Source organism: Eriocheir sinensis, chromosome 10, assembly GCF_024679095.1.
Source record: "Eriocheir sinensis breed Jianghai 21 chromosome 10, ASM2467909v1, whole genome shotgun sequence".
NCBI classification, from domain to species: domain Eukaryota; kingdom Metazoa; phylum Arthropoda; class Malacostraca; order Decapoda; family Varunidae; genus Eriocheir; species Eriocheir sinensis.
In genome coordinates this window covers 5,186,035-5,258,123 of record NC_066518.1, presented here as the reverse complement: position 1 = coordinate 5,258,123, position 72,089 = coordinate 5,186,035, and the positions used below count along the sequence as shown (strand labels likewise).

Below are 72,089 nucleotides of genomic sequence, written 5' to 3'. Positions count from 1 at the left end.
CTTACCCGCTCAGACCAGGTTAGTTTGTTTCTTGATGCCACCACCTCGTCACAGAGAGCCTTCATCTTTCCACGAAATTCATTAACCTCAGGATTTTTCAAGGCATCAAACTTTTGGAGATCTGCAGAAATATTAAAGCACATGAAATATAAGACTAATATAACACTAAGATGCAAAGCAAACTGATGTATAGATTCAAATAAAAGTATAAAAAAGTAGCCTTTGTGCATCAGATATGTAATCCTTAAGAAAAAGGTCAGTGATACATCGGTTCATTATTTTTCACGTTTAAAGATATAAAGAACTGTCAAACTTATTTTCATACACTTTCACAGATTTTATTAAGCAATGCTAATATAAGCTATCCAAGTCTGTGAATATATATGGTAAGTTACAGGTAAATTACAGTCTACCCTTTTGAAATATAAAGGAAGCAGTTCAAAGGCACTAAAGAGAGCCAATGAGCATGCAAGACCATCCCTTAAGTAATGATGCCAACTCAGCAAGTCCCTCACAAAATGATTTTCTACACCAGGTTACGTGACACAGACTACAAGTATGAAAGCATGGAGGGAGAAGTAAGGGGCAGACAGTGAAGGGAAAGCAGCCTATTGGATTAATCAAAATATCATGTGAGAGAATAGTGGAAGCATGGAGGCAATGTAGGGATTAAGGAATAGTATAATCCTGCCAACCATGACCTGTGCCCCTGAAACACAGAAAAGACTATGAGAAGTAGATTGAGTTACTTGAAAGAAGTGGTTTATCAAGATGGGATGGCATGAAGTGTACAAGTGATATGAGTGTGAGAGCAAATGGCATAGAATAGGGAGTGGTGGAATAGATCACATGAAATTCACAGAAAGAAGATTTTGTAATGAGGGTGAATGAAAGTCATGTAGGAAGGCACAGAAACCACCACTAAAGTAAACTGATAGGGTTGAGGAATACATGATTGAGAGAGCTGGGGAGGGGGGGTGAATGTTGCAAAGAGAGTATGAACAGGGTGAACTGGAGAATTTTCTGCTATGGTCACCCCCTCAAGAATTCCCCAAGGAAACAGGGCATCAGAGCTATAGATAGAAACATTGATAACATTTGAGGTTCAGGGAGGCAGGAAATGAGTCAGAATGTTTACAGACTTGGAAACAGATCCTTCTCTTGATTGAAGTTTTGGGTAATACCACATTATGATAAGAGAGATTAGGCTGAAGCAAATAAACCTTCTACAAAAGACAATCTAAACTAATCTACCCTAAAATCCAATACTAACATTACACCCTTAACCCGAGAACGTCGGCAGACCCTTTTCAGGGCTTTCACGAGTCGTGGCTGTGGTACGGTGGACCCTAAAAAGGGCTCGCCATAAAACCCATAATTCGAGCTAATTGTAGGCTGTGGTGGCATAGCGCAACCCACCATGAATGCCCGAGGTCATTGTGGTGAGTGAGTGATGTTGAGGTGGGCTGTTTTGTCATAAGTGGTGCTGTAAGGTCATGGCATACTGAATTAGCCTTCCATACAGTAATCACTTGTCAAATTCTCTATAGCAGACAACAAGCGACTCTCGGCATGATGCCAAGCGTCACGAGACTATTTATTTTGTAACAAACACCACCCAAAAAGAATGGAGTTTGAGTAAAAGCAAATATTTTTAACAGCTTTATGGTTATGAGAGGAGTACTCTGATGTACGTTCCATGCTCTTTTCTTAGTCTCAAAATGCAGTGTAATTTTGTCGTTTCTCGGCCACTTCTCGTCTTTCCCATAGCCGAAGCCCACGGGTTAAGAATGATCATTCAAGCTCCAAGATCTTTAGATGTGAACCTATTCTACACACTGGTAAACTGGCTGCAAATTCTTGAGCTAAAAAAATTTATGAACAAGCAAAGACAGTCAAGACAGCTTGAAATATTCCCTGAATCAAAACATATTTTGCACCAATCTTACCTTTTCCAATTAACTGACCAATTTGTAGATTGAGCCGTTTTTCTGATTCATTGCCTTTCCTTTCCACCACCTTGAGTATCCACATGAATGGGGTGATATCCTGCAAGCATTTGGTCTCGTCCATCAACTCGAGGGTCTCTGATTGGTGGCTGATGCATGCAAAGTGATAGGAGGAGGGGTCGTGCAAAGTCCCAAATAAGGGAAAATCCCTGGCTCGTTCCCATAGTTCCTGGAAAGGAATATGCACAATAGTAGAAAATAAAATGGGTCTAACAACAAACACTGATGGCCCAGTCCCACAGCCCCTGCAAAAGCTTATATTGACACAGCAATCTGGTTGCAGATCCTTCAATTTTCTTCTCTCATCTTTCTTTACGAGCTTCCTCCTGTAAAATGACCATACCAGAACTGCATGTTCAAGCCTGGATTGTATCATAGACCATTAATTCCCTTAACATTTTCTATAAATGTAATTAAAAGCTACTCATGTTTGGGAGTAACCTGAATATCACTCTTGTAATTGTGTTTACATGTCTAGAGAGAGAGAGAGAGAGAGAGAGAGAGAGAGAGAGAGAGAGAGAGAGAGAGAGAGAGAGAGAGAGAGAGAGAGAGAGTGAGAGAGAGAGAGAGAGAGAGAGAGCGAGAGAGAGCGAGAGAGAGAGAGAGAGAGAGAGAGAGAGAGAGAGAGAGAGAGAGAGAGAGAGAGAGAGAGAGAGAGAGAGAGAGAGAGAGAGAGAGAGAGAGAGAGAGAGAGAGAGAGAGAGAGAGAGAGAGAGAGAGAGAGAGAGAGAGAGAGAGAGAGAGAGAGAGAGAGAGAGAGAGAGAGAGAGAGAGAGAGAGAGAGAGAGAGAGAGAGAGAGAGAGAGAGAGAGAGAGAGAGAGAGAGAGAGAGAGAGAGAGAGAGAGAGAGAGAGAGAGAGAGAGAGAGAGAGAGAGAGAGAGAGAGAGAGAGAGAGAGAGAGAGAGAGAGAGAGAGAGAGAGAGAGAGAGAGAGAGAGAGAGAGAGAGAGAGAGAGAGAGAGAGAGAGAGAGAGAGAGAGAGAGAGAGAGAGAGAGAGAGAGAGAGAGAGAGAGAGAGAGAGAGAGAGAGAGAGAGAGAGAGAGAGAGAGAGAGAGAGAGAGAGAGAGAGAGAGAGAGAGAGAGAGAGAGAGAGAGAGAGAGAGAGAGAGAGAGAGAGAGAGAGAGAGAGAGAGACAGAGAGAGAGAGAGAGAGAGAGAGAGAGAGAGAGAGAGAGAGAGAGAGAGAGAGAGAGAGAGAGAGAGAGAGAGAGAGAGAGAGAGAGAGAGAGAGAGAGAGAGAGAGAGAGAGAGAGAGAGAGAGAGAGAGACAGAGAGAGAGAGAGAGAGAGACAGAGAGAGAGAGAGACAGAGAGAGAGAGAGAGAGAGAGAGAGAGAGAGAGAGAGAGAGAGAGAGAGAGAGAGAGAGAGAAGAAAATTTGTGCTGTATTATGATGCTCAGGGAGAGTCCATCAGAACGGACTTGCAAGCTGTGATGAGCTCTGAGGCCCCAGTTATCCATCATCCCCATCCCTGGGACATTACACCCAACGGCTGGGAGTGGCCTTGGTCTTCCTATGACCGGAACAGTTCGATACTCGCCACCACCACCTGCTTTTAGACATGAAGGAAGTTAATTCTACTCTTTGTGGGTTACTTTCTCAGTGGTTAAGTGCAATAAAAAATATTCAGAAACTGCCTGGGGGGATGATTAGGGTAAAATTGCACATGAAACATGAAGTTAATGGACAAACAATAGTGAAAGGACACAGATTTATATGTTCAAGTATTAGAGCATTCAATATAAACAAACATGAGATGGGTCCAAATGGAAGCCATTTAGCTAAAATAAAAGTGGAGGCACAGCACATGGAGTTGTGAGGACTGGAGCAAGCAGAACATGTTAATGCAATAGAAATGAGACCAAACCTGACTCAGTTAGTACATGTTAACTTAGCTGAGCTTTCATAAAACTCCAAAGTTGTTTTAATCTGCAGGCAGTGTGACTATGCTTCAATGGTATTCACTCTACACCAATTTTGTCTACCTCCTTTCTCTTTGAAATTTTAATATTCCACACATGGAAAAGCACTTCCTCATTGGATGTTGCATACATAAATTATTTCCATAATTCTTTTCAGGAAATTACACAGGCTGTGAATACCAATAAATTTGTCACACACAATCACATATTATATTAGCTCAAGCATATATACATTGCATGTGCGCAGATAAGTGGACCTGCACATGCATGCCCCCACACACACAAACATACACATGCATGCCCACACACATACACACATGCATACACACACACACACACACACACACACACACACAGATTAGATAGGGTAGATTGCATGTACTTTGACCTGAAGAAGGCTTTTGACAAAGTTCCACATACAAGACAGGAGGTTTGAAAGGGAAAATGAAGAACCTGGATAGAAAGTTACTTAAGGGGAAGAGAGATGCAAACAGTGGTAAAGGACATGAAATCGGAATGGAGAATTGTAGATAGTGGAGTGCCTCAAGGATCGGTATTGGCACCAATACTTTTCCTAGTGTACATAAATGATATGCCAGAGAAAGTAAGCAGTTATATGAGCCTGTTTGCAGACAATGCAAAACTGCTGAGAAACAGTAAAGACTGAAATTCTGTAAGAGGACCTGAATAAGATTTGGGACTGGAGTATGAAATGGGAGATGGAGTTCAATGTGAAGAAATGTCATGTAATGGAAATGGGAAAGAGTGAAGGGAGACCAAAATGGACATATAGAATGGGAGATGGAGAAATATTAAAAAAAGTTCAAGAAGAGAGAGGTCTGGGAGTGACAATACAGGAGCCTGAGAGTCATGTTGATAGGATATTCGGTGAAACGTATAGAATGGTAAGAAACATAGGATTGGCATTCCAGTACATGGATAAGGATATGATGAAAAAGATAATAACCACTATGATTAGACCAAAACTGGAATATGCAGAAACGGTGTGGTCTCTCCTTAAGAAGTAACACATAAAAAAACTAGAAAGAATACAAAGGATGACAATGAAAATGGTTCCAGAACTGGAGGGATTGTCATATGAAGAAAGGTTAAAGGAAATGGACCTACCAACACTGGAAGAAAGAAGAGAAAGGGGAGACCTAATACAAATTTATAAACTATTAATTAAAATGGAGGAAGTAGACAATGAGGAGTTACTGCTAAGAGATGGAAGAAACGTCAGCAACACACCGAAATTGACCTCTCTTTTGGCCGCTCATAACTTTTGTCTGTGTAGGAACAGCGATTTTTTTTTTTTTTTTTACACCTTTTTTGTTGCCCTTGAGCTGTTTCTTTAGCTGTAAAAAAAACACGAGGGCACAGTAAAGAGTTGAGGAGAGGAAGATACTTGAGAGACATAAAGAAATATAGCTTCCCGGAAAGAAACAGAGGTGTGGAGCAGACTAAGTGAGGATGTAGTATCGGCGAAGAGTGTGCAAACCTTTAAGGAAAAGTTGGACAAAAACAGATACGGAACCACACGAGCGTAGGCCCAGGCCCTGTAATACTACAACTGGGTAAATACAACAAGGCAAATACACACACACACGCAACTGCATACCCAGACACACACACACACACACACACGCACACACACACCTGCATACCCAGACACACACACACACACACACCTGCATACCCAGACACACACACACACACACACCGGAGCGGAGCGGAGCAGGAAGGATGTGTGCCGTGTCGTCTGCTTGCCAGTTGTTGTTTATAGGGTCAGGGGTGCCCTCAGGCCCGTCTCCTGTCCATGCAAGAATTCTTAAAAGCTGGTGTAGAATGAGTGATGAAGGGAGGCAGACACGGAATAGAAGAGGAAGAGGAAATGGAACAAGGCAGAAAATGCGGAAAGAAGCTATGGGAGGCCTAGAGAGTGACAAGTGTTCTGGAACCAGTGAGCCAAGTTTCGCAGGATTTGGGGGTACAGAATCATCTGCTGTGTACAGAAGAGTGTTGTTAGTGGAGAAAAAAATAAACACGTCGATCGTAAGAGTGAAGTCCATGGAAAAGGAGGATGAACAAGGTAAGAAATCGCATAGTGAATTACAGTCAAGAGTGAGAAGTTTGGAAGACAGGGAAAAAAAAACTGGTTCAGGAAAATGAGAAGTTGAATGAGCAGCTGGCAAAATATGAAAAAATGGTAAAGGAAGGACTAGGAGTCATAAGAAAGGAAAATCAAGACCTGATAGAGATAATGGGCAAGGAAGAAAGAGTAAGGTTGGTGAAATAAAAACATGGAAAATAGAACAAGAAAAAGCCAACATAGACTTACAGGAAATAATTGAAAAGCAACTAAAAGAAGAAAAGTTCCAGAACTGGAGGGATTGTCATATGAAGAAAAGTTAAAAGAAATGGACCTACTAACACTGGAATAAAGAAGAGAAAGGGGAAGCCTAATACAAATTTATAAACTACTGATTAAAATGGAGGAGGTAGACATTGAGGAGTTACTGCAAAGATAGGGAAGAAACATCAGCAACACATGAGGGCACAATAAAAAGTTGAGGAAAGGAAGATGCCTGAGAGACATAAAGAAATATAGCTTCCCACAAAGAAACATAGAGGTTTGGAACAGACTAAGTGAGGATGTATATCAGCAAAGAGTGTGTACAACTTTAAGGAAAAGCTAGACAAATACAGATATGGAGACGGGACCACACGAGCGTAAGCCCAGGCCCTGTAAAACTACAACTAGGTAAATACACATGGAGTTGGATGAAGGAGTCAGTCATGAGTGCCCCTTAGGAAAAAGCGACCATGAACTATTGGAGATGAAAGCTATGGAAGGATGTGAATATCGAGAAGAGGCTTATAAGAAAAAAAGGAAAAACTACGCTAAAGCAGATTACGTTGGACTCAAGACTTTCTTCGGTGGAGTAGACTGGACTGATATGAAGAGGAGTACTAATATTCAAGAGAAATTTGACACTTTTATGAATATTTACAACAGAGGAATAGATATATGTCCCATTCTAAACAATAAAAACTAAAGGAGAGAAAACATGGTGTGGATGGAGGTGTGAGACAGCAAGAAGAGATAGAAATAAGGCATGGAGGAATTTAAAGAAAAGACCAAATTAGAACAATAGGGACATATATAAAAAGGCAAGTAATGATTATGTGAAAATAAGGAGAGAGGAGGAAGCTAAATTTGAAAGAAGAATAGTTTTAAAATGTAAAGAAGAACCAAAAATGTTTAAAAATTCATAAACAGGAAGTTAAAAAGAAATGAAGGAGTGGAAAGGCTAAAGGAAAAAAACGTAATCTACATAAAGGACAAAGAAATTGCAGAAATATTAAATAATTTTTTTTATAAAGTGTTTACGGAAGAAACTGACTTTGACTGGGGGCTCGAAAATTGCAATGAGGGGAAACTGAATCATATAAAGGTTGATAAAGGGGAACTGATACAGCTGATGAAAACCTTAGATGGAAGGAAAGCTATGGGACCAGATGGAATCTCGTGACAAGTGCTAAAAGAGTGTAGAAATTAATTATTGGAGCCACTTTATAACATAATAACATGCTCTATAAATACAGGAAAAATGCCCTTAGAATGGAAGAGAGCGAACAATGGTCCAATTCATAAGAGTGGAGATAAAACTGAACCACTAAATTATAGATCAGTTTCTTTGGCAAGTGTAATGTTCAAGATTTGTGAAAGTATAATAAAAAAAAACAATGGGTCGAGCATTTAGAAAAGGAAAACGATAAATGAAGGAGTTTGGATTTAGAAAAGGGAAAGCTATGTCATTAACTTAAAATGTTTCTACTCAAGAGCAATAGACGTGGTGCAAGAGAGAGAAGGGTGGGCTGACAGTGTTTATCTTTATTTGAAAAAAGGCTTTTGACAAGGTTCCGCACAAAAAGTTAATCTGGAAACTACAGCAGTGGGGAGGAGTGGGCGGAAAGATTATTGAGTGGATGAAGGATTCCTTACTGGGAAAAGAAATGAGGACAGTGATTAGAGAGGAGAAATCAAATTGGAGGAGAATAGAGAGTGGAGTTCCCCAAGCCTCAGTTCTGGCACCAATAATGTTCATAGTATATATAAATGATATGCCAAAGGGTATAAAAGTTATAAGAGCCTTTCTGCAGATGATGCAAAGTTAATAAGAAAAGTGAGGACAGAGGAAGATTGTGAGGAGCTGCAGAATGACCTAGACAGAGTGGATAGATGGAGCCAGTTATGTGAGATGGAATTTAATGCAAACATGTGCCATATTATGGAAATTGGAAAAGTAAAAACAGACCAAGGAAAACATACAGGATGAGAGAAGAAAACTTAAAGGTGGTACATGAAGAAAAAGATTTGGAAGTAACGATGCAAGACACACTATCCCCAGAAGAGCACATAAACAAGCTGTTTGGAGAAACCTACAGGATGATGCAAAATATAAGGGTATCATTCCATTTCATGGACAAAGAAATGATGAAGAAAATAATAACAAAAATTATAAGACCAAAGCTTGAATATGCTGCAATTGTGTGGTCACCTCACAAGAAGAAGGATATCAGAGAGCTGGAAAGGATACAGAGAATTGCAACTAAAATGGTCCCAGAACTTTCAAATACGATGTATGAAGACAGATTGAAGGAGATGGAATTGCCGACACTGGAACAAAGAAGAGAGAGAGGAGATCTGACCATGTTGTATAAGTTGGTAAATAAGTTTGTTGAGGTGGATAGGAATGATCTCTTCTAAACTGTGAGACCGCAGGGGCTGCGAGGACATAGGAAGAAACTTAATAAAGGAGCCTGTTTGAGTGACTTAAAAAAGCATAGTTTTCCACATAGAAGTGTGAACACATTGAACAGCTTGCAGGAAGAGGTGGTGGAGGCAAACAGTGTCCAACAAATGAAGGAAAGGCTGGATAAAGGTAGATATGGAGACGGAACTATTAGAGCTTAGCTCGGGCCCGGTAGACTACAAATAGGTAAACACACACACACACACACACACACACAATCAAGTGTAGTAATGCTGAATATGAAGCAATGTCAGTTATTATACGCAATACCTTTATTTTTATTTATTTTTTTATTGGGTTTTCTGCATGCTGCTCAGAGGAAGGTATGCACATATAGTTTTGGAGCAGCAAGGAATCAAAATGGTGAGTTCCAACAACACCCCAAGGCAGTTTAGGTTGTGAACTTGAGCTTACCCAGCTCATCACATCCTCATGCACTTGCTTCATCTCTTATTCTATTCCCACTTCCCTTTTCCAGTAGTGAGGTCACAACTCTTTGACTTACATCTGTACCTATTTTTTCACAGTTGAGTAGGGCAGCTTCTGCACAAAAGGAGACCAGCCCAAATTGTCTCCAAATGATCCTTGTTACATAAATGACTTAGTACAAAAATATGAGCAACCTACATAGCCTAAACACTTACTTCATAATAGACCAATGGGCAAATATTTTCTCTTGGCATTTGCCAATTGGGCACCATGCAAACTTTCATATTACCTTAGTATCTCTGAGTAGGCAACTCTAACTGCATGATTCCAGGGAATAAGGATTTTACACTTTGAATGACTTTCCCTTAGGAAAACCTTCACCAACATGAACCTCATTCACCTCATATGTGGAGAAGAGGTAAAGAAAAGCCTTCAGAAAAAAGAACACCTTTCAAGGACCAAACTGCACACTCACACACCAAGAAATTTTCCTCCACACCTTGACTGACAACAGTACTAGTTAATACATTCAGCTGATGGAAGGAAATTCTTTCCACTACTAGAAGCAAGTCATACTTTATTTTGAACACTATAGTTGAAACATTCCAAAGAATAATGGTGATTATGGAAATAAATATGTATTATTCCCCTTTAGACAAGCATGAAAATAGGGTGTCTTAACCACCAATAAGTATGGAGAATATGGAGCATATGTTCCACCATCACCATGAGCAACAACAACATTAATAAGTCAGAGCAAATCATCTGAACTATATCTAATTGTTGTCAATCAATTAGTCAATTAATTATTCACTCAATCAGCCAGGCCAGAATCGGAGAAAGTGAGGCTGAATATTTTGAGGCCAAATCCCAGGTAAAAATCACCTTGTGACATCAGAAGCACCCACCCAGCGCACAATACCAAAGAGACCACTGGGAGAGGGTGCGGAAATTGAGGAGAGGAAAGGGTCACATCAGCCAAGAAGAAAAGTTAGTATCAAAAGTCCCAGAGCATAACTTGCGTATTTCCATAAAATGTGAAGCAGGCAGAGCAAGAAAGTAACTGTCTTGACATGTATATGGAAACCATAACAATTATTTTTCAAAGGAATCTATGATCTTTATATATAAACAAAACAGAGGTCAAGATTAACTGAACTCACAGGCTAAAATAAATAATATCTATTCACATTTTAAGATATTAGCTTTTGCAAGTTCCACTAATCTACTCAAAGCAGGGTATAATTAGACTTGTTTCACCATACAACTTACCCTCGAGAGAGTTAGGCACACTCACTGTGTGTCTCCGTACAGACCTTTCCCCAGCCAAGTAATCTTGACTTAAGAAAGCCTCGTGTAAACTTGTCTTCCTCATCTTTGTGTAGAACAAAACAATGATTATCAAGTGCTATGAGCCCTCTTCTTACATGTCCCAGTGATAAAAGTACATAGTTTTGTACAGAGATAGAGATTAGCAACAAATTAGATTATTCCAGCATAAAGGTAAGCCTCCATTTGCTGTTTCCTTTTTAGGAAGCAAATATTATTGTTAGCTTATTAAGTTCTCCATTTTGGGGGTATACCTATGAACTCTATATAGAGTAATTACACTTTAAATGAAATTAGAAAATCATAATATATATATATATATATATATATATATATATAGATATATATATATATATATATATATATATATATATATATATATATATATATATATATATATCCACAAAAAGAACTTTATTGGTGATCTTGCTGTCTAAACTGTGTGTTGGCCATTTGATAATCTGTTCTGCCTCTGACTTTAAACATTCAAGATGCCAGAATAAGTTCCTAGCTATCAACAAAATGAGCACATTCTGGTCACTGATACATCACTCTCAGCCCAGAGAACTGAGCCCTATGTGTCAAAGCAGAGTCAAACTCTGATATAACACTTCCTGTCAGCTTCAGAGGTGCACAGGATACAGTATAGTGCTGCTTCAGTTATCAGTTGCTACCTATTCAAACTGGCTCATTTTCTAGAAAACATCTGAATCATATGAGTCAATTATCACTTTAGTTAATACTTAAATGAGAAGACAGCATAATACTGCAGAAATACAACATACCTTAGTGCTAATAAGCATAACATGGCATATTTCTAGAAAACATCTTGCACAAACTTTGTAAACACTACACATTTTGAATTAGTGTTATGTTACTTAATTGGCGGAGCAATGCTAAACAAGAACCTGGAGTGTATACACTCATAAACAGTGGCATATGGCACATGGCACTCTAGCAACGCTGAATAAGTACCAGAGTGACATATACTATACTAAAAGAAAGAATGACAAATGCCACAGTAGTTTCTAACCTTACAGTTTGTAACAACCTGGAGAACAAATATGGTCAAAGACTTCAAATTTAATTATTGGAATGTACAAAGGAGAATAGTGATTGTGAAGATATATGCACCTGGCCATGATATGTTTTATATCTATAAATATATATATATATATATATATATATATATATATATATATATATATATATATATATATATATATTTATATATACTGCACTGTCCGGCTTTGTGGCGTGGCAGGCAGAGGTTCGAGCCCCACTCAGGGTTTTTTTTTTTTTTTCCATTGACTAGGAGTAGTTACTGTCCCCCTTGAGCAAGGGGGATGGGGTGTGTGGTGTGTGAGGTCCTGGCAGCACCCAGAGCTTGACTAATGAGCCTTGCTCTAATTGGGAGAGTACTTGCTGCCAACTGCGAGTCCAACTTGTGATCAGGCCGTGGTGAAACTTATGCAAAAAATGGTGATAATGATGAAGTTAATGCTGGAAAATGTGATGATGGTGAAAATGGATAATGATGATGATGATGATCATGAGTATGATCATGACAGGACTGACAAGAACATGGCATGCTATCATGAAAATGGCAGAATAAAAGTGCCATTGAGATTAAATTTGTAAAGTGATTCTAAGACTAGAGGCAGACCCCCAACAATTCCAATCACCTAAACACAACAAAGTGACCAAACACACAGGTATGCACAATTTTTTTCTATTCACTACACAGCAATGAAGGCTTACCCTCTGGTATTAGGGCATTCAGAACATCTCACCTACATATATATACTTCTCAACAAGTAAGAGCCATATACATATTCGATTCTAACTACATTTACAAAATTTAACAGAAAATGAAATAAGTGCCTATCCCACGAAATCAATTAAATTGCATGTACGACCAACTTGTAACCTAGACAATGCTAGATTTTGTCTCAGGTGATGCCAGCTGCTGGAGATGCTAAATCTGTCTTCACTTACTTCTTATTTTGAACTCAATATGTATAAAGACCATCAGTAAATTAATAGACTATTACTGGTCGCTTATTTACCAAGCAGATGCATATTGTGAAAGCATCAGACAAACATGAACTTAAGATTAAGCCTCACCTGATTGCTGAACTGTGCTTACAAAATATATAGTCCCAATTCAAGCTCAGAACATCAAACCGTATCTCAGCCAAATGAAGTACAGTATATGGTAATTCAGACGGTGATGCTAACAAACAAAGTAAAGCCTCATGCACTGACAAAACACAGTACAATTAACTCTGTTCACGAGTCTTTGGCTCCACACCTGTAAGGGGTGTTAGGCTTTGCTGCACTCACTGTGACATAAGACTAGTTTATAGTGGCTGGTAAGTGAAAAGCAGATCACACATTATAGGCTTCATAAACAAGATCACAAAGATAAAACTACATGACAGCTCCTAGTTGAAAGCTTTTTAGGGATTGAACTAATGAAATGAATAATCTTCTAAGTTGAAATCTTGGTATGTGTCAGTAGACTGGTATGTATGTGCACACAAAACCCTTCATTCTCTGAGAGCAGGGTCACCCAATCTCCTTCTGTGGGATTTACACTTTCCATGGTTACCTCATAGCAGTCTACCATCTTCACACAGTTTGCAATGGAAACATTGCAAACATGCATATCAGCACCATCAGGAAAGACTATTTACACTACTGATGGAAGCAGCTTTGTTGGGGGTATTAATAATAAAGGTATTGAAGGTTACTGTCTACCACATACCAGTGCCTATTTCACACAGACAATGGTTATCCTTGCCAATCAACAATCATCCTAAGTCTTCTTGTGTAAATCAAGGCCACAGACCTCCAAAGCAGCATTTTATTTTTATCCTTTTCTTTTCAAATTACTATGCTATTAGATCCTAAAAAGCTTTCAACACGAACTATTACTTTAGATTAGAATTCTGTTAATTCAGAGGGAATATTTTTAAGTCTACAGAATAGCATATTGCAAAGCATTATTTTCTGCATTCGAATAATATCTCATTCATCTGAAAAGATCTGGTGATGAAACATATAACTATGAACAAATAACATCTGGTGAATATAAAACACTTTGAAACTTCAGTGAATAATGAGTCATGTATCTACCAAACCTTAGTATCATGGCAAACTGTAGCTTAGTTTAGCACATAATATCCTGCATTACTTGCACATCAATGCTATATGTTTATCAATAACATAACTACGCAGTACTCACATACTACAAAACTGAGTGCCTATAACATTTTTTGGCTTTATGACCATAAGTGCTTGAGCAAACTATGGAGTGCATTCAAAGCATAATTTCAAAGTGCTGCATTATTTAATCAAATGTTCACAGCATACAGAGATGTATTATCCAATGCAAAATAGTAAAATGCAGATTCCCATTATATAAATCTTGTGCACCACCATGCTGTAGAAAATGCATTGACTGTTGAATCTGATGGGCAAAGGGCCACAAATCTGATCATCCTCCTAACATTACCCCATCCTGTCATGAAAGGCCAAGGTGTCTTAGTAATCTTGTTTAGGTAGCAGAATATGTCTTTTTTTTTCTATCATGAGACTGATAATTTCTGAAGCCCATCTCTTACAAACCTGAGTCATGACAGGTTAGCTTTTTGTTTTCCCTCTTTTGGTTTGTATTGATTCACTTGATATAAAATTTAGTAATATGTATTGTGAGGCATTTAAGTAATTTTGTTCAACCTCAGGCATCATGTGTGCCTGAACACAAGAATGGCATAAAATTTGAGTGTAATGTTCAACATTACCAAAGTACTTTCTGATCATTTTCTTTAATAGTGCTCTGTTTATCTAATATTCAAATCAGCATGTCATATACTTCTACATGTAATAGTAGACATGATGACAGCAACAGGGTCAGCAGGCTGTATTGCATGACCAACATGATGTTACCTTTCTGAGGTGTAACTGGAAACATACAGTACTGATAATAGATATAGTGAATACTGGATTAGGTAAAAATATAGAAGATAAATATACTAACTCTTCATCCCCATTATATTTATTTCATTACAACTTAAAGTGTTCCAAATATTGTATGAATTTGCTGCATTGGACAGAACCTGCCTGTATACTGAAGTACAAAGCGCAGCCGTAAAAAAATATCTACGGTAATGCTTCTAATTCATGCACATGACATTCTTTTATTTTGTGTGGACTAAATTATTTATTGCATGGAACCTTAAAATACTGATATTATCACTATACTTGCCATCCTTTAAGAACTTTAAGACTAATTAGAAGGACAGCATCTGGCTCACCAGAAAAATGAATAAATAAATAAATAAATAAAAATGTAGGCTGCCTACCTTGGTCCTTGAAGGAGATGGTGGAGGCAGGATGTGTGTGACACTCAATGGTGAAGATGTTGCCCAAGCAGGAACAGCAGACAAACTCCTACCAGTGGCTCCACTTCAACAGATGCCTCTTGCAGCAACTATATTGTGCACATGGTAGGAGGAGGCTTCCTGCCTCTCAACACAACTTCATTCTTCATATCAAGTATTCACTTTTTGTCTTTTACACAGCAGCATGACTGAGACAGTTCATCTCTTTAACAGGAAACACTATGCCTCTGACCTTCATGGCACTACCCCATTTGAATATCATGGTATTTTCAGGTATATACTTCTGAGGTAGTTCTTTATTTTACAGATTCCTTTTTCATTTAGGCACATAAGCTCTGCTACTGAAAACAAAAGACTACTGTTAAGTGAATTAATTATGCTTCTAATCTCATGACTCTACAGGTTTTGTTAGGAATTAACAGATGATTAGGAGAACTGAGCAGTCTATTTCACAGACACTGCCCATTTATTTCTGGGTAAAATACGATGCATTTTCATGTGGATAGTTTAATTCCTCAGAAAACAGCTATAAAAGCATTTGAGAATACCAATCACTTAATCACAACACAGCCATTTAACCCCTTCACTCCGGTGGCGCTGACGCCGGTGTCCGACAGTGTCACAGTATGGAAAGGGTTAGTCCTCTTCTAAACCTCTTCCATTTCCTCTTGACCCTTTCCATACTGTGACGCCGATGTCTGCGTCATGGATGGAAAGGGTTAAAGGTAAAATCAAAATATATCCACAGCAAACAATCATATTTTACATATTTTACATGCCATACTTCATTCAAACTTTTTTTTTTATAGGGTTTACAATGGTAGTATTGCCATTTTGATACATCAATTTAACCCTTAGAGTACGGGTGGCGGTATATTTCTCTGAATGCTGTGCACGGGCAAAATTTAGACATTTGAAAAGAGGTGGAAATGGTGTCTTCCTTCTTTGCAATAATTGTATATATATTCATCTAGTATATATGGTGGTGTAATAAAACCTCTCTCCTAATAATAATAAAAAAAGTTATGACAGCCGAAAATATTGCACATTTTCTTGTGGCTGTGACGTGTCGCATGGAAGCACCCCACTCGCTCTCACTCTCTCTCTACCTACTTGCCCCTCCCTCCTCTGTCAATGTCATTACCATAGCAGTCATCAGAGTCACTGTCACTTTGATTCGCCCGCGCTCTACTTCCGCCCGGAGCAGAGGAACTGCTTGACGCGTCACGAGACATGCCAGATGTATTCGAAACAAAAGTGGAAAATGATCTGTGGCCTTCGGCAGGCCGCGTACTGGAGACGAATGAGTGTGTACGGATGCCAGATACCTCCACCATTCTTCTGAGTCAAGAACTGGCAGTATATTTGAAATGTAGGGAGCGTAGAGTGTGATGATTAAATATATGATCCCCGTACGGTTGGGCCGTGTGGTAGCGCACTTATATATACGATCACCGTAATCTAAGGGTTAATCTCGGGAAAATATTTGAGACTAAAATCATCATGTTATCACCATTGATTAATTTGGGTCACCAAGCAGCAAGTCTCCCGATTGGATTTCACATAAAGCATATTATGACCTCACGTGTAATTTGTTTTTCACCAGATATAAGTGGACACATCTCTATAACTGAGCCAATAATTATAAGAAAACAAGTAATAACGGTCCCTTTATAACTGTGTGGGGAGATGCTTAGTTCTCATAAATACTATTCAAATTGATAGATTGATAAAATTAATAGCCATAATTCCAAAACAAGGATCTTAGGACTACTAGATCAACAGAGGAATTCATACATCCAAAGTAATAACCTCCATGCACAAGCCTTGGAGCAATCACCACACCAAACTCCCCCTTTTATAGTGAAGGGGGGTTGGGAGGAGCAAAACCCCCCATGGGAAAGAACATTCTCCCTAAGGTTACATATATTCCAAGGATGTGAAGAAGGGAGAAGCCACGGTTGAGTTCTGTTAGTTGAAGAGACCATGGCAAGGCATTCATTCTTGCCATCATTAATCATTTCCGAATATCAAGTGAGGTTAAACTGGATCTGGATCTGGATAAACTGCTTACAATCATGAGATCTAGAGGTTGATAAGAGTAACGAAATCCTTATACTATACTGCTCCTAATCTTTGGCATTTATAAAACAGTTATCAGAGTTACGATTACCACATTATAGTTTAAAAAGAATTAAGGAATGTCACCCACCGTTTAGCTGGGTGTACTTCTGGAGAAATACTCTATCATGACCACGAATTAAAGAAGAGAGAAGGACACAACAAAACCAATAATGCTGCGTCAGTGTTTGTCTAAAGAGGACCACATCACTCACAGACGGCACATCAGGGGCAGAGGGAAGTTACTCCATATCCACGCAGCGTAAAAACAAGCTCCTGGGGGGGTGATATACCTTCTTTAACTCCACTAAGCGCTGGGGAGCGTTTCTTAACTACACCGAGGGACTTTTTTTCTTATTTGGGTGTCCTAGGAGGCGGCGAGAGGCCCACAGACACACGGGGCTGCCTTTCTGGTGTTAATGATAAGACTGTAAACAATATAAGCCATGGAGGTAGAATTGGTGGAGTGGACACGGCCCGTTAATCCCATTCATTGAGGTGAAGCCGATGAACTGTCAAATTTACGGCCAAAAGAGGAAGCCTGACCTGAGAGCACCTCACGCCTGGCCGTAAAAATGACAGCTCGGGTGTATTCACTTAATTGGGCTAATGTTGACTCCATCAATTCTACCTCCATGATATAAGCAACGTTGCCAGGTTGTCGTACTGAGCCTCTTATATTTACAATCTTCCGACCCCAAAAACTGTCTCCTGGGCCCCAATAACTAAATTCATTTATATTTATCGTTAAGATAGTTAATTCCTGATGTTTCTTGGCAATAGTTAGGCGTCAAAAACCGGTAAGTATAATGCTCTGAGTACGATAATCTGGCAACGATGAGGCTGAGGGAGGGCCAGTGGTGCCAAGGCTCGTCATGGCAATTCCTCTTCTTCTTCTTCTTTTGACCTGTAACGAATTAATTGTATCGCTTCTTAAGTCCTCCTTCTCAACACTTAATTCTATATACCTCACAGCATGCACTTATAGTTACTTCACAGTGCACACTTATATACACTTCACCCTGAACTGAGGTATTTTTTCTGTTCTTTTCTTCTCCTGAATTTGCTTTCCTATAAGTGATTCAAGCAACAAACTGAAAAGTAAAGTGAGATAATGTATTGCAGTGAGGAAAGTTAATTTATATACGTACATTGCCATTGAGAAGCAAAGTGAACAGGCTGAGGGAGGGCCAGTGGTGCCAATCAAGGGTCAAATCATGGCAATAAGGGATTCAAACAACAAACTCAAAAGTATAGTGAGATAATGTATTGCAGTGAGGAAAGTTAATTTATATACGTACATTATCACTGAAAAGCAAAGTGTGTGAATAAACGGAAGAGAGGAGAAGCGATACAAATTAAGCGGTAAAGAAGGTTCGGTACGTCTGACAGATCGATGCTTTTGCGACTTACATAAATTATTTTCAAAGGTCGGAGGAGGGATCAGTCGGGTTCTAATGAGTGTTCTTCTAAGTTTATGGTACAGAAGAATTGTCAGACCACCACCAGGGTCATAAAAATACTACTAGAAATGCCCAGAACTCCTATGTAAGCCTTGACAAATATGAACGTGTGGTATCAGAACGATATGCTTTTGCGACTTACATAAATTATTTTCAAAGGTCGGAGGAGGGATCAGTCGGGTTCTAATGAGTGTTCTTTTAGGTTTATGGTACAGAAGAATTGTCAGACCACCACCAGGGTCATAAAAATACTACTAGAAATGCCCAGAACTCCTATGCAAGCCTTGACTAATGTGTGGGTGTGTGTATCGCTTAATTCTAAGGTCATTTACACTTTGAACTTCTTTCCTTTGTGTGTTCTTAAATCATTTACACTCCTTGGAGAGAATTTCATATACTCGATTACCAAGAAATACGCCTAATATGTATACAATAAGTAATTCCACACTCAGCTATATATAGTTAGACTGCACACAAACAATCGCCATGAAATCTGATACAGATATTAAATAAAATACAAAATCTGTTGCATTAAGTCCACGATATATTATAACGGAATCAGCTAAATGCAATAATAATTAAGCAATATTCTCAATAGGCCAACAACAGTGCATATGGAATCCTCAATTAAAAAAGCCGCTTAATACAATATCTACAATCTGCGCTAGATTGGTCCACTAAAACCCATAAGCAATTACGGCAACCTGCTACACTGGCCCTAGGGATCATTGAGGATTTCGCTACATAGGTTACAATACCACTTTAGACTATATTTGCCATCAACTGTGGCCTATACACGGTTCCGCTATATCATTAGTGAATCTGCTATTACAGTAAGCATAGTCCACTATATAAGCCACACTGGCCAACGAAATCATAAATGAACTCGCTGAGATTTCATACAATAAGCCATATTTGGAATATAGTACATGCACTGGGCCACGAGTTATTCAAGAAATCGCGAAATAAAATAAGTAGGCTACTACAGATATCTAGAAAATGTTGGCCCACGACATATCATAAAGAATTCCATTTAACATAATTAATAGTGTCTATAGAATGTTACATTGTCCCAGGACTTAATGAATCAATAATTAAGGGCATAAGCATAGGCGTTACCTCGGCCATCCCACGACTCCAAACCGGGAGTTCTTCCGGATAGGTCTCCATGCACGGCAGAATCTATCGACTTGCTCAATCCACGAACTCTGTGGACGTCCCCTTAGCAGTGTTGAGTTCTGGGTAGGGTGCTACATGCCCGTAAAGCCGGAGCTGACGTTCACGGAATATGCAGGTAATAAGCTTCGAATCAGTTTCACGGAGTTATCACCGCTTCGACACATTGTCAATCAAGCGATATCCCATGCTTCTGAATAGGCACTTGTTATCAGAAGCATATCAGTCCGCCTCTTCAAGTCACTATTCAATGCCCATGTCTCACAGCCATACAGTAAGACATGGATGGACACATGTAACTAAGAGATTTGAATATTTGTCCTTATGCACAGTTAATTATCGATAACGCCATACACCCGTGCTGAGCGAGGCAATGCGTGGCAATGAATCCGTCTAAGATTTGACGAGACCTGCCGTAGTTCTGCACTGTTCTACCAAGGTATGTGAACCTTTCCAAGACCACAATGTCCTCACCATAAGAATGAACAGACTTTAGTTTCATCTAGTAAGCCTCCTCGCCTGTATCTTGATCTTGGCCCAGGAGCCCCGTCTCAAGAGTTTCGCCTCCTCGTGCAGTGCCTTGAGAGCCATCACGTACCTAGACCTCCAGTGACTCCACAGAAGTGTGATACTGCAAACAGATGCTCCACAATTAGGCCTACTGATCCACAACTCTGCCTAATAAGCAATTCATAAAAGTGTTGAAAAGTAATGGGGCAAGGACTGCGTTCACGAGAAAGTAGCTGGACACGCCCCCCCCCCCCCTACACACACACACACACACACACTCGCAGGAATCCTGTGGAGTCGATAGAGATCCCACAGTGCCTCGTAATGCATTGCATCAAACGCCTTCTTGAGACGGCAGCAAGTATAATATCTCCTGCCGAAACTCGCGGCGGCGCTCCACCACCAATTAAGAGATTCGCTGAATTTAATAAGTAATTATCCACTTATCAGGAAATACAAATATATTAAGCAGGCGTATATGTAGTGTTGAGTAATGGCTATGCTGTCATGAAACCCATTTATTTCATCATTTCTAGCTGCAGCTCATAAGATCGAACGTCTGCGTCAACTCTTCTGAACAGTACTGTTAAAGCAATAATCGCACTGAGGGAATATGAATTCAGTCCTTTTCTGAACTTTCATTGGAGTCAATTTAGAAGACAGTTCAAAGAAAAGTTCAACGTCCTCTCCCCATAAGAAACAACAACAAAAAAAAAAGTGATTTGCTATAAGTAATAAGGATCACTCACATCGCTAACCTCCCATGGATCCTCTCGCACAGCCTGGCAGGTTACAGCTTATCTTTAGCCATTTGCCCACTGCTGAAAAACGGTCTTTCCTAACGTCTTCCACCTCTCGGTTTGATGCTAGTTTACACCGCTTTAATCGCTTCTTGTCTCCCATTGTTATACCTAGCATATTTTATTTCATTATTTGTGTTCACTTCTTAGCGTTCTCTCAAAATATTTCATAAGACGCCAAGGCTCCGAAAGGTATGAATTGCAGGATATAAGTAGGACACATTCATTTTATGGCACGATCCCGTTCGAACACTTTCATTCTAACTCATCCTACCAGCATAAAAAGCCCCTTTCTCCTATTCTTGGCAGAAATAATAAGAATTATAATTGAATCGTACGTTAGAAGTGATATAAAACTGTCCTCAAATTAAGGAGTTCGGTGTCGAGAGTGATATTGTTGCCGGATCCTCACTCACGTACGCCTCTTTTACTACCATCGACAACTTCCGTTAACTTATCACCAAACTCGTCAAAGCCAGCTCTTACAGCTACTAGTCATAGAAGTGAAATTATCACACAGCGGCTTGCTCGCTACTGTAAGCAACAGGATATGAGACGCAGGATTTCGAGGCAGCGTCACGTGACCCCGGTCCCACACATGATGGAAGGGTACCAAAACGTTTGGTAGTGCACGAAGACCAAATTACAAGTTATGTTATGCAAATTAGTGACTTGAACTAGCAGGATACCACTCAACGCTTACATTTCGGCCATGCATGAGTCACAGACGACAAGCATTGCACTAGCTGTAGGTAAAATAATTATTAATGCTCGGTGAACAATCCTTATTTTTTTGTCCTGATAATTGTCGTGTCCCAGGTCGATGTCCGGGAAGCGTGCCACGTGCCCATATGGCGTGCAAGGACTAAAAAAATAAATGGTAACTCGATCTTGATTAATTTCCGTCAACTATAAGAGGTCGCAGGTTTGACAAGGTTCGACACCCCGGACGTCAATCCTGCTCATAGGGTTGTTTCTGTGCGAGACAACCCTGTGAGGAGGAGACCATCAAGCTAGGGGACGCCCACCTAACTCGTGAATGGGGCAAATTGCATGGTCGATCCTGCCGAGAGGAGCATAGAACGACAATTATTAAGGATAATATAACTGCGTGGAGCCTTTACTTAATTGCTATAGGGGGGGGACCATCGATCGGGAGTAAAGACGGCGGGTGAGTGAACATAAGAAGAACATAAGAACATAGGGAGACTGCAAGAGGCCTATATAATGGCCTACACAATTAAGGCAGCTCCAGATTCCCCCCCCCACTACCACCTGTCATCCTCGTCCATGTAGCAATCCAGTCTACTCTTAATTAAAACAAGCTATCGTCCCAGCGACTCACTATGTGATTGCTGAGTTTATTCTATTCCCCCACCACCCTGTTACTAAAACAATGCTTGCCTATTTCCCTCCTAAATCTATACTTTTATAATTTAAATCCATTACTGCGTGTTCTATATTCCTGTTGGCTAGTTTTCAGCACTTTACTTATATCGCCTTTGTTGTAACCCTTGACCCATTTGAATACATCTATCAGATCTCCCCGCACTCTTCGTCTTCCTAGTGAGTGTATAAGTTGAGATGTTTCAGCCTATCAGGATATGGGAGGTTCCTCAGCCCCTGAACCATCTTTGCCATCCTCCTCTGAACTGATTCTAGCAAGTTGATGTCCATTCTGTAGTGTGGGCACCAAAACTGGACAGCATAATCTAAGTGTGGCCTAACTAACGCTAGTCTGAGGATGACCTCTGCACTGTTGTTGGTTACCGTCCTGTTAATAAATAAATACCCTGTTAGCCGTATTCCTCGCACTAATACATTCCCAGCCAGCAAAAAATATGGGCCCCATATGGGTTTGTGAGTGGGTGGAGTTAGACCCATGTGGCCCATGTGGGCCCTTCATGGGTTATATGTGGGCAAATGTTTATGAGCATGGGTCTGATGTGGGACCCATATGGGCAATGTGGGCCACTATGGATCAGCTGTCAGGAATGTTCTAAAACGTATTTTGTGAATTTTCTCTTCCCCAGCCCCTGCGCCTGTAGCTGAATGGTTTCTGTGACCAAGATCAATAGAATATAACAGGTCTTCTCTACCTCGTACCAGATTTCTCCTCTTCTGCGCATTGACGTCACCAGCAGCCCCTCAGACTGCTTCGACTAAAACCTACCCACCACCAGGCTTCACCTGACCACAGGTGTAGATGCATCTTGTGTGCTCCATTTTCTTTATTTCGATGGGTGACTTAAGTATTTAAGATAAATTTCAGTACGTATAGCCCTTCCTGCAAGCATGGGGTGTATAAAAGAATGCAATACAGACATGCATCGCAGAGAACCAGCCCTTTCGACCTTATATACTAACCTTACTCATTTTCGTGTAATATATATTAGTTTGTGTATAGAAATCATCACGTATAACCCTTCCTGCAGACATACAATCATATGTCATCAAGAATCATCCCTAAGGAAACAGAAGGCATTTTAATCAACCATTTTTCGTTACGTATATTTACTTGCGTTTAGAAATCATCACGTATAACCCTTACTGCAGACATTCAACCATACATCATCGAGGATCAGCCCTCTCAACCGTATATGTGTGTCTTCGTATGGCGGAGACACTGTATAACGGGGTGTATGGTACTGTGTGTGTGTTCGTGTGTTGACTTTATTTCCACACCACCTTGATTTGAGGTAAAAGTCTTGGCGCGTTTTTTTTTTCAAGAGGTATCCCCCGTAGGCCTAATCCTCTTTTTGGTCAGGAAATTAATGGTTACGAAAGAGTGCACGTTGTTATAAAAGCACATGGGGTTGTAACAAAAGGGTACAGAATTGTTTTGAAAGCATACGTGGTTGTAACGAAAGAGTGCGATGTTGTAACAAAAGCTTACGGGGTTGTTTCGATCAACAGTGCATGGGTTTGTTGCAATACCCAAAATCCGTAGAAATTGTAAATAGCCGTAGCAGCAAATATTGTCATGCAGAAACCATATATAGTTGTTAATAGCAGCAGCAGCAGCAGCAAAAAGGTTAATGTGAATAGTCGAAGAGGAAGTTAGGTTTGGCATTCAAAAGCCATAGATGTTGTTAATAGCCAATCGCAGCAGCACCAAAGCTGTTACGATACTACCATTATGCCAGATTAATGCGCTCCCCATATGTATTTTCCCATAGCACGTACTTAAAATATATCCCACTCCCACTGGTAGACATGTAAATATATAGTTTAGTACACACACTTAAGAAACATAAAACCCTGTACCTTTTGCTTAAACTATACCACCTAAACATACGTAAATATATCGCTTCATACATATACTTACAAATATAACCCAGTAACGTACGCTTAAAATGTCGCATCGCACATATACTTACAAATATAAGTATAATTGCTCGTGTATAAATTTCAGTGCGTATAGCCCTTCCTACAAGCAAGAAGCGTATAAAAGAAAGCAATACAGACATACATCGTCGAGAATCAGCCCTTTTGACCCAATACAAACTTCTTGATGAATATTCATCATTATCCTTTTATGTATAATTGATTTTATAAATTTCAGTACGTATAGCCCTTCATGTAAGCTTGGAGTGTATATATGGGAGAATGCAACACAGACACACATCATCGAGAATCAGCCCTTTTGACCTTAAACAAACATCTCATTCTTCATTTCCTGTTTTGTATATTAGTTAAAGTATAGAAATCATCACGTATAACCCTTCCTGCAGACCTACAATCATATGTCATCAAGAATCATCCCTAAGGAAACAGAAAGCATTTTAATCAACCTTTTTTCGTTACGTATATTTACTTGCGTATAGAAATCATCACGTATAACCCTTACTGCAGACACTGTGTAACGGGGTGTTTGGTACCGTGCGTCATTGCCACAGTGCGAGGAGCAACAACACAAAGCAGATTTTATCTATAGCGTGCGCCAGTTCCTACGCCTTTTGCTTGGCCCATGCTGCCCCCCAGTGCTTCTCTTAAATGGAGATGCTGAAGTTGGGGTATATTAAAGGTCTGGGCAGTACATGGGTAGCAGAAGTAAGGGTTGCGATAGCCGGAGCAGCAGTGCACACTTACAAATATATAACCCGAGACTTCATAGATGCGTAAACATACCGCGTAGTACGTACATGCATGAAAACATAACCTGGTACTTTAAGTTTTAAAAATATTCCTTACAACACACTTAGATATATACGTCAGAACCTTTCCACTTCATTCTTCTTATGTATAGTTTAGTCGATACTCTTATATATTCCCATGTACCTTAATATTCCTTGGTAATTTGCCGTAAGACGCATAACCCAGAGGCCAGGGAATTGGTACCAGGGAGACTGGGGGAATAAGCTGCTGTTCAAGGCAAGGACTGGAACAACAAGTAAAGGAGAGAAGCAGAGATGAGCAGGACCAAAACTGCAGCGTTTGTATAGGGGAAAAAGAAACAAAAGAGCACCTGATAGTGGCCTGTGACAGGTATGAAGAGGAGAGGCAAAGGCTATTAGCATCTGTGGTGGAGATCATTGGGGAAGAGGAGTGGCATAGCAGAGTGGAGGAGGAAGACGGAGGAATAAGTACCGTGTTAGGAAGCAGTGAAATTAATGCCTCACACAAAAATTTTCTTGGCATGTTGCTGCAAAAAAAGATCTGAGCATGTAGTGAAAGTTGAGTGAAAAATGTAATAATGGAAAATAGCAAAAGCGCATAGTCAGGCAAATCAGGGAAAGAAATGGACAGAAAACCTAAGTTCAGGATGAAGTGCTCAGTATTACAAGTGAATAAAGGGCAAGGCAAGGCAAGGCAAGGGCAGTGCAGGGCAAGGCAAGGCAAGGCAAGGGCAGGGCAAGGGAAGGGCAGGGCAAGGGAAGGACAAGGCAAGGGAGACCAACGCACAGGGCTATATATGGCCAGCCAAGAAGACGAGACGCACAGGGCTGGCCAGCCAAGAAGGCAAGGTCCGGGAACGCACAAGGCCAGCCAGCCAAGAAGGCGAGACGCACAGGGCTGGCAGCCAAGGCAGGACAAGGCAAGGGAAGGGCAGGGCAAGGGAAGGGCTGGGCAATGGCCAGCCAAGAAGGCAAGGTCAGGGAACGCACAAGGCCAGCCAGCCAAGAAGGCGAGACGCACAGGGCTGGCAGCCAAGGCAGGACAGGGGAAGGGAAGGGCAAGGCAAAGGAAGGGCTGGGCAAGGCAAGGCAAGGCAATTAAGTCAAGGAAAGGGCAAATCAAGGCAAGGGCAAGGCAAGGCTTAAGCATTCATCGTGAACTTAGGTTTTTTGTCCTTTTCTTTCCCTGATTTGCCTGCCTATGCGCTTTTGCTATTTTCCACTATTACACTTTTCACTCAACTTTCACTACATATTCAGATCTTTTTTCCCCAGCAACATGCCAAGAAAATTTTTGAGTGCAAGGGAAAGGCAAGGGAAAGGCAAGGCAAGGCAAGGGAAAGGCAAGGCAAGGCAAGGGCACCACCACCACTATCACGTACCACCACCACCACCACTATCACGTACCACCACCACCACAACCACTATCACGTACCACCACCACCACTATCACGTACCACCACCACCACTATCACGTACCACCACCACCACCACCACAACCACTATCACGTACCACCACCACCACCACCACTATCACGTACCACCACCACCACCACCACAACCACTATCACGTACCACCACCACCATCACCACTATCACGTACCACCACTATCACGTACCACCACCACCACCACCACTATCACGTACCACCACCACCACCACTATCACGTACCACCACCACCACCACCACCACCATCACGTACCACCACCACCACCACTATCACGTACCACCACCACTATCACGTACCACCACCACCATCACCACTATCACGTACCACCACCACCACCACCACCACCACTATCACGTACCACCACCACCACTATCACGTACCACCACCACCACCATCACCACTATCACGTACCACCACCATAAGTCATCGGCGCATGGCCTAAGACCACCCACATGTCCTAAAAACCACCTATTAACCCAGACTCCAGATTCTCTCTATATAAGGATAAAAAAATGAGCTGCGTGGAGGTAGAATGTGCCACTAAGATGGCGTCATTATAAACATTAACCACACCAGGCCCCGCCAAAAAAATAAAAACAAGTCCCACAAAAAAACCCCACCAGGTCCTACAAAAAACACACCAGGACCCACCAAAAAAACCCACCAAGCCCCACCAAAAAAACACCAGGCCCCACCAAAAAAAACACCAGGCCCCACCAAAAAAACACCAGGCCCCACCAAAAAAAACACCAGGCCCCACCAAAAAAAACACCAGGCCCCACCAAAAAAAACACCAGGCCCCACCAAAAAAAACACCAGGCCCCACCACAAAAACACCAGCCCCCACCAAAAAAAACACCAGGCTCCACCACAAAAACACCAGGCCCCACCAAAAAAAAAACACGGCCCCACAAAAAAACACCAGGCCCCACAAAAAAACACCAGGTCCCACCAAAAAAAAACACCAGGCCCCACCAAAAAAACACCAGGCCCCACAAAAAACACCAGGCCCCACCACAAAAACACCAGGCCCCACCACAAAAACACCAGGCCCCACCAAAAAAAAACCAGGCCCCACCAAAAAAACACCACGCCCCACCCAAAAAAAACCACGCCCCACAAAAACACCAGGCCCCACCAAAAAATACACCAGGCCCCACCAAAAAATACACCAGGCCCCACCAAAAAAACACCATGCCCCACCAAAAAAACACACCAGGACCCACCAAAAAAACACCACGCCCCACCAAAAAAACACCAGGCCCCACCAAAAAAACACCAGGCCCCACCAAAAAAACACTAGGTCCCACCAAAAAATACACCAGGCCCCACAAAAAAACACCAGGCCCCACAAAAAAACACCAGGCCCAACCACAAAAACACCAGGCCCCACAAAAAAACACAAGGCCCCACAAAAAAACACCAGGCCCAACCACAAAAACACCAGGCCCCACAAAAATAACACACAAGGCCCCACAAAAAAAAAACTAGGTCCCACCAAAAAATACACCAGGCCCCACAAAAAAACACCAGGCCCCACAAAAAAACACAAGGCCCCACAAAAAAAACACTAGGTCCCACACAAAAAAACACCAGGTCCCACCAGAAAAACCCACCAGGGCTCACCAAAAAAAAAAAAAAAACACCAGGGCCCACCAAAAAAACCACCATGCCCCACCAAAAAAACCCCACCAGGGCCCACCATATCCACACCCACACAGTACAGATGGGCCACTATCACCCACACCCTCACAGTATAGATGGGCCCATAACACACCCACCAACACAGTAATATATGGGCCTCTAACACCCACACAGTAATAGACGGGGCACTAACACACCCACCCACACAGCAATTTCTACCCAGACACACGGAAGGAAAGAGGTTGGAGATAGTGTCAAGAGAAAAGACAGAGAGCGAAAGCTTAAAGCTCTGAATCAGCTACCTAACGTCACCTTCTGAGGGAAATAAACCGAGACGTGCTAAGCGAATCCGAAACGAGCCATCCAGAGGGAACGAAACACATGAGCGGGAGCGAACCACCAAACATACACAAACTACTTCCTCCCTTCTCCTTTGTTGTTTACTTGCAACAATAAACTATCAATCAATCAATCAATTATTCACCACACAACCATAACAAACAAATATCACTAACCTCCCCCCCCCGTGAAACTACTAAAAACTGAGAATGGATACAAAACGATAATAAAAAAAGGGATAAATCAAAGGAAAATGAAGGAATTGAACTCTTAAAATGTATACAAACAAGCTGTACTGCCTGGGGGTTGGGATGGCATGCTCCTCCCTTCTCCTTTGTTGTTTACTTGCAACAATATACTATCAATGAATCAATCAAGCTGACTACCCACATGCTGTCCTAAAGACCACCTGAACTCCAGATTCTCTAAATGAGGATAAAAAAATGAGGTGCGGGGAGGTACAATGTGCCGACTAAGAAACATAAGAACGAATTAAAAGTAACCAATCACAATCAGGAATGTTGGGGCAAGAAAGGTAAACCACAAAGGATCACTGGCAGGACACGACACATCACAAATAAGGTTACAATGTATCAACTATTGCCGGGGATGCCATTACAGTGTTATCTCTCCCATCTCATAGGTGTTTCGGTTCATGCCGGACTGGAGTGGGTGGGAGTGGAGAGCCGGTATGATTCAGACACTTTTTAGAAAAATATTTTTAGAAAAAGAAGTTTAAATAGTAGTGTAATTTTGTTGATCTCAAAATGTTCCTCCATCCTTTGGCTCTTTCGGCTGCTAATATGACACTCGTAGCTATTTCCAGTTTTCAGATGTAGGTGGTGAAAGACAAGTTTCTAAATCGTCCGAACCATCCCCACCCGTGGTGATGGTTCGGCCAGGGAGGTGGGATGGTACGGACACTCATAATACTCGCCATAATATTAATATAACTTAAGTTTGATTGGCTAATAAACAAGATTATATCTTCAACAAAACATTTAAATAAGGACAAAGTATCCTCTCAATATTTAAAGGGGTAAAAAAATAAAAGGAGAACTATAAGAAATATCTCAAAACTTTTGGTATTATGGCTTCCTTCTCTTCTCACAAGCATAATATCTGAATATGAATCAACCAAATTAAAAATGTGTGGTCACACTCCTTTTCAAGCACGAGAGCCTCGGTGGTGATCGTGTTATACGACAACACCTTCGCCGGGCATCGCTGCGTCACCGAAATAATTTACATCTCGCTAATTGGCACGTTTTTGAAGCGAAAGCTTACGATACACCCTGAGAATATTACATACGAGATGCAAAAAAACATAAATTAGGACTTGCATCGAAAATAATAGCTCTGAGGGCGTGGTTATCCCTTTGTGGGCCAAGGCAACAAAGTTTTGCACGTTTGTAGTGACACGACTAGCCTGATGGGCGAGCCTCCCATAACCCACTGAGCCAGTGGGGTACCTCTTTGGCCGACTGGTAAAGGAGTGGCTCTCCCGTTACGCTGGTCGAGGGTTCGATCCCCGGCGCCGGCAAACCTTTCCTTGTCTGGATTAATTTCTCGTGTGTTTCGTTACACGCAGTGGCCGTGTGTGAGTGTTGTAAAGAGGAAAATTCTGGCATTTCACATTCACACTAAATCTCGCGGCACTCGGTCCCACATACTTACCATAAGTGCGATGGCCGGACCATCCCACTGTCCGAATCATACCGGCTCTCCCCTACCTGGTGATGGGTGGGCCTGGGGCGGCATGGTGGTGCGGGGAGTGGGGCGTCTCCCTCCTGCAGTGGCACCAAAAAACCTTCGCCTTCTTCTTCGATAAGGTAGGCTGCGGAGACCACGATGACCACTATGAGACATGAACGGCAGGCACTGCAGGCTGTACTCATATACTGTTGATGATCTTATGCTTCCCCATCCTCCTTTATTTTTTTTTTTTTTGGGGGGGGGGGGGATTGTAGGGTTAAATGTATAAAGACGCTAATATAAAGTAATGAACATTAGGTAATAGTCATGTTGCAGTAATAGCAGCAGCAGAAGCAGCAGCAGCAGCAGTAGTAGTAGTAGTAGTAGTAGTAGTAGTAGTAGTAACGACGTGGTAGAGGTAGAAATCTTAAATTCATTAACTAATCCATCATTTCTTGTAATATTTATTCTTAATTGCTTTGCATATTTCAAGCTAAGTGGTTAGTAAGTTGGTCATTCAGTCAGTTAATTTGTTGTTTGTTAGTTAGCTTATTCAGTATTAATCACTCTGCTGTATTTTCTCTATTCATCAACTATAATCTTTCTACCTCTCTCCTACACCCCGCCAACAGTGGAAGAAGTGGGCGAGTTTCTGGGTGAGGGCGCCGCGGTGGAGCTGGACGGGTGGAGGCACAGCACTCACCGGCGGGCCTGACGCTCACCGCCTCCTTCAGTGCCGGTAGGATACGTGAGCTGCACGCCGACGCCATCCTCGCCCTGGTAGGTGGGTAGGAGGGGGGATGGGGGAGAGGGAAGTCTGAATGGAAGATGGTGAGAGACAGGAAGGATGGGCTGCACTGAGGCTGCCTTGGGTAGAGGGAGGGAAATGGATTGGAGGAAGGATGTTTGGACTGATTTCTGTGCTCCAAATTTTGTCTGTTGGTTCATGTATCCATTAAAACTGGGTCCATTGAATCGAGGGTCGAGTGTATATAATGACTACTGGTAATCCAAATTGCAATAATCAGAGTATTTCTTCATGAGGACATTATTTGAAGTTGTTTCAGTTTTGCAGTATGGGCTGTTTTATATAGCACTTGCACACCCACCTACCCCTGTTATGTTTTTGTATTAACCAAATTTGAGTGGCATGACCCTGAGACATCTGGGCTTTCATGCTCTTAGGAGAAGCAATTTATGTATCTGCACAGAAGTAATAGACAGGTACAAATCATATTCTGCTGTTATTCATGTGTTGATTTTATTGCACTGAGTGTTTTCATTTATTATTTTGCAACAAACCCATGTTCAGAATTAGTTGGTTGTCTGGCTATTCATGGCCTATGAAACCAGTGCATTGTTTCCAGAAGGATGAAAAATAATTTGTTTTTGTAGTTTTCAAAAAGCAATAAACCAGGAATTAGTTTTAAGTACGTGTTCATATTTTTTGCCTCGGGTTGTTGTTGGTGATTCCTAGGCTGCCTGGCCGAACAGCCCAGAGCCCCTGAGAAAGATCATTGCCAAGACCGGGCTTTCTTACTGTGCTCTCATGGAGTGAATTTTGTGTTGTTGGCACATCTGCCTGATAAATTTGCCTCGGGTTGATTAGCATGGATACTGTACTTAAGCCAACAGGGTGAAAAGATGATAGTTCCTGCTGCCCATAGATCCATTGTTGGAGCTCAAATGACATCCCTGTGTATGCATCAGTTTATTGCCTTTTGTTGAAAGTAATTTCTTGGTTTCAACAAAAGGCAATAAACTGATGTACATAGGGATGTCATTTGAGCTCCAACAAGGGATCTGTGGGCAGCAAGAACTATCATCCTGTGCATCTATAGGAATGTTGCCCATGCATGCCCATATGGTTACCACAAGGGGCCCACTCTGCCCACTTGGGACCCACACAAATACCCTGGTGCATCCCCCATGTGAGGTCCGTGTGGGCAAACGTGGGGCCCATATTTGCCTATCCGGGGCCCACTAAGATTGCTCAATTGGGGACCCATATTATTGCCCTCATTTTCCCATATGTTGCCCACCTGGGGCCCACATTTTTTGCTGGCTGGGTTGCTTCCTTAGTTTTAGGTCAGAGTGCACTAACACTTCTAAACCCCTTTATTTCATACTCTGCTCTACCTATCGCTGTGGAGTCTAAACTATACCCGTGTAATGGGTTGCGTGTTCCTACACTTAGTACGCTACACTTGGTGATGTTAAAACTCATCTACCATTTCGCTGACCAAGCTGACAGTTTGTTGAGACCTCCTGCAGTGCTCTAGCATCCTCCCATAGAGACCTCCTTTTTTGGTGTCATCTGCAAATTTACCTATGTCACTTATGTCACCGCCTCGCGTATGCTCCTCGTTATCTACATTAGTTCCCATATATCACCTATAGGTCAGTTCTCACACTCAGTGGTTCAAAATGGTGTGTGTGCCGTTAATTTAATTGTGTGATAGTTGTTAGATTGGAGTTTGACGGGTTTTATGTGTTGACGGAAGCGGGTTGGAGATGGAAGTGGGTGAGCCTGGCACGGGAAGTCTTGCATGGCCTTTTGAAGGTCAAAGCTAGGGTCTCCAGGCATAGCGAGCGGCGGTTTGGGGGATTTTATGCTACATGTAGTATTTTTGCTGTTGGGTTGGTACCACTGAGTCTGTGATCAGCAGAAACAGAACCAGGATCGCAAAATGACGATGTTTTCCTCCTAAAGAGTTTCGAAGATGATGTAAAAGGTATTCACGATTGTTTATGGGAGTCTCCCTCCCAGACTCACTCGATAATCTTTAACGGGCGACGATGAGAAGCAATATTGTATATAAACGAGACGTCCTCTACAACGGCTTGCATACTAAAATACATGAATCTTTAATTAGGCAGTTTCGTTTTCCTTGGAGCTGGTAGACCGTAGAGTCATGCAAAGCCTAAATAAATAATGTGGAACAAGACCACTCTCCATAATAACTGTCGTGTTCCTACTACTACACCTGAGTTTGTGACCAAAGGTGCACACGTACCACCGTCATGACAGCCATACGTCCCAAGAGATAAGGGACGTACGTACTACAGTTACTGTAGACACTTTTACCAAAAGCAAAGCAAATTAGTTTAGTACAGTTATTTTTTATATGTATAGGTGTATCACGTACAAATTATAACTATATAGGCAGAGTACAATTGTTTTCACATGTACTGACCATATATATATATATATATATATATATATATATATATATATATATATATATATATATATATATATATATATATATATATATATATATATATATATATATATATATATATATATATATATATATATATATATATATATATATATATATATATATATATATATATATATATATATATATATATATATATATATATATATATATATATATATATATATATAAAAACTGATGTGGTAGCCTACATCACAGAATAGGAAACAATGAAATTATTCTATGTATACAGCTTCCTATGTAGGCTATAGACAACTTTTGACATTGTATAAGGATTAAATGACTTGAAATATGTTACGTTTGGTTGGTGCAGCCAATTAAGGAAACTGTGTATAGGCCATAATTTCCTTGCTGCAAGCTTGGTGGGAACAATAATTAAGATAACAAACAAAAGCAAATAAATGAAACTATCAATCTATTTCTTGGTTTACAGCAGCCGCGGACCAATCAATGGTTGAATCAGCCCGGTGTTGTGGGAATTAATTCGCAGCCGCAAAATAGTTAGCAGAGAGGTTCAGCATATTTTTTTTCTATATTTCACTCCCCGCTATCGTTTATTTGTCCTGTTTCGGCTCCAACACATGGCACACACATCAGAGAAACACTTTTAATCAAGAGATGGATTTATTACAAAAGAATAGGGCAGATTATAGAAAGAATAATTACCTCACGTTGGTGTTAACCATCACGTACGAAGAAAAGGACAAGACAGAACAAAACCAGGCAAATTTAATAGATTTTCCTGCTGTGTACATCAGTCCAACAGACCTAATTTAACAAGCAAGAACCGGGTGAACTTTAATATCTGCCCTATTCGTTTGTTATAAAGCCTTTTCTTGATCAAAAGGGTTTCTCTGATGTTTGTGCCGTACAATGGAGCCGAAGCTGAAGTGAACGACAGCGGCGAGTGAAATATATATAAAAAAAGAAGCAAGTTGGACCACTCTCTGCGAGCTATTTTGCGGGGAGCTGATTCCTTCACCAGTGCAGGCAGTGTAGCGGCCAGCCCAGCACAGCACCTTAGCAGCGATGGCTACCCTCCGCGCAGCGAGTAACGGTGCCTGCCGCCTGGCCCACACCCTCCGTGCCGGCTGTCTCACTCAACAGGCGGGGCTTGTCACTTCCTCCGCCATGGTGAGTGCGGGCCGAGCGGGACTAGTGATCAGGAACAGACTGACACCTTTGCTACAGAGCGGCGGGTGAGCGGGGCCAGCTGGGCCGGCTCCTGCCTCTCAGCTGGCTTGGCGGCCCAGCCCATCATGGAGGCACCTGCTGGGGCCTCAGGGGAACAAGTTATTATATTACTTAAGGAGGCACAGTCTTAAGGTGCGTCAGAGATTTGAACAACCTATTGAAAACACTTTTTTTTTCAAGATAAATAAAAAAAATATTTGTGGAGCTCAGTGATTGACAGTGGTTGACTGAATGATCTTTTAAAATTAATACCACATCTGAATTGGATGATGTATACGTGGAGCTGCAAGGAGAAATGAAAATAAATGATCACCCATGACATGTGATAGGTTACCATTTCATTACTATTTTAGTGGCAACAGATTTCTATCCTTAGTGGCAATAGCTTAAAATTTTAGTGGCGATAGATTACTCTCCGTTAAATTTAGATGGGACTTTGTTATTTTAAGAAAACTTGAAGTGGAAGAAGTGAAAATTTGAAAAAAAGATTTGTCAGACTAAATTCATGCATTGGCTCTACATATGTGTGCAATCATGCTGTTCAGCTATGAAGATCTTAAAATCCAATTATAGGTCATGTTCAGCTGACCTTTATTTGACCTTAATGGCTGCAAGAGAATATGTATGCCTCACCTACAACTCTATTTATGTGTTTCTCTGGTGACAAATTATCCAGTACAGTTGCTCCCCGGTCCTTTTCCATTGATGTTTTCTTAATGCTTTTATTTCCCAATGTAAAATTACCTAAAATGTGTGTGTGTGTCAGCATAAAAAAGAGTGGGATCTTCCACTATAGTAGCATTAGTATATGTGGCCTGAAACCTACAAGAAGATGGAAAGCACAGCATTCAGTGAGATTATGAGGCAAATTATATCCAACATCAATAAGAGGAGGAGGCTCAGATGAGAACCACACCTGTACATAATTATAAACTGATTCACAGACCCCTTAAGTTTTGATGGCTAGGTTTCAGATGCTATATTAACCTGTTGCATGAAATGATATTTCTACCAGTTTCTGACTGCAAAATGTACATGGTGTTATGTATCAGATAAAGAGCTTACTAAAGAGAAAATGCATGACATAGTCAACGTGTACTCTCAAGTAACACAGTACGGTACTATAATTGACGTCAGAATCAGGTTGTGCTTTCAGGCTGTGACTTGTAGAATATCATCCCACTGATGGAGAGCGAGGAATGGGAGGGATCCAAAGCTTTTAACAGGCTTTCAATGGGGTTCAAAATTTTGTGAAGGTTAAGTACTACTACAGTAGATGCTAACATTCATCACTGATCTCTTGATGATGTATATGATTTCCTTTCCTTTCACCAGAAAACCAAAATAGGGAAAGTGAAGTTCAACAAGGTAAGAGGCTCTGTCAGTCTGTAAAAGTGCAAGTGTTTCGATGTCTCCCCTCACAGTTGTAATGTTTTAATTTTGTTCTTAGGGAGTAGCTTTCAATTTCTTGTCCTGAAGTGTTTTAGTGCATGTTACAATAGTTTAGTGGCTACAATATATGTTTTGATTGTGTGCATGGTCTTCCAACCACATAGTTAGATATTTTTTACCAATTTATCAGTTTCGTATTTGCATTCAGTATGGCAAAAGATGCAGAAAATTTAGTTTCATATCCTTACACGCACACACATATATATGCACTGCATGAGCTCACACGCACATGCGTGCACTGCACGTACTCTCACACACACACACACACTGACAGGACCCCACAAGTGTAGCTCACACACACACACACACACACATTGATGGGACCTCACAAGTGTAACTCACACACACACACACACACACATTGATGGGACCTTACAAGTGTAGCTCACACACACACACACATTGATGAGACCTCACAAGTGTAACTCACACACACACACACACACATTGACAGGACCCCACAAGTGTAGCTCTCACACACACACACACACACACACACACATTGATGGGACCTCACAAGTGTAGCTCACACACACGCATTGATGGGACCTCACAAGTGTAGCTCACACACACACACACACACACACACACACACACACACACATTGATGGGACCTCACAAGTGTAGCTCACACACACACACACACACACACACACTGAAGGAAAAGCTGGACAAATAAAGATTGGGAGACAGGAGTGACTGAGCTTGAACTCAGGCCCTATATACTACAAATAGGTAAACACACACACACACACACACACACACACACACACACACACACACACACACACACACACTCACTCACTCACTGACAGGACCCCACAAGTAGTGTAGCTTCCTTACTGTGTATCACAATTAGGTAAACGCACACACACGGGCAAGCAGGCAGTGTCCATATAATGAAACAAAAGTTGGACAAATATAGATTGGGAGACAGGACTTTTAGGTAAACACACACACACACACACACTGGAAGCAGGAAGTTGGAGTTAGTTACATACTGACTGTGGTTTTATATCACTAAATGCTGCCTCATAATCTGTTGTTAGTACTAGAGATGTAGTAAAATGTTGCATGGTAGTTATGCACATACATAGTGGTCTGCTGTGTAGTCAGTTAATAGGCTGCAACATTTATTGTGCACACTCTCAAACACCTCTCCCCACCCCCACCCCCATGCTACAAAAACATAAAACTGTGACATCCACTTCAGCGTAAGAGTTCTTAATAAGTACTGATGCTTTCAACTTTATTCAGTAGGAGTCAGACTGATGATGTAAAGTCTTTGTGAATAATGGATTCCTTATTGGTGATTAAAACATGAAAAAAATATTGTAGCAGAGAAATCTTAACTTGTTTATCAGCCAGGGAAGCAAAAATAGCATTAAAGTGTTGTAGTACTACGTATGATAAACCAATGTTCATACAATGAGACATTCATAGTGGTTCATACAATGAGACATTCATAGTGGAGGCTGTTTGTCAATGTGATTATCTACCAACTGTGCCTTTTAGGTATAGAAATGTTTTATGATATTACTACCACTAGTACTTTCACTACTACTGCATTACTACTACTACTTCCACTTCTACTACTACTACTTCTGCCTCTACTACTACCATCCTACTTCCACCTCTACTACTATTACTGTTGATAACTAATAGTTTTTATGATTATTTAGTATTTTTAGAGCATTATGAGGAGCCACATTATTAGTTATTCTGTATCCTGTTTGACAGAGCATGAGACATGGATTTTGTATTTTCACTTTGAAAGTACATTATTCTTCTACCATTACTACTTTAATCATGGTCCTTTTTACTGGTCATTCATCCAGGCTAGCAAGGAAGGTGTTCGCAAGGAGCAAGATACCTTTGGTGAGCTGGATGTGCCAAACAGCAAGTATTATGGTGCCCAGACTGTCCGCTCTGTGATGAACTTCCCCATTGGAGGAGAGAATGAACGCATGCCGGTAAGATTCATCTCCCTTGTTTCTGCATTAGCATAATTATGGTGATACAGTAACAATTTACCACCTTCCATGGTTCCAAAGTCTTGCTGGATTAACCATTTTGCCAGATCATTCGAGTTCATTAATATTCATTAACAGCCGATGCAATAATTATACGCCATCAGTTTCTGTAAAGTTCAACTCATCTTTAATTTGCTTTTCACCACAAAAAAGGTAGCATATATTAAGACAGCAGTAGTGAAATTTGTTCTTATATTGTAGGTGAGGGCAGCTTCATATATGTTGGACTCACTAGGTGTTATGCCTCTTTGGATAGTACAATACTACTGTTGTCTGGGCTTTGGCCATCTACTCACTTTGCAAAAAGCAGCAACTATCCCATCAAAATAAAATAATTGAAAATACCAAACTCCACATACTGAAAAACTGAAAACCTGAAGAGTCTGCTTCAAGTCCATTCCCTGTATAATAAAACCTGTGATATCAGAAAGATCTTGGATCATTTCCACCTTGACATTTGAATAACAAAAACTTGATTGTTTAAGGCAGACCTGAGTATAATCCATGTTGCATTGCCCAAAGTTTATCCAATGATAAGTGTTCCCGTGCCTCATGGTGATCATCTGGGTGGTGGCTTAGCAGCTTTTCTATGATCCTTTCTGAGTATTGGGAAAAATGTCAGATAGCATCAGAGTTATTATACATCACTTAAAATCTACATAAGAGATTTAGACCAAGTCGCTGTCTAGCAGAGGTCTTGCCTGACTACAGAATAGAACAGATACTTATAACTCAGAGAACTTAATTTCAGGGTAGCTCTTATTTCATGTGAATATGGAGGTATTTAAGAATATGAATCTGCAGATACAGAAACCCATTGTATTTAGGAAACATTAGCCAATGGAGAAGGAAAATACTGCACTTCCCATTTATTTGAGCTTGTAGATGGAAAGTGCTGTGTAGGAACATCAGCTAAGGCAATCCTAAAAAAAACTATAAATTGTGCTGGGTCTCCCCACAGATGCCTGTGATAAAGGCCTTTGGAGTGCTGAAGAAGGCGGCGGCGGAGGTGAATAAGGAGTATGGCCTTGATGCCAAGATATCTGATGCCATTTCCAAGGCAGCAGATGAGGTGATCAGCGGACAACTGTACGATGACCACTTCCCACTTGTCATCTGGCAGACGGTAGGCATTATGTACTCACTTTACTCTTAAAGATGTATGCATATTTTACTGTATCTCTACTTTTTTTTCCAAAGCCAATGTACATGAAAACCAACATTTACTAAACTTTTCTTTTACCCATCAGAAATGCAATCAAACCTGAACAACAATGAAGAAAGTTGTATGTCTGTTATGATCTGTCTTTGTCTATGTATTGTTCCAAAAGCCAAACTTACTGAACTTTTCTTTTACCAAAAGGGCTCAGGAACGCAATCAAACATGAACACCAATGAAGTGATAGCCAACCGGGCCATAGAGATGCTGGGAGGACAGCTGGGTTCAAAGACACCTGTCCATCCCAACGACCATGTCAACAAAAGCCAGGTGACTAAAAAAGGGTTCTTCAAAGTATGCTTACAAATGGGTTGGGAGGGAGGACAATGCTAAAAATGAAACAGAGTCAAAGTTAATGTTTGAAGAATACTGGACTACAAATTCCAGTATTATAGTGCTTACTTGCAGCACCCAAAAACTGATATGATCTTCATTAGCACAAAAAGTCATTTACAAAAATGTATGTGTTTTCTTTGCTCATGATGATCATTCTAGGTATAGGAAATGGGTTACTTGATGAACAAGATTTTTGCTTTTACTTTGAAGAAAAAGAACTGTAACCCAGAATTTATTATATTCCTCAATAACAACTTTCAGAGCTCCAATGACACCTACCCCACAGCCATGCACATTGCCACTGCTGTTGAAATCCACAACACACTTTTGCCTGGTTTGCAAGCTCTGCACAAAGCATTGGATGAGAAAGCCAAAGAGTTTGCCAACATAGTAAAAATAGGCCGAACCCACACACAGGTGAGGAAAACTATTTTTTGTATGGGTAGCCTGATTCAAATCATGGTGTCAGCCTATATTATCATTTATATTGCTTTAGTTTCTAATTAAACTTTTGTTGTGATTTTTTTTTTAAATTTACCTCATAGTATTTTCTATGGTGAACTCATTTATTCCATACGAAGCGAGTCATAATTTTATTTAAAATTCTAATTTGTTGAATGTTAAATCAGGGGTCTACTGGATGATTTTTTTCATGCACCTTCTAAGCCTTATTGAGGGAGTTTGGTAGTTCAGAATGTGTAGGGAAATGAAGAATGTGGATTAATATTGGAGATGATTAGTGGTCAAATGTAAGGAGCACTTCCCACTTGTCATCTGGCAGATGGTATGCATCTCACTACTCTTAAAGTTTATGTATATATAATTGTCAATCTGACTGCTTATTTTAAGCATTTCTTTTATTTAGAGGGTTCAGGAATCATAAGTGATTAAAGAATAAAATTATTATTATAGTTAATATATATATTTCATCATGTTGGTTTCTGTATTCAACAGGATGCCACTCCACTCACACTGGGCCAAGAGTTTGGAGGCTATGCTCAGCAGATTGAGTTTGGGATTGAAAGAGTAAAGGCGTGTCTTCCTCGTGTGTATATGCTGGCTGCTGGTGGCACAGCTGTAGGCACCGGCCTCAACACCAGGATTGGCTTTGCTGAAAAAGTGGCTGCTAAGGTATGTTAACTGTAGAACATATAAAATTGTTACTTTATTATGTTTATTAGGCTCATATGCTGAGATATGAAGGTGTGGATTTTGGTAATTGAAATAATTCCTTTTCTTTTAAAGTTATTTTATATCTGTTCAGGTGTCAGAACTGACTGGACTGCCATTTGTTACTGCACCCAATAAATTTGAAGCATTAGCAGCCCATGATGCCATGGTTGAGGTATCTGGTGCCCTGAATGTCCTTGCTTGCTCCATCATGAAGATTGCTAATGACATCAGGTTTCTGGCCTCGGGGCCCCGCTGTGGCCTTGGGGAACTCTCCCTGCCAGAGAATGAACCTGGTTCCTCTATCATGCCAGGCAAGAAGACACTTGTACTAGATTACTTAGTTCCTATGATATTCATTGCATATTAGTAATCATTTCATGTGTTCAAAGAAAGTTTTTCACTTCACTGGCAGCTTGCAAGCTTGCTCTCTAAAGGGATCTGCATCATAAGATTCTTTTAAGACCAGGTGAATTAAAGAAACTATCTAGTTAAACATGAAATAAGCAGAATCGAAAGTGAAGGAACCTTCTTGTTCTTTGTAGGCAAGGTGAATCCTACACAGTGCGAAGCTATCACCATGGTGGCAGCACAAGTGATGGGAAATCATGTAGCTGTCACAGTGGGTGGCTCCAATGGGCACTTTGAACTGAATGTCTTCAAACCTATGATGGTGGCCAATGTGCTAAGGTGGGTTGTGATGCAATGTTTGAGTTTCTTATAAACTATTTTGCATTGACTTAATTGTAAATAAGAGTTTTGACTCCTACAGAATGACTGGAGGTTATGAATCTTTGAATCTGTCACAAACCCATGTCTATTGATGCTCATGCACAATAGTTTATATTCCATCAACAGTTATTTGCTACTTAATCTTTTTTTTTTTTTTTTTTTTTTTTTTTTATTTTCATTCAGAAGACAGTTTTGCCTTTTTCTTTAGCTTACAGCTGGAGGCATAAATGAGGAATTAATGAATTAATATGATGTGAGAGGTGTGTAGTTTATTAATTGAATCTTAGAAATACCAAAGTTCCTCATTGGTTGTAGAGACCCATATTGCCAGGAATACTACACAAGGTTCTTGTGGTCTGCCATTGTTAAAGATGGAGTTTGTGCGAAGTACTTTCTTTCAATTTCAGATCCATTCGGCTGTTGGGAGACAGTTGCCATGCATTTGTGAACAACTGTGTTGTGGGCATAGAAGCCAACAAAGAACGAATTGACAAACTCCTCCATGAAAGCTTGATGCTTGTCACAGCTCTCAATCCACACATTGGCTATGATAAGGTAAAGAGCATTGGCCCAACAAATTACTCTACTCACTTTTTCAAAGTATATGCCTGACATATATAATCTAGCTGGCATGGAAATAACAATTACATCCTATTGAATTAAGGAGAAAAGAACTGGTTAGTGATTTGTAGTCTAGATTTGTCTCCTTTCCAAAACCATTTCCTGACCCATTAATTCTTACAGTTGCCATCGATCACCCAGGAAGCTGTTCACTAGTCTTAAGAGGCATACCTATTCAATATATGCATAACATTTCCTACATACCTCTATATTACCCTGCTCATATGCCTCTTCTAAATCCACAAATGTTTGAACATCTGTATTTTTTTCCAACTCTCTTATTCAATAAGTTGACCATATAAATCAACTTCTACTCCCTATGATACACATGTTCTGTACTTTGATCCTTCCATACACTTTTTTCTTAATTTAAATAAAATTATGAAAATACTTTCACCCGTCACATCAAGCTCAGAGGTAGAGGATCAAGTAAAGTAAAATAAATTGAAACAAAATAATTGATATTAATCAGCACTTAAATGTTGTACCATAATGCAACAAACCTTTTTAAATATCAAATTCAAAGGTAATCTTAGGTAAAATAAAATGATCTTGTTCCCATGTATCTTTACCACTTATGCTTCTCCGTAGGCTGCTAAGATAGCCAAGACAGCTCACAAGGAGGGCTCTACTCTGAAGGCTACAGCTCTTAAGCTTGGCTACTTAACAGAGGAAGAGTTTGATAAGTGGGTGCGGCCTGAGGACATGTTGGGGCCCAAGTAAATACCACATTGCCAACCCCTCACTGCTTACATCATGATCAAAGGTAAGGAATGCATTACAAGGGTATTACCAACATTATCAGCCAGTACTAGTCTATTGCAAGACAAAGGCCTTTCCTACAGGGGAACTTTACAAACTCCGTTTGAGTGGGGGTTCTTTCTGGTCTGTCGGCGTGAAGTAGACGGAAATGCTATACCTCTGATTATTATTATTATTATTATTATTATTATGATAAACTACAAAAGTCTCCCTTCAGGGTGCAAATACAACACATTGAACCACACAAAATACCAGAAGGTACTGGAGAAAAGCAAAGGCAACGACTAGTTAACAAACTGGCCAGTCAAAGCCAAAAGGAGGAAAAATAAAATAATTGTTTCAAAAAGACATTCACACGAGAATTAAATGTAGAAATGTCTGCAGAAAGGACAGTCTCATTGGGTAACTGATTCCATGAACTCGTCAACGACGGAAGAAAACATCGTGAGAATTGTCGTACAAAAATTTATAGGATCAAAAGCAAGATTGTTTTGACTAAGAGCAAACCTTGTGACCCGGGCAGGAGTAAAAGGATCAGGCAAAGCATTGTGTAAGGAATGCCAATCATTCTTAAAAAAATTTAAATAAAATGCTAAGGGCACCAACTTGATGCCGATGATCAAGATCAAGTGCCGGGAGAAATAAATTCAATTTAATTGATAGCTGTCAAGTAACTTTAAATGGCAATTGGCAGCAGACATCCAAACAGGAGTGCAATACTCAAAGTGGGGCAAAATGAATGCATAAAAAGATTTGATTACAGTTGAGTCTCAAGCAAATATTTTGAAGCACTTATGAAGTAAGCCTGCCTTCTGTGCAATAGTGGAAGACATGGAACGGATGTGCTTCTCAAATGTCAGTTTAGAATCTAGTGACTCCCAACAAACAAATACTAGAAACATTCTTAATCTGTTCACCAAAAATATGCAAACAACGATGAGGTGGATTCAAGATACAGGATCTGATGGTAATGGAATACGTTTTATTAGCATTAAGCTTCATGCCCCAAGTTCACCAAGCGGTGATCATTGCCAGGTCCCTATTCAGAGATGCAGCAACTTCACCTCTGTTGCTAGGAGTGAACAGTTTGTGCTTATAAGGCAAAGCCCCACCCACAAAGACAGGACGCAATCACATAGACATATAACGGACTATTTATAAGTGTTTCAAGTAAATTTTGATTAACATTTCCATTTGGGCTTTTCAGATCCATTTAATCATTGGTCTTAACTTGAAAATGTGTTCAGTACTTTCTACCTGTTTCTACAAATCCAACAAGTATTTCTTTCTCATTTCCTGCAACTATTCCTAGATGATCAATTTGTTTCACCGCCACTGACGATCATTATGATATAACCTCGTGTCTTCACTGATACTATCATGTTCTATTGAGGTCCTTGAGCAATGTTAAATAGATAATAGCATACTTACCTGCCAATAGTTGATGCCTCCTCTGTGTTTGTTCTTTTTTCCTCATGTTAATTGTCTTTCCTCCAGGCTGAACCAGAATGGTGTAAGTCAGCAGACATCCAGCTTGCCTATGCATTTGAATTCTGGGTATGTAATAAGTTTTCAAAATGTGTTTGTTATTAATTCGATTTTCATGAGTTACAAACGTATTAAGAGTGTACAAATGTAGGCTGATATAATTTAATCTGTTGCTAGTTATCCCTTCAGTATCTAGATGTACAAGGAGAGGTAATTTAGGAAGGTATAGGAGGGAAAACTCAACAGATCTCACTCCCAGTGAAATAACAAAGGCTTTCCAATATTGAGCTTCAGCTGCTGTTAGGTTCCATTCAGCCAATGATAAAGTCCTCTAATGTGTTGATGTATTCACTTTGTTTCCTGCTGTAGTGTCTGGAGAAGCTTGTTGACTTTTGGCTTTATTTTTTTTATACATCAAGATCTGGAGTCCTGCTTGTTTGTCATGCTAATCATAATGTCATGCAACCCTTGCCTAATGTGTCCTGTCAGTCTTTGGGTTTGGATGATAGATACTCTTCCATCATTGTGGATTTAGTGACAGCAGCAACAGTAATCCATATTCACCCCAGCCTATCAAGCTTACTTATGGGAATGAAGTTAACATAGTTATAAACAGGTCAATACTGGTCAGGGAACAGTGCTGGTGACATGCTTTGATGGGATATATTGAGGACCTCTTATTGAGACTAACGGTGTCACTGTATATAGTGGTTATTATTTTTAATGGCTTAACTATGTACCATTAAGTGCTGCTCTCATAAAATATTAAAAAACTGACGTTTTGTAAAATCACTTTGAGGTGGTATTTTTAAATGTAAAAGTTAAGGACCTGTAAATACTGGCTATGTATTGTTGAAGGTTTTACAAAAGATTATGAGTATGGATGATGCACTTTTGTGTACATATGTAATAAATTACAAAGTATAATTGGTTTCTTTTTGCCTAGTTAAACATCATAAAAAATTGATTCTCAACCTCACTTGGTTCACAACATCTAATCTTATCCTGCCCACTTTCCTTTAATCATCAGTTTGCAGTTAAAGGATCAGCCTCTACTAAATTACAGAAAAAAGTAATTATCACAATAAAAAAACGGTGTCATAGCAGTTACACTTTTTAAAATTTACTGAAGGGATTGCACAATATGACAATCTGCTGGCAAAAAGTACAATTTAAAATCCACCAGATGTGCAATATGTATTTCCCTATTAAACAACATGACATATCCATAGCATTACTTCAATCACTTAAAAGAAACATTACTAACCTGGGAAAATCCTCTCAAATATCATTTTGATCAATAAGTTTTTATTCAAACCTACCCACCATACTGAACAAAAGACTACAAAAATAGTACATGTAAATTGTAAATGATAAAGGAATATTTCACTAATTAAATTTAATAAGATGTCCTGTCTATACTGTTTGCTTCTGGGTAACAGTCATGGTGAACAACCTTCTTTGACAAAATGGACACCACTGACACTGCTTTTAAAATCTAGTTTAACTTTTAACAATATTTAGAAAAAGTACCCAAGGTCTACATATTCTAGAAAATAAACTGAACAATGTTTCAAGTAAAAAAAGAAAAAGGATACTCACTAGCTAGTAATGGGAAAAAAAAGCTGAAAAATACTTACCATGCTGATAAGTGGTCTTTAGGGGCTAGTCCAGATAATGCCTTGACTATTGGCATGATGGAGGAGGCAAGTGACAGAAAATAGTTCAACTTAACGTGAGGAGGAGGAGGAGGAACGTGAGTACCTCCTGCGACGTGGTGGTGTGCGTGAGCGAGAACGGGGAGATCTGCGTCTTGGGGGCGGTGAGCGCCTTCTCATCATTGGTGGGGACCTCCGACGCATCCTGAGGAGAAGAGTGGCTTAAGCATTATTTTTTTTTGTATAGGGACAAATCAAAGGTTGTGTGCGTGTATATATATATATATATATATATATATATATATATATATATATATATATATATATATATATATATATATATATATATATATACACACAGTGGTGGGTACCGCTCACCGAAAAGTTAGCCTCGCTAACTGGTAATCCACTAACTAAAGTTAGCTTTCCTTATGCTAAACTGATAAAGAAATTAGTGGAAGCTAACGCTAACTTTTTTATATGGATTTAGCTTCGGTTTAGTATTTTGGCTCTAAAACCTTAAAAACAGACTTAGTGATATGTAACTTCAATGTTGCAGCTTAGTCATAGAGCTTTCCAGTAAGGTATAGCATGCCAAAATCAGATGATGATAAAGGTGTACACAAATAAATTAAATTCAGAAGAGAGGAGAAAGAAGCCTCCAGTTTATCCTAAATCCATATATTTTACCCAAGATTTCCTGCAACTTTATGCATTTTTTTTTATTTTTTCCATAACTGACACTTTTATTCTTATTGTTTTAAGTTTATTTTTTGTCAGGTGGAAAATATCAAATTCGTTATTAACCCCTCAGCGACGCAAAAGTTTTTCTTGGTTGATCTCCCATGATGCAAATGTCATTGAAAAATACACTTTGAAACTGAGAAAAAGTCATAAAAGATGTTTTATAGAAAATTTTCTGATGCACCCTGCTGTGAAATCCATTTCTTTCTAGGTTGTCACATTTGGCTGGAATTCCATGATTCCCCCAAAATTCCAACTTTTTACTGGTACAACATACAGAAAAAATATTGAAGAAAAGTTGCTCATTTTATCACAATAAAGTCTGAAAAGTATAGTTTATAATCTTTGACCTTGAAATTTACTGGCTATAGAGAGCCAAAGTTGTGGTAAAACTCAATAAATAATTTTGGTAAATTTTTTGTGGTATTTTTCATTCTGGAATGAATCTTATTGAATAAAAGTTGTAGAAAATAATCCATATAACTCAACTGTGAAATTAGTTTATGATAATAATGATTGTTACTCACATGTTGTATCTTGGTGGTGAGCGCCATCGAGGGGGAGGCCCACGTCTCATTGGCATGGGTGGCAGTGGGGAGCGGCGACGTGGGGGCATCTGCCGTGGGATCAGCACGGGAGCAGCTGTGATCTCTTGTCCATCGATCTGTCCACCGTCCATGTGCTTCATTGCATTCTCTGCATCCTCTGGTTTCTCAAAGTCTATGTATCCATAACCACGGTTTAGGGAGGCATTCACCCGACTGAAAAAGAGAAAACATATATCAAAGAATTCAGTAGTAGTAAGCATGTAATTAAAAAACTGACCAAAAATTATGACAATGATCTTTGAAAAGTTTCCTTACACCACTGACATTTTTTTATTGTTTTTCGTTAAGAAATGCTCTTATGCTACAGTTCACAAACAAGATATGTAACTGACTATTCATTTATATATGGTAACTGTCTTGGATCAGTTGAGTAGGCAGCTGATGTAACATTAACCCGGTAGCAGCGGGGATCAAGTTTCTTATTGGTCCCTCTAAGCGAGAAAAATGACAAAAAATGATCACTCACACAAACCATTTCAAAATATATATCAAAGCAATTGTGATCAGTTTATGCATCATCTATTTTGGGGGGTTTTATCATGGCACAAATTTGGCCCGTCGCTGCTACCGGGTTAAGCGACATTTCTGTTGTAGCAGCAGGGAAGTTTCTTCAGGATACGAAAAGTGGGGATTAATACTATTTATGTATAATAATAATAATAATAATAATAATAATAATAATAATTATAATAATAATAATAATAATAATAATAAAAAAAAAAAAAAAAAATGTACAGTGCTTTTGTGAAGGGCATAAGTAATGTGGTATACACTTACATATCATACATAGGCAGGTCAACACTCTTCACTGAGCCATAGACGGCAAAGATCTCCATGAGGTGATCCCGGTTTACATTGCGGGTGAGGCGGCCAATGTGAATCCTGGTTGGTCTAGGCGTGGGGGAACGGGGCTTGCGGCGAGGTCGTGGGGATCCTGACCTGTGGACGTCAAGGGCTTACTACACACCAGCACACCCCTTAAATGCTGCCACACGCCACCACACCAATACCTCACTGCTAGCAGAAAGATTTTTTCTCCATTCATTTTGCTAGTTTACTCTGGAACAGCTTTCCTTTGTATTTCCTCCTTCCAGGGATGAGCTGCCAGATATGTGAAAATCCAAATTACCTGACTATGGATAATTGAGGAGTGTTCCTCAGAATACGAAAAAATGACATCTGTTGCATCACACCACCAACTTGGTTAACTCCTAGTTTACTCATCAGGATTGTTATGATTTAAATCACCTGATTTTAGTTCACATTATTCTGAAAAAAAAAAAAAAAAAAAAAAAAAAAAAAAAAACAGGATTATTTTACTAAGCTTATCCAATTAGATACCTTTTATTTAGCTTTCCCAGAGAAGACTGTTCTTTGCAATTTCCATAAATATATACCTATGAAACAGATGTTTATTTTTTCTTTTATCTTGTTTACTCTTAGGGCAGTATTGTGATTGATAAAGTAAAAAATTGTTAAAATATTATCTTAATTTAAAAATCCTGAGCACTTCCAACCCTGTCATTCAAGTTAAAGTTCAAGTTAAGTTAATGATACTTTCATATATATATATATATATATATATATATATATATATATATATATATATATATATATATATATATATATATATATATATATATATATATATATATATATATATGACTGGAAGGAATTAAGAAAAATATCAATAAAAGAAAATCAGACAGGTGGCCATGGCTTTCATGCATACATTCAGTTCACATTACTAGCACATAGTGATAAGTGATCAATGGCCAGCAGTAAGTAAACACAAACAAAACAGAAAAAAAAGAATATAGGAATAGCAACAACATCCACTAACTCATGGTGGTGGCTGTACCTGAATGACAAGGGACAGGCACTGATGGTGACTACTGACCTTGAACGAGATTTGGAGGGCTTCTTTAGTTTGGCCTTTTTCTCTCGACTCTGACTGCGACTTTTCTCAACTGCTTTGAAGGACGATCTGCTGAGAGCCATACCAAGTTATTGTCACCACCCCCAGTACATGGGCAATGCTGTGCTGTATGGCACAACTCTTCTGCCACCATCAAATACAATTTTTCTACATGCAGACACAGTGAACAACATCAAGTAAAAGTAAAGCATGATTAGAAAGCTTTCTGCACTATTACAATGATATCTCAAGTAGCATTAGTGAACAAATCTATTAGTGTACACTTATTAGTAATCCCAAGAATCTGCAATACTGTCACTTAATACTCTCAATGAACAATGTTTTAGAAGACTAAATTTGTAATAAACTGCCACATCAACTCACCGAGCATCATCTTTTTTCTCTTTTTCTTTCTCCTTCTCCCTGAAAATTCACAGACAATCCATTTGATTAAAGCTTCACACATGTATATAAAAATTTTCATCCTATGTCAAAATCTAATCACTGATGCAAATCTGAATTAAACCTTTTAAGTAATGATTAACTAGTCTCTGAAATTCAGCACTCCTCAGTTCAGTCATATCATGGTTGGGTGACTGAGTTGGGACAATCCTTCCCTCTGTAAGTCTGGATCTTTACATATTACTAAAAATAAGATCAGCAGAATAAACACTGAACTTCTTGCTGGTGGGACTAAATACAACAGACAAGATTCTCCAAGATCTAAAAGATATTAATGTATTATTTACTATGATTATGCCTACAAACTTTACATTTTTGAAGTGTGAAATAAACTGTCCATGGAACATAAGGATCAAGAATATTTGCCTGTATTTCATTGTGTAATAAAAGAACAGCTCCAATGATACAGTAAGTTGAGCTTTGTTACTGGGCTCCTCTCGACTATTTTTTGTCTGAGAATGATGATGACAAGATATTGACTCATTGCAAGGCCAAACTTACTTTTGTTTGTTTTCCTTGTCTCTAGATCTTGAACGTGACGAGGACGATGATGAGGAGGAGGAAGAGGAACGTGAAGATGAACTGCTGCTAGAGGAACTGTCAGAACTGCCAGAAGACCCTGTGGAACTCCTGGATGAACTGGAAGGAAAGGACGGTTAGACATACATACACAATTACACATGGTACTGTAGAATCATTGAAAGCAGCCCTAACCTCATTCATATAAATGTATGGGAACTACTCAGTTGTTTATGTTATTTTTAAGGGTCCTGCAATATTAATTTCTTTGACATATGAATCAGAAATTTGTGACCAACTGAGTTCACTTGGCTCATCCTAAGAAAAATAATTTGTTATTGAGAAAACATTCACCAGGGTGGCTCCTTATGAAAGTAGTTTAATGATTTTAGTATTGAAAATGGAAAATTTAATATTTAACTTTTAATTGATATCAGCTTAATCAACATTCATTTTAATTAACAGATAGATCATAGAACCATAAACTACATTTTCTACCATTGATACTATTAATGTATCACTACTTCGCTGTGCCCATTAGTTATTCAGTTGTGAGATGATCATGTGGAATTGCTACACAGTATATTTATGTTGGAAAAGTAAAGACTTCATGTTGTAAGTTTGCATCAAGGCACAGAAGGAATTCAACAGTGCTCCAGTTTTGGGAGGACTAAAAGAGTGTACAGTCTAATTATTGTCACAGGTGGCAGACTACAAGGGCTTACCTGCGGCTTGAGCTGCTGTCACTGCTGGAGGACTTCTTACGTGCCTTCTTATCCTTGTCCCGGGACTTCCTGGCTGCCTTCTCAGACCCGCTGGATGAGGCTGACCGACTGCGACTTCTACTGAGGACCCTACAAGAATTCATGGATGTAAATAACATGGTATATATTATATTTCTAAGGCATAGAGGAATATGTTACTATTTGTGAGGGGTTAGAAAGTACAGTATGGTAGTGCAATATGATATGGTAATATTTTTTTTATTTTAATTCACACTGTAGATTAATACTGTGCTGAAAAATGATTTAGAACTACACTATAGTCGGTTCACCCAAGTCTGAAGTGAGCATTATCATGACATGGCAACCTGCTGTTACACAGCGTGTCCGATTTCGTGGATACTGTATGGTAGCCTACGCATAGTAAACAGTTGTCAGTGTCAATAATATGCAGGCAGCAATAACAAATACCGTCAATTATAGTTGATTTGGAGTTACAAAAATTTAGCAATGTCGCAAACAGCAGTTTTATTAATATAAAGCTTACTAGTTTTCTCGGTGGTGGACAGCTTAAAAGCTGTTTAATATTTATAATCAGCGCTCTTGTAAATGAAAAAAAAAAAAAAAAAAAAATATACTATTTGTGACATTACTAATATTTTTGTAAATCATAATTGACTATAATTGATGTAATTGGTAATTGCTGCCTGAATATTATTGACACCGAGAGATATACAGAGAGGAAGAATCCTTATGAGTGGTTAGCTCACTGTGGTAAACAAAACAACTAAGGGGGACTAGGTTACCATTTAGAGGTGGCTGAGTTACCATTAAATGTCTAGGTTACTATGTATTTGTGGTGAAACTATTTGCCAAGCACCAGCTACGCAAATAAGGGCAAAGATTACCCGAAAAATGATTAACCTCCAAACTTAACAAGGTTCCGCAAATTACGTCAGATTCACATTCACCTTAACTTGCACCTGTACTTCCCTTCCCTTCCGGCATATAAAAATACACACCCATGACGATAACCACAAGAACCTTCACTAGGAAACTTTAAAAATCTCCAAGCCAAAAATTCATCGCCAAGAGGTAATCACAGCTGTTTTAATATTGCCCTCCAAACAAAACTCACGCCATATTATTAATTTCCCTCCATCATCCAAAAATACACACCCATGACGATACCCACAAGAACCTTCACTAGGAAACTTTAAATCTCCAAGCTGAAAATTCTTTGCCAGACTAAAAGTATTCATAGTTGCCTTGATATTACTTAACCTTGCACTTTAACTTCCCTTCCTGGTTCTAAAAATACACACCCATGACGATACCCACAAGAACCTTCACTAGGAAACTTTAAATCTCCAAGCTGAAAATTCTTTGCCAGACTAAAAGTATTCATAGTTGCCTTGATATTACTTAATCTTGCACTTTAACTTCCCTTTCTGGTTCTTAAAATACACACCCATGACGATAACAACAAGAACCTTCACTAGGAAACTTTAAATCTCCAAGCTGAAAATTCTTTGCCAGACTAAAAGTATTCATAGTTGCCTTGATATTACTTAACCTTGCACTCTAACTTCCCTTCCTGGTTCTAAAAATACACACCCATGACGATAACAACAAGAACCTTCACTGGAAAACTTTAAAAAATCTCCAAGCCGAAAATTCATAACCAAAAGAAGTAATCACAGTCGCTTGATTGTTGCACTTTAACTACTCGTATATTTGCCCTCCGCCCTCCACCACATGATGATAATGGCGTCAAGACCCTGCACCGCCCCGCCATTATCTTCAAGGGGCGGCCCGAGGGAGGATGGCCGTAATAAAGGGGGATACAACTTACATGGTTTTCGGCGGCCGAGGTTTGTTTACAATGCCGCTCCGCCACTGCTCTTGCTCTTGCTGTACAGGTGACGGGATATCGTACTCAGAGCATCATATTTACCGGTTTCTGACTCCTAACTATCGCGAAGAGACAGCAATAATTAATCATTTAAACGATATCCATACATGAAGGCAGTTGTTTTGGTGATGAAAGCAGTTTTTTGGGTCAGAAATCGGCAAACATAAAAGGCAGAGTACGACAATTTGACAACGTTAATTCCCACCTCAGCACAGTTGCCAGTGACTATAATATCGCCTAAAAATAATCGTCGTTTGTGGTACGAACATTCTAAGTACAGTTAATTCATGGTTATTTTCACGCTTCTGTCCTTACATTTTTTCCTCTGATTTTCCGAGTTTTGAAGGTTAAGCCATGAGTACTTCGTATATAGAAAGTGAGATATGGGCGCGTTAATCGTATACACGGACGTGTCATATCAACGCTATCATTTGTCGTACTATTTTTTTTTATAGGCAACATCCGTGGTGACGTGCCTAGCACGCCCAACTACGAATCCACGGGGTTCGAATTCCTGGAGTGTCCTCAGGGGCTCGGCCCGAGCTTGAACTTGAGTTGTGCTCGCCCAAGATGTAAATTTCTTTAGACCTTGTCCACGCCTATAGAGGGCCCGGGTAACTCGATCGATAAGGGAAATGAGACAGAGGTGAGCACCGAAGCCACGCGCAGATGAGCGAATGCTCCCAACTTCCTATTATATTTTTATAGTAAAATATATAAGACGAAACGCATTATTTCAAATAAGATCAGTATCATTAAAGGCAATTAAATTACCAGGAAAGGTATGATGGCCATGTAAATCGAATTTATACAAGTTCTTGGGTTAATTCTTGGTATTCTAGCCGACCATACCAAGGCAAGTATAGAGCTATACTGGACCATATACTGTCACACTGGCCCTGTGCCCCGGGGTAATGGGGCTCGATCCCTCCCACGTCACCACAGGCTCACTGGCCAATGACCCAATGTTACGGAGATGAGCACCGAGGCCACGCGCTGCTACAGCTTATGCCCCCAACTTTACTTTATACACTACATCAATCATGGTTGCACCACCATTCATTAGAACCCGATTAATCTCCGCCCAAGTGCACATATTTGAGGCTTTCGTAGGAGTTTTGGGCATTTCCAGGGGTAGTTTGATGACCCTGCATGATGGTATAGTTCGACCTTCTGAATCTAAATGAATCTTAATGAATCTAAAAAATACTCCTTAAAACCCGATTAATCTCCTCTTTAGGCCTTGGGGAAATAATTTAATGGAGTCTCGATCAAAGGACTCTATAGTTGATATGAGAGGCGGAATTAAGCGTCTGAGAACACTGTAAAAAAAAAATACAACCATAAGAAGAGATGGCCGAGAAGAAGAAGAAGAAGATAATAGCTGGCCGATAACATTATAGGAGAAGACTACCGGCGATAAGTAAAATTGATAAGTGGCGTACAAACTCTAGTAGAAGGCCGGTAGAGAAGAAAGAAGAACCCACAGACAACTTTTTATCCGAGGTTAGTTCAGGAGACAACTTTTTATGAGGTCCAGAAAGTAGGCAGAGGAAAGCGGGTTGGTTGCTACTCTGGTGAAATCCGGGAATCTGCAGGAGTGAAAGCTTGACTGTGTGGCCTACAAACTCCTGCAGGGGACAGAAGGGAGTGGAAGGGGAGCTCACATCACCTGTACGTGGAGCTTCAGACAGGTAGAAAAATAACCCTTAGTAAGCTCTGAGGATAGAAGGGAGAGGGAAGGGGAGCTTACATCATCACCTGTACGTGGAGCTTCAGACAGGTAGAAAAATAACCCTTAGTAAGCTCTGAGGATAGAAGGGAGAGGGAAGGGGAGCTCACATCACCTGTACGTGGAGCTTCAGACAGGTAGAAAAATAACCCTTAGTAAGCTCTGAGGATAGAAGGGAGAGGGAGGGGGAGCTCACATCACCTGTACGTGGAGCTTCAGACAGGTAGAAAAATAACCCTTAGTAAGCTCTGAGGATAGAAGGGAGAGGGAGGGGGAGCTCACATCATCACCTGTGGAGCTTCAGACAGGTAGAAAAATAACCCTTAGTAAGCTCTGAGGGGGAAGGGGAGCTCACATCATCACCTGTGGAGCTTCAGACAGGTAGAGAAATAACCCTTCCTTAGGCCTATATACTAATTAACATACACTGCAGCCCTATATCACGTCCTCAGTCCATAATTATTGCTGTGGCCTGGATGTGTGGGGAAACTGTCATCTGCTTTTCATGTAATGTGATTTTTATTATTTATTTTCAGCCTTCTGTCATTTCTTCATAGTCTATAATTATTGATGTAGCCAGGATGTGTGGAAGAAACTGTCATCTGCTTCTCATGTAATGTGATTTTTATTTATTTTTCTGTTAGCCAAGGGACATGCTTTACAGCCTTCTATCATTTCTCCGTAGTTTATAATTACTGATGTGGCCTGAATGTGTGGGTGTCATCCACTTCTCATATAAGATGGTCCACTTCTCATGTAAGATGTTTTTTTATTTCCCATTGGTTGGCCCAAGGACTGCCTCAGGGCTGGATGAGTTTACAGAATTGTGCTTGTCAAGTCATGCTTACTTTTCTTGCAGGAGGAAGGTGAAGGTGAGGGTGGCTTTCCTAGTGACATCTGATTGTTCTTTCCTGGTGCTGCTGTTACTTGCATTCCATTGGTGTGTATACATAACCGTTAAAAAGCTGGCCATTCAGCGCTTGTGATGGACCAATAAGCTCAGATATCCTGCAATACCAGGTTTATCAAGTATTTGTTTCCTCTCCTGCTGCTTCATATTGTTTTTTTTAATTCCATTTCATAGTTTTTGGTGTGTTGAGGCTTTGTTAGGGTATTATTACAGAAGTACACCCATTTCACTGTGAAGGATACCTATGTTCCTCATGATGTACTTTAAACTCGCACAACACATTGCCGTATTGCCTTGGTGTTGCAGATCACTCATTAATGAGATATTAAGTTCTTGGAATACGGTCTGGGGGGGATATATCGTGGCATTTATTTTTGTTTAGTGCATTTTGGCAGAGGAACACGGGTCAGATATGGTTAGGTTAGATTTAGTAAAGTTAGGTTGGGTTAGGTCGGACTATATTTAGTTAAGTTAGGTCGGGTTAGATTTACTTGAGTTAGATTTATTATTGTTTATGATATACATATATGTCAGACACTTCATTCTGCACCGTTGGTTGTTGTCATTGACTGTCGGCAGCCTGGTGGGGTTACTTCTGGAATTTTACCCTCATTTGCTATGCAAATCAATAATAACTATAATGTGACCAATATCAGTCTGTCTTGTGTCATGAGGACCCACATGAGACCCACAGCGGCCCTGTGGAACGCTGCTACGGCGGTGGACCGGGGCCTGAAACCTCATCAACGGTAAACGATAAACATTTTAATCCTGGGTGGCTTGTTGGGAAAATATTTATTCCTCAGATCAAAATCTCATGTGCTTTGAGAAGTGGAAATCCCCCACAGGATTCTAGTTTTATGCTGTTGGATATCCTTGGCCTAAGAAGGGGGAGGCCAAGGTAAGGTTACTCTTTAGGGGAGGCTATATTACACCTCGCTGCGCCTCCGTGGAGAAGTGGTCAGTGTGCCTGGCTATGACTTTGTGGGCCCGGGTTTGAATCCTGGCCTTGGCAGTTGGCGTGCAGCTTACCTAGCTCTTCATACTCACTTTCGGGCTGGTCGATAAATGGGTAGGTACTTGGTGAAACCTTGGAAGGTAAACTGTAGCAATCCTGGATTTCATGTTGGCCTGTGTCCTGCCAACTAACAGTTCAGAGATGAGCACTGCAGCCAAGTGCAGGTATATTGTATGCACTCACCTTTACCTTACATTGCACCTGTCCCCTGTTATTCGTGCGGGTTAGGGGACACAGACCCCTATGAATGGTGAATTTCTGGGAATGATTGGCTCGCACTCCCTGAGTGTGATGCTATTTATGATATTTTAATCGTCCATGGATGGACTATGAATGTTTGGAGTGGCACCACAAAAATTTCCTCTGTGCAGCTTCCCTTTTTGCAATAGGGGGAAAACCTGTGAATGTGCGAATCCGCAAATATGGGGAGACGCGTGTATTTTTCAGGCTTCAGTTAGTGGCCAGAGCGGCATGATGACATGATGTAGGGGTTCACTATGGATTAGCTTTACCACCTAGAAAAGGTAAATTTTACCCACATTTCTACATGTATATATTCCATCATTTCCAGTCAACGGGCAATAGTGTGACACTACAGCAGGATGCCACCCAAGCCAAAGCAAGAAGCCAGTATCAGCTCCCCCGGGAATGTCTACCTTGTATTCTACAATGTTTTCCTAAGCCTGGGGTAAGGACATGACTGGTGTAGTACATGCATTGAACACCTTTCTTAAAGATACCATGTCTCCAATTTTTTTTCTATTTCCCAACCTACTTCAAATTTTATGTTGAGACAACATAATATAGGGGGTTGTTTTCTCAGTCACCTTTGAATATTTAATATTCAAAGGTAGAAAGGAAGGATCTCCATTTTCATAGTAATACAGCATGAAATATATAAATTATTATACCCTGTGTTGGTGTTTGCAAGATGTAGGGAAGGACAGATAGTTTGTGCATCTTGAGAAAGGGTGCCCGATTGCATTGGATTTATAATTGTGGCATTCTCATAAATGAGGGTATCTAACTAAGTTTCTAGAGATCAACAGTTTTGTTCAATAGCTAGACTTTTGAAGAGAAAGAATTCATAAATTAAGTATAATTAGGGGTGCTCAACCCACTGCTTGAAAGCCACATGCATGATGTGATAACTACTCATGTAATGTGAGTGATTAGGTGTACTAAGTTGCATTTAAGTAACCAGTACTGCAAGGTAACAATTTCTTCATATAAAAGTATGTTAGCTCAACAATTATAATATTTTGAAAGAAATTGCACCATTGCATATATGTATTGCCAAATCAGTTTGCTTTGCCATTGTGCTACCCCATTATATATTTTGCATATCTAACAGCTCATTCATCCAAAAAGATTGAGCACCTCAGACACAAGAGTAATGGCATGGATGAATACTTTACAGGTGGCTCATAGTTCTCATCCAGACCCTTCACCACTTGATCTATGAAGGCGGGAGCATCAAAGGACTATGGGAGAGCACGAGCACGGTCCTAAAGATCTTCCAGACACTCGCTATCATGGAGGTAGATATACTGTAGCTATGCCTTTTTTTTCTTTCTCTATGAATGTTTTTGTGTGTGTTGAATTCAGCTCCTGTTGGGATGCTTTTATTTAGGGGAAGAGAAGATGAACTGCAACAAGGTCAGCAGTTTCATAATGATAAGTTGTGGGTTAATTTTCAGTAACATTGCATATAAGTTTAGTTTAGTATGTGGTGGCAATAACAATAGGCACAAGTGTAAGTGCAATGTACACACACCCAAAGGCAGGAGGTGAGGAGGGACTGAATATAATACATATCTTGAACCATCGTGTGAATATTTTGATGCATGATATCACAACTTTTTGGTAGTATAGTTGTCCAAGAAATTCTTTGATTTTGAACGATAGAATAGATAAGTGGTAAGTTGAGAGGGTGGATGCTGCCAGATGAAGGTGGGGTGCTGTTAGGCTGTTTTCATATTACTTCATGTGCTGGGGTAGAATTAACTTTCTATGCCGACCTTGCATACATGACCTAGTGCCAATCATCCTCAGGTCATACATGCAGCGGTGGGCCTTGTGCCATCCAGCGTGGCCATGGTGATCCCTCAGGTCACCTCCCGCCTCGTCATCCTCTGGCCCATCCTCTGCACCGTTGACAAGACTCATTCCAGCTTTGGTATGTTTGGATGCTTGACCAGCCAGGGATTGTAGTCATGTTGGTGTGTGAGTTTATTATCACTTGGGTAATCTTTTTCTTTAAATTATAATACCATATTTTGATTTTGAATGGCCCACCTTGATTACATTGAAAAATATTCAGTTTTGGTGATGATTCTGAATATATTGAACTAAGGAATTAAAATATAATTTCTCTCAGGTTTGCCAATGCTGTTGATTGCCTGGAGTGTGACAGAGGTTATTAGATATGCTTACTACTTCCTCAGCATTCTCAAGCATGTTCCTTCCATTCTCACCTTCCTAAGGTGAGCATGCTGTGGCAACACAGGTAATGGTTATTTTTCATGACTATTTATACTTTCCACATGTGGTGTGGCATTTATAGAGGTATTTGGGCTTTTTCTTATTTTCTGGAAACATGAGTTCCCTGAGGACTGTTTTTAAACTGTTTTTAAATGGATATGTGGTATTGGCAAGTATGGAGACATGTTTAACATGTCCATGCCTCTGACTGGCTGGGAAGTCATTTATCTAGGAATAGATTGAAGTTCTACTAAAACTGCATTGTTTTGTATACATTAATGTTGCCTTGTATATGTATGGAATCAGTTAAGTTTTATATGTTATATGCCCAAGGCAAAATGAATCATGTAAATTGGCATAAATTTTTCAGCCAAGTTGCAGGCTTCCAGAGGCTGTATAAAGGTAGTGGATACTCCTTATGCTGTCCTATTGATGATGCTCTTTTTATTTAATATATTTATCTTAGTTCAAGTATTTGTATGTCACCAGGTACACCTTGTTCATCGTGTTGTACCCAGTGGGTGTGACTGGTGAGATGCTGTGCCTGTATGCTGCCCTGCCCACTGTGGCCAAGACAAAGGTCTACTCCATTGCCATGCCCAATGCACTCAACTTCACCTTTGATCTGCACTCAACTCTCATCATCTTTGCACTCCTCTATATTCCAGGTGAGTTTGAAATGATGTAAAATTGTGGTTTATTTTAAAATGTGTGTGTGTGTGTGTGTGTGTGTGTGTGTGTGTGTGTGTGTGTAGTTATAGCTCTGCTGGGTTACAAAAACACTACCTCTGTCACTGAGTTGTTGTAATCTGGGATTGAACTCTCAACTTCTGGGTCACAGGCAAAGTGCCATAATCACAGAGCCACCTGCCCCCTCTTTATTTAATTAAGATCAGTTGATGGTTCACTTGGGATATAGACAAGTGATTGGTTTTGCTGCTGGCATAATAAAATGTCTTAGGGTGTTACAGATTAGTTATTATTGTTGTTATTCTTCTTCTTCTTATAATAATTATTATTAAAAACAGTGGAGTAGGTAGAGCCTAAAGAGTACAAATATTATAGGTTACAAAGTCTTTAACTTGACACTTAAAACAAACAATTTTTTCCAACAGTGTTCCCGATGCTGTACATGCACATGTTTGCCCAGAGAAAGAAGGTTTTGGGAGGCAAATCCAAGAAGGATTAGGAAGAATGATCCGTGCTTCATGAGCTGGTGGATCCTTCAAGATTCTCAGTGAGTAGAATAATGTAAAAAAGAAAAAAGAAAAGAAAAAAAAAAGAAAAAAGAAAAGAAAATGCCTACACAGCTTCTGGGAAATAGGGTCAAGGATGATGATTCTTGCAAATCCTATAAAGTTAAACATTAACTGATGGTTGAAAATACTCAAGAAATATTTAGCAATTGAGCACACAGTTGACTTGCATGTCAACTCAGAATGGCTGAAGAAAGAAAACCATCAAAGCCAAAGAAAATGAGTCACCATTTGTGTTCAAGGTCCATTATTAAACAAATGCCAGTATGTAACTTAGTTTTATCACCTAAGGCTTAAAGTCATCACCATAGCATGTATTAGATTGGCTATATTGTATAGTTGTTAAATACACTTTAAAATGCTGCTACACAGTAATATCTTGCACTGGTTCTTTGCTACACATGATATTACTAGTGCTTCTCTAGACTTCCAACTTTCCTGTCTCATTTAAGTGTCAAAGTACTTGACTGAATTTTTTTTAACAGGTATACATGCATATTATGGTAGGATTAGTATTTGTAATCCAAGGACATAAATGGAGCAAATTGGAATCCCTGAAGAAACTAAATGTAACTTGGATTTTCCCATCATCTGATCTTTATCTTGGCCACTCCATTCACTTAGCCTGGGATAACTCCATAAAGAGTTACTATTATGTGCTGGTCTGGGCAGTCATCATGCAATCCATCCAGCTGTTCATCTTATATTTGGGTTGCTATGTAAATGGGTATCCGAGGAAGGTAAAGGAAAAGTCAGGGGCATATGCTATAGCTGCACGTGGCCGCAGTGCCCATCTCTGTCACATAGGCACATTACCCTGGGACACAAGGCCAGTGTGACATCCGGAGTACCACAGTTCACCTTCCCCAGGTTTCCCCAGGTACCCATTTATTGAACAGCCTGAGAGGAAAGAGGAACAGCTAAGTGAGCTGCACACTGACTGCCCAGGTCGGGATTTGAACCCTGGCCTGCAGATTCTTAGCTAGCCACCATAACCATTGGACCATGGAGGCATTCCAAGGGAAGGTAAACTGTGGTAACCCAGATGTTACACCTGCCATATATCCCTGATCAATTGCTGTAACCTGAGCTAGGTATTAACTTGGTTCCACTAAAATTTTAAGAAATATCTAGGCAGGATTTCGATACCACCACTCAAGGCTGTTGAATATATCAAGAGGGCAAAATGTTCACAAGGGGAAATCTAAGAGCTGAGTATTTCTATTGAGGAAACTGTCAAGGGAGTAGACATCTAGAGGCAAATGCTTGAGATGCCAGAGAGAGAAGTGAAAATAGGAGAGCCTTGAAAGATTCGTTACTAAGGAAGAGAGAGAAAAGCTTGGCGGTGTGTACAATTAGAAAAAAAATAGAGGCTCAGCTCAATCCCTTCCCTCAGTCTCCCCCCCCCAACCTCTCTTTCACCCACCCACACCCACACCCACCCACACCCACTCACACAAACACAACACCATCTTATTTCTTGCCCCTCCCCTTTCGCCCCCACACACAGGACCACTTCCACCACCACCACTCCTCACAATCTTGCCCAAATCCATTAAGAGTTGCCATCTGAATGTCTACTCAGACTATGGCTCTTCTGTGCTTAGCCAAATCCCCCGAGTGACGGTCTATTGATGTTGCTTGAGCCCAGCGACACGAGATGAAAGAAAATGATATGAGAAAGGACATAAAAGAGATGGGCAGACAAAAGGTGGCAGAAGTATTTTATTCCCCTACGTTTCCCTTTCTTCCAAATTTGACTGAATATTAAAGACATTTCTCTTTTATGCTGATTAATAGCTCTGTGCATAGTTTGACTTCTAAGCTATTGGGTATACAACTAGGCCCACCATGCAGGATATAAAGTCTTTAATCACAGATGTAAATAATGTTTGTGAATAAAGGTTTTGTTTTGAATTCTCTCTCTCTCTCTCTCTCTCTCTCTCTCTCTCTCTCTCTCTCTCTCTCTCTCTCCTTCTCTCTTCTTTTTTCTTTTTCTTTTCTTTTCTTCTCTTCTCTCTGATAGCGCTAAGGAAAGCCGCTGTGTTATATAATCCAAAAATGAGCCTTGTGTACGAACTTGACAAATACATAGATTACTTGTGACTCTCCTCCCCCCTTCTGCTTCCCCTCACTCCTTTCATAATCCCCTCTTCCCCTTCCATCCCCTATATCATTCCCTCCTCTCCCTCCCTCCCCTCTATCTGCTCCCTCCCTCTCCACGACATCTGCAAGCAACTGGAAAATTGGCAAGACTTCCTCTGTAAAAGTTATATGCAGTCTCAAAAGATTATTACAATTTGACATTCCATCCTCGATTCTGTCATGGATACTTCACCCACTGAGCCACTAAGGAAGAGGAAGAAGAAGAAGGGAATGACAATGATGATAAAATGATGATAGAGTTGGTGAGGAGAAGAAAAGCTTGGGGTGTATACCCTCCTAAAAAAAAAATAAGAAGAGGAAGAAACAAATATAAGTAAATGCATGATGATGATGAATGAGGAGGAAGAATATAAAGAATAAAATAAAGAAAACAATAAAAAAAGAAAACGAGAAAAAACGAAGGGTATAAGGAGATGAGTAAGGATGATCATAATGAAAATAATAATGATAAGAAAGAGGAGGAGAAAAATAAAATAAAGGAAATAAAAAAGCATTAAAAAGAAGAAATTAAGAAAACGAGAAGAAAAAGAAGAAATAGAAAAAAAACTTAGGAATGAAAAACAAAATGAAAACAAAAGAAAATCGGCCTTCGAACAAAACAACAACAAAAACAACAACAACAACACCGAGGTAGCATCACGAGATTCAACTATTCCACAAATTTCTGGTATTTCTGGTATTTCTTTGCGATGTGAAGTCTGTATTTAATTTAAGGCGCGTTGGAAATACATGTTCGTTCTCTCTCTCTCTCTCTCTCTCTCTCTCTCTCTCTCTCTCTCTCTCTCTCTCTCTCTCTCTTCTATCCTCCTCTTCTTTTCCCTGTTTCCTTTCCTTTTCCTCCATCTCTTCACTTTTTTTTATCACCCTTTTCTCTCTTTTTTTCCTTTTTACATCCTTCTTTCAATCTTTACTTCTCTTATCCTTTCTCCTCCCTTCCTCTCTTTTTTTTCTTATTATCTCACCATTATTTTTCTCTTTTTCCTCGGCATCTTTATTTTTTCTATGCCTTTTCTCTCCATCTTTAACTGTTACCCTTTTTCCTTCCTTTCGGTATCTCTCACTTTCTTTTTCCTCCTTTTCATCTGTTTTCCTTTATTTTATCCTTCCTTTCTTCCTTCCTTCCTTTTCTTTTCCATCCTGCTCTCCTTCCATTCGTCCCTTAACCTTCTCTCTTCCTTTTTGCCTCCTTTCCTTCACCGTCTTTTATTTTCTTTCTCTTCCTTTCCATCAGTTTTCCTTTCTGCTATCCTTCTTTCCTTCCTTCCTTCCTTTTCGCTTCCGTCCTGTTTTCCTCCATTCGTTCCTTAACCTTCTCTCCTCTTTTTTCCTTCACTTCACCGTCTTTTATTTTCTTTCTCTTCCTTTCCATCAGTTTTCCTTTCTTCTATCCTTCTTTCCTTCCTTTACTGTTCCATTTTGTTCCCTTCCATTCCTCCATCAGCCTTAATCTCTCCTCCTTTCTCCTTCCCTTCCCTTCACCTTCTCTCTCCTCCTCTCCATCAATTTTCGTTATTTTATCCTTCCTTCCTTCCTTCCTTCCTTCCTTCCTTCCTTTACTTTTCCATCCTGTTTCCCTCTGGTCATCCCTCAATCTTCTCTTCGATCCCTCCTTCCTTCCCTCTCATTCACCGTTCTTATCACCTTCATCATTTAGCTTTATCCATCCTTCTTCTAACCTATTCTTCATTTTCCCCATCCTTCCCATCCTTCATCTTTTCTCCCTCCTCCTCCATCCCTTCCTACCCTCCGCTCCTTCCATCCTGAGGCGCAGAAGAAGAACAAAGGAATTCCAGCTCTTTATCTATGAGAGAGAGAGAGAGAGAGAGAGAGAGAGAGAGACCAAAACCCTTGTGCTCGGAGCGGCTTGAGAACACATTTGAGTGGTTGCCGTTGTGATTCCGTTTTTGGGGTCGCGGTGGAAGTGCACGTACGATAGGTAGCTAGGCATGTTTACCAATTTGTACGCAGCCTCCCAATCGGTACTTATATCAGTGTACAGAATTAATTAAAGTTCCTTCCCTTCCCCAATTCGCACGCAGCCTTCCAAGCGGTACTTACATCACGGTAGAAAAAAAAAAACATTCCTTTTATTTCCCAATTTGTACGCAGCCTTCCAATCGGCAGTAGTTACTTCAGGGTACAGAAAAATAGTTCCTTTCCTTTCCCAATTCGTACGCAGTAATCCAATGGGCCGTTACATCAGGGTAAAGAAAAAAATAGGCTACCTCCCCCTTACCAATTTGTACGCAGCCTCCCAAAGGATAAATAAAAAAAGTTCCATCCCTTTACCAATTTGTACGCAGCCTCCCAAAGGATAAAGACAAAATATCCCATCCCTTTACCAATTTGTACGCAGCCTTCCAATCGGTACTTACATCAGGGGTACAGAGAGAAAAGTCCTCCACTTCTCCTCCTCCTCCTCCTCCTCCTCCCATCTTTCCTCTCTCCTTCACCTCCGTTTTTTTACCCTCTTCTTCCTTTTCCATCTCTCTTCCCTTATCCCTCTTTCTCTAATAAATTCACTTTAGCTACTACGGGCTCAAAGGGTCAATGCGACGGAGATGAGCACTGAGGCCACGCGTTTGGACCCTAACTAGTACCTTCCCATCCTTCCTTTCTCGAGGCTCAAAGGGTTGGCATCGCTTTTATCGCTCACAGCAGCAGCACAATGCAACTCTTTGAATATGAAAACCTGAGTTGAATGTGACCGTCTTGGGTAATCCGTCTTATCTGCGTTCTCTCTCTCTCTCTCTCTCTCTCTCTCTCTCTCTCTCTCTCTCTCTCTCTCTCTCTCTCTCTCTCTCTCTCTCTCTCTCTCTCTCTCTCTCTCTCTCTCTCTCTCCTTTTTTCATTTTTTCTTCAATGTAGTTTCTCCAGAAATTTGCTTTTGCCATCTCCCTTTTTTTATATATTTTTTTATCTATTTATTCAGTCTATTACTCTTTTTTAATCCATTTCCTTCCGTTCACGCTTTTCTTTTTACTAGTTTCTCTATTTTATTCACGCTATGCTGACAATACGTAGCTTTCTCACCTCTTATCTATCTCTATTTATTTAATTATCTATATCTGTCTATATATGTTTATCTGGCCACTCCATGCAGGGCGAGAGGGTTCTTAGGGATTAATAAAGAATGACTTGAATGTAACTTTCATCTGCTCATTACGGGGATGCTGGTACCAAGGGAGGTCATGAAACACACACCGCTTGGTTCAGACACAGGAAGGAATTGAACGAGCAGACACAGGAAACTATAGGAAGGGAGTTCAAACAGTACCATTAAGGGAAGGAAAGACAGAGGAGGATCATAGATATTGAGAAATGTACCTAGAAACACGAAGGAGTTACACGAGTAGTCTCATAAAACAAATTAAGCTAAAGGAAAGGAGATCATAATGAGAGAAAATAAAGAACGAAAAGAAAGAAGGACATGAATACTCAGAAATGTTACAAAGACGACTTTTTACATAGATAGAAACAGGAAGGAATTGAAAGAGTGGACTTAGGAAATTATAAGAAGGGAGATCATACAGTACAAGAAAGGAACAAACAGGAAGAGAGAGCAGGAATACAGGAAAAAAATATCACAAGGAAAAACTTTTATAGATATAGATAAACAGAAAGTAATTGAACGAGTAGACATAGACATAGAAGAAAAATGGGAAGAGAAAGAGTACAAATATATATATAGATAAAACAAATGCCACTGGAGAGATCAGAGAAAAGCTTGATAATTAAAGGAAATAGGAGAAGGAGCGAAACGAAACACTAAAAAGAGTAAAAACAAAGGAAAGAGAACCAAAAGAGAAAGGAGCCGTTGCAAAGAGGGTAAACAAACACTTTCCATATATATATAACAACAACAACAACAACAGCAAGGTCCCTGCCCCCTCGAGGACACTACAAGCTTGCCCTAACGATGCGGTTGTTATGGATGACCAGAAAACAAGAAAACAAGAGCAGGGAAAATATAAAAAATAGTAAATAACAAAAAGTGTGTGTGTGTGTGTGTGTGTGTGTGTGTGTGTGTGTGTGTGTAAGAGTTTGGAAAGAAAGGGATCCAAAGAAAACGAGGAGGAGGAGGAAGAGGAGGAGGAGGAGGCTAAGGATAAGTTGGAGGAGGAGGAGGAGGAGTTGGAAGTGGAGGAGGAGGAAGAGAAGGAGTTGGACAAGGAGGGGAAAAAGGAGGAGGAAAAGGAGAAGAAGGAGAAGAAGGAGGAGGAGAAGGAAGAAGAAGAGGAAGAAGAAAAAGAAGAAGAAGAAGAAAAAGAAGAAGAAGAACCCAGCTAATGCAGTCTCAAAAGTTAGGGGAGATACCAAACGCAACAGAGCAGGCATAGGTTCCTCCTTTGTCCCAGGCAGACCCGAAGCAGGAAGAGGAGGAAGAGAAAGAGGAAGAGGAGGAAGAGGGGATCGAAGAACACAAGCACTGGAGAGATAAGACGTAAGCTTCTCTATTAGGCTATCAGCTCACCATTTTTTCTCTCCCTCTCTCTTTCTCTCTCTCTTTTTTCCTCCGCAAACGACTCGTCTTCCCCTGATAAGCTCGGAATAAAAGAGGGAAATGCAAAAAAGGAGAGAAAAAAAGAGGAGGAAGACCGCAAGGGAGTAAGATGAGCGAAATCTGTCGACAAATCTGGATAATTAATGGTTTTCGAAGGGCACTTGAGGAAGAGTTCGGATCCCCTTTCCTCTCCTGCACCTGCGACGGAGGGATCGAAGCTTGAATAAAAGGTGTTCAGTATCAAATCTTTCTCGTATCTTATTCACCTGATGGAAGACAGGAAGGAAAAAAGAAGGGAAAGAAAACAACAGGGAAGAAATGAAGGGAGCAAATGAATGAAGGAAGGAAAGAAGGAAAGATGGAAGGAAGGAGAGAAGGAAGAAAGGAAAGAACGAAGGAGGGAAGGAAGGAAGGAAAGATGAAAAAGAGGATGAAAAGACGGAAAAGGAGTGAATGAATGAATGAATGAAGGAAAGAAGGAAAGATGGAAGGAAGGGTAGAAGGAAGAAAGGAAATAAAGGAGGGAAGGAAGGAAGGAAAGATGAAAAAGAGGATGAAAAGACGGAAAAGGAGTGAATGAATGAATGAATGGAAGAGGGAGAGGGAAAGAGCGAACAAACTAAACAAAAGGAAGTAAAGAGGGAGCAAGGGAAAGACTGAATGAAGGAAAGAAGGAGAGGAAGAAGAAAGGATAGAAGGGAGGAAGGAAATATGAAACACAGGAACGAACACTCAAATAAAATAATGAGGTAAGGTTGGAACAGAGAGAAGAACGACTGAATAAATGAAGAGCTCGATAAAAAAATGAAATGAGTGAAAGGAAGAAAGAAAGAAAGTAAAAAAAAACACATTGACGTCTTAATTATCTATCAGAAGGAAGCGAGGAAGAGAAAAAGAAGGAAAAAAATGGGGGAGGAAAACGCAGCTAACATAGGACGATTTCTCTAATTCCTCCACTAATTTTCCCAGAGAGAGAGAGAGAGAGAGAGAGAGAGAGAGAGAGAGAGAGAGAAATGCAATATCGAATCACACCATCTAAAACAAACAAACAAACAAACAACAACAACAACAACAACAAGCAGCAAAACGAAATAACAAAACTACAATCCTCAATTTCTTCTACATTCATTTTTTTTTCTTTTTTTTTCATTCATTTTCCCTTCAAATACCATAAAAAAATCCTTCCCTTCCTTTTTGCCTCCTTCCTCTCCGCTGCTCCCTTCCACCTTCATCTCTCCTTCTCTCGTCGTATACACTTCCAACAAATGCAATTTTCTCTTGTATTCCCCCTACTGCTAATACCCTTTCCCTCCTAACACGCACCCTTCACCCTCCGACACATTCCTACCACCAATCCTACACATTCCTACCACCAATCCTACACATTCCTACCACCAATCCGTCACATTCCTACCACCAATCCTACACATTCCTACCACCAATCCTACACATTCCTACCACCAATCCTACACATTCCTACCACCAATCCTACACATTCCTACCACCAATCCTACACATTCCTACCACCAATCCTACACATTCCTACCACCAATCCGTCACATTCCCACCACCAATCCGTCACATTCCCACCACCAATCCTACACATTCCTACCACCAATCCTACACATTCCTACCACCAATCCTACACATTCCTACCACCAATCCTACACATTCCTACCACCAATCCTACACATTCCTACCACCAATCCTACACATTCCTACCACCAATCCTACACATTCCTACCACTAATCCTACACATTCCTACCACCAATCCTACACATTCCTACCACCAATCCTACACATTCCTACCACCAATCCTACATATTCCTACGACTAATCCTACACATTCTTCGCGGCACCAGTATGTATTAATATTTCTAACGTAGTAGAATTATAATTTCCCTGAAGACACAAAGCCAGCCCCCACCTCCCCCCCCCTTCCCCCCCCACATACATCCGTCTCTCCACCCCCCACCCCCCCACCTACACCCACACGTCTAATCTAATCTATCTTGTGTTAAAAATAGGTTTCCTTGCAGAATACGTATGACAGTCTGATTGCGCCATTCCATTTCAGACACCCAAATTAATAATATAAATATCACTATAGCACTTGGCAACATCTCCTTTTTAATATTTCAAGCTTAATTTTCCTTGGAGCAGCTTTAGTTTCTCGCCTTCTCCCTCACCGCACACACACACACACACACACACACACACACACACACACACACACCTTGATATCGTACCTACTGACTGGGAGGAAGGATACGAACTGGGTGCACTGTTACATCACGAGCCAGCAAGCAGGTAGAACAAGGCGCCGAGATCAGATAAAGGATCGAAACTAAATGACCGAAAATATAGGGACCGAAAACAAAGGGACCGGAAACAGACAAAGGGATAAAAATTAAGGGACCGAATATAAAGGGACCGAAAACAATGGGACCGTAAATAAAGGGACCGAAAACTGACAAAGAGGCCGAAAATAAAGGAACCGAAAACAAAGGGACCGAAAACAAAAGGACCGTAAATAAAGGGACCGTAAACAAAGGGACCGTAAATAAAGGGACCGTAAATAAAGGGACCGTAAACAGACAAAGGGACCGAGAACAGACATACTGAAGACACGGTCGTTTAACCCCCGCGAGGCATTACATTTCTTCCTGTTTCGTCGCTATTTCAGTATATATCAAGGAATTCCTCCGAGGCCCGCGTGAGGGGAATAACCTGCGGCCTTAATTTGGTGACGTCACGAGGTAGGCGCAGGAGGAGGAGGAGGAGGAGGGGTGAAGGAGGAGGAAAACGTGGTGGTAATGATGGTAGTGGAGATGGTAGTGGTGGAGGTGGTGAAAAACAAGAAATGGAGAAGTGGTGTAGGAGGATGAAAAAAAAATGGAGGAGAAAATAAGGAGAAGAAGGAAGATAGATGAAGAGGAGGAGGGAGATAATGATGATAATGATGAGGAAAATAATGTTGATGAGGAAGAGATGAGGAGAAGGAGAGTAAAGAGAGGGGAAGGAAAAGGTGGTGGTGGTGGTGGAGGCAGATGATAAGTGGGAGGAGGAGGAAAATAAATATCAGGAGTGAAAACAGGAAGAAGAAGAGGAGGAGGAGGAGGAGGAGGATATTTTATGCCTCCTCCGTGATCCTCCTGAAGAAGGCTCAGGAAGGTCGTAGCCTGCTGCAGAAAAAAGAGACTCAATGACGTATAAATAGTTTCCATAATTTTCCTCCTCCTCCTATTCCTTTTTTCTTCATTATCGTCAAAATATCATCAATTTCCTCTCTCTCTCTCTCTCTCTCTCTCTCTCTCTCTCTCTCTCTCTCTCTCTCTCTCTCTCTCTCTCATTAGTCATCATCGCTCTTCATTGGCATCACTATAAATATTCCGCCAGCGCCTCCAGCAGACTGCCCCAATGTCCTAGTGTGGACCTACTTATAAAATAGTGTATTGTTTTCCTCCCTCCCCTTCAGAGTTCCCGGAGTTGGTGGGGAGAAGCTACGTGCATGGAGGAGAACATAAATAAGAAATAACAAAAATAAAGAAAAAATATATAAAGGAAAAAGAAGAGAAAAAGAAGAAGGAGGAGGAACAAAAATAACGAGAAGAGAAAGGGAGAGAGAGAAAATAACAAAAACAACAAAAATAAAGGAAAGAAGAAGGAAATAAAATAAAATAAAAAAGGAAAAAGAAGAGAAAAAGAAGAAGAAGGAGGAGGAACACAAATAACGAGAAGAGAAAGGGAGAGAGAGAGAGAGAAAATAACAAAAATAACAAAAATAACAAAAATAAAATAATACTGCGCGGGCTGAGAGGGATTGAAGCTGCCTTAGGAGGAATCGAACCCTTTTCCTTTTGTTTCCCGTAAGACGATCCCTCAAGAGATCCTCCTCCTCCACCTTCTCCTCCTTCTCTTCCTCCTCCACTATATATCACATTTCTTCTCTTTTCTTTGCCTTCGTTCTATTTTCGTAACCTCTTGTCGCGTTCTCAAATACACCGGACTTGTTCACGCGATACGCCTTCCTTATTTTGACCTTCCTTGCTGCTAGCCTCCTTGCACCCACTGACCCGCTCACTGCCGCACCCATCCTGCCTCAGCGCGCATAAGCTACACGCGTATTTATGTGTGGATACTAACTAACTAACTAACTAACTAACTAACTAACTAACTAACTAACTAACTAACTAACTAACTAACTAACTAACTAACTAACTAACTAACTAACTAACTAACTAACTAACTAACTAACTAACTAACTAACTAACTAACTAACTAAAGGGGCTATTACACTGGGCAAACTTTCCGTGGATCTTCAGTCAAACCACGATTTTTGCTAGCGTGGTTCTCATTTATTTCTTGTTATTGCTGCTGCTGATGATGGTGATAATACCGTCGTCCTTCGGTGAAATCTACCGTAGCTTTGGAAGATCGTGGACATGTCAGAAAACCACGGATATATGAGAACCACGCCAACGGAAATCGTGGTTTGACTGAAGATCCACGGAAAATTTGCCCAGTGTAATAGCCCCTTGACTGACTGACTGACTGACTAACTAACTAACTAACTAACTAACTAACGGGGAACATACATCAAGGGGTACGTTGTTTCATTTACCCGCCGCCTCCACCCTCGACGGTACCTCCGAGCAAGGCCCCACGCAGCTACCTTTCCCATTTTCAGCCTCTCCTGGCGGGGTCGATCACCTTGCCCCAGCCAGGAGCTACGGTGGCGTTCCTTGATCTCCCATACTCAGGGTTGTCTCGTACCGGGAAGCCCATATAGCCGGAGTTGGCCGTCAAGGATTAAGCTGGTAATATCCCTCGATTCTGCTTCATGGAGTAATCTCTGGTTCGACACGAGGTCATCCCAGCGATACCCGGTGATCCTGCGAATACACTCGGTACCAAAGACATAGACGCGCCTTTCCAAATCAGAGTTCATGTCCCACATCCATAAAGGAAGACAGGGAGCACA

The 72,089-nt window shown here is 40.3% G+C and overlaps 4 protein-coding genes and 1 long non-coding RNA gene across 21 annotated transcripts in view; 2 read left to right on the top strand and 3 right to left on the bottom strand.

Moving 5' to 3' along the window:
• The window catches only part of LOC126996491 (phosphatidylinositol 4,5-bisphosphate 3-kinase catalytic subunit delta isoform-like), a 23,963-nt gene extending 21,563 nt beyond the window's left edge, over positions 1-2,400 (bottom strand). The window contains exons 1-2 of the mRNA XM_050857005.1: positions 1,950-2,400; positions 6-121 (exon numbers count right to left, since the gene is read on the bottom strand). Coding sequence (XP_050712962.1) covers positions 6-121; positions 1,950-2,385 — 552 coding nt within the window. The 5' untranslated portion in view covers positions 2,386-2,400. The remainder of the gene's footprint in view (positions 1-5; positions 122-1,949) is intronic.
• A 1,024-nt stretch (positions 2,401-3,424) lies between these two features.
• On the bottom strand, positions 3,425-17,499 carry LOC126996492 (uncharacterized). Of its 2 annotated transcripts, none has more exons than XR_007751218.1 (4): positions 17,334-17,499; positions 14,881-15,260; positions 10,454-10,556; positions 3,425-3,559 (listed from the first exon to the last, which is right to left on the bottom strand). It is a non-coding gene; the product is annotated as an uncharacterized LOC126996492 (long non-coding RNA). The 2 variants fall into 2 exon arrangements; XR_007751219.1 differs by having other exon boundaries at positions 14,881-15,257; positions 17,334-17,498.
• A 16,884-nt stretch (positions 17,500-34,383) lies between these two features.
• Positions 34,384-45,415, top strand: LOC126996486 (fumarate hydratase, mitochondrial-like). Of its 3 annotated transcripts, XM_050856987.1 has the most exons (12): positions 34,384-34,615; positions 36,011-36,043; positions 37,966-38,100; positions 39,122-39,286; positions 39,524-39,649; positions 39,977-40,132; positions 40,670-40,846; positions 40,980-41,199; positions 41,431-41,575; positions 42,025-42,172; positions 42,830-43,004; positions 44,498-45,415. In XM_050856987.1, the coding sequence occupies exons 1-11, from the start codon at positions 34,511-34,513 to the stop codon at positions 42,959-42,961; spliced, it is 1,542 nt and encodes a 513-aa protein (XP_050712944.1). In that variant the 5' UTR covers positions 34,384-34,510; the 3' UTR covers positions 42,962-43,004; positions 44,498-45,415. The 3 variants fall into 3 exon arrangements, with proteins under 3 accessions (XP_050712944.1, XP_050712945.1, XP_050712946.1); XM_050856988.1 differs by lacking the exon at positions 36,011-36,043 and having other exon boundaries at positions 34,416-34,615; XM_050856989.1 differs by lacking the exons at positions 34,384-34,615; positions 36,011-36,043 and adding an exon at positions 34,650-34,807.
• Positions 45,315-53,122, bottom strand: LOC126996487 (RNA-binding protein with serine-rich domain 1-A-like). Of its 4 annotated transcripts, none has more exons than XM_050856990.1 (9): positions 52,975-53,122; positions 51,123-51,251; positions 50,380-50,517; positions 49,801-49,839; positions 49,399-49,488; positions 48,276-48,437; positions 47,831-47,929; positions 47,418-47,651; positions 45,315-46,351 (listed from the first exon to the last, which is right to left on the bottom strand). In XM_050856990.1, coding segments are annotated over exons 1-9 (1,026 nt in total). In that variant the 5' UTR covers positions 52,977-53,122; the 3' UTR covers positions 45,315-46,218. The 4 variants fall into 4 exon arrangements, with proteins under 4 accessions (XP_050712947.1, XP_050712948.1, XP_050712949.1 ...); XM_050856991.1 differs by having other exon boundaries at positions 49,399-49,485; XM_050856992.1 differs by lacking the exon at positions 47,831-47,929.
• Positions 53,123-54,314: 1,192 nt separating this feature from the next.
• On the top strand, positions 54,315-60,701 carry LOC126996488 (very-long-chain (3R)-3-hydroxyacyl-CoA dehydratase hpo-8-like). 11 transcript variants are annotated; one of them, XM_050857001.1, is made up of 8 exons: positions 54,315-54,540; positions 55,303-55,384; positions 57,266-57,382; positions 58,115-58,235; positions 58,750-58,873; positions 59,075-59,180; positions 59,668-59,846; positions 60,294-60,701. In XM_050857001.1, exons 3-8 carry the CDS (start codon positions 57,297-57,299, stop codon positions 60,365-60,367), a joined length of 690 nt encoding a protein of 229 aa, XP_050712958.1. In that variant the 5' UTR covers positions 54,315-54,540; positions 55,303-55,384; positions 57,266-57,296; the 3' UTR covers positions 60,368-60,701. The 11 variants fall into 11 exon arrangements, with proteins under 11 accessions (XP_050712958.1, XP_050712951.1, XP_050712955.1 ...); XM_050856994.1 differs by lacking the exon at positions 55,303-55,384 and having other exon boundaries at positions 54,320-54,540; XM_050856998.1 differs by lacking the exons at positions 54,315-54,540; positions 55,303-55,384 and adding an exon at positions 54,557-54,708.
• The last annotated feature ends 11,388 nt before the right edge of the window (positions 60,702-72,089 follow it).

Coding starts and splice junctions, on each gene's coding strand:
- LOC126996486 (XM_050856987.1), top strand. CDS start 34,511: ATGGCTACCCTCCGCGCAGCGAGTAACGGTGCCTGCCGCCTGGCCCAC. Junction 39,287..39,523: donor CACTTGTCATCTGGCAGACG/GTAGGCATTATG, acceptor TTTTACCAAAAG/GGCTCAGGAACGCAATCAAA. Junction 41,576..42,024: donor ATGGTGGCCAATGTGCTAAG/GTGGGTTGTGAT, acceptor TTTCAATTTCAG/ATCCATTCGGCTGTTGGGAG.
- LOC126996487 (XM_050856990.1), bottom strand. Junction 48,438..49,398: donor CCCTCCAAATCTCGTTCAAG/GTCAGTAGTCAC, acceptor TGACGTCCACAG/GTCAGGATCCCCACGACCTC. Junction 46,352..47,417: donor TCACCACCAAGATACAACAT/GTGAGTAACAAT, acceptor TCTTCTCCTCAG/GATGCGTCGGAGGTCCCCAC.
- LOC126996488 (XM_050857001.1), top strand. CDS start 57,297: ATGCCACCCAAGCCAAAGCAAGAAGCCAGTATCAGCTCCCCCGGGAAT. Junction 57,383..58,114: donor AATGTTTTCCTAAGCCTGGG/GTAAGGACATGA, acceptor AATACTTTACAG/GTGGCTCATAGTTCTCATCC. Junction 58,874..59,074: donor CAAGACTCATTCCAGCTTTG/GTATGTTTGGAT, acceptor AATTTCTCTCAG/GTTTGCCAATGCTGTTGATT.